A 70,132-nucleotide genomic window follows, 5' to 3' on the forward strand; every position below is an offset into this window, starting at 1 on the left:
TAATTTTGGTATAAACATGAGGCATACATATTTGCGGATTTCGGGGATTGCATTATTTGTCACCCCTCTAACGATTATCAACTATCTTGAGCTGTCCTTTTCTTTTAGGGAATATAGTTTGGGATATAGTATTGGTATTTTGAAACGGCCTAAAAGTGGTATAATTTTGTTATAAACATGAGGCATACATTTTTGCTGATTTCGGCGATTGCATTATTTGTCACCCTCTAACAATTATCAACTATCTTTAACTCGTCCTTTTGTTTTAGGGAATATAGTTTGGGATATGGTATTGGTATTTTGGAAAGGCCTAAAAGTGGTATAATTTTGGTATAAACATGAGGCATACATATTTGCGGATTTCGGGGATTGCATTATTTGTCACCCCTCTAACAATTATCAACTATCTTTAGCTTTCCTTTTCTTTTAGGGAATATAGTTGGTAATTTCGGTGAATGCACACACTAACTTTGAAAACAACTACAAGTACATGTAACTGAATAATGGATTTGTAACAAGGTATCCCTTGTAACAACTTCTAGCGCCCGGTGAGCAATGATAAGAATCCGATCGTAATTATACAACAAAAAAAACAACCGACCATCAGATTAGCTTGCTTCTTCAACTCGATCAGCTGCCTTAACTCGCTTGTTCATTTTCTTCGGTTCTCCCTTCACTTCCACCGATTCGCATTGGGAGCATTAGGCATAATCGGAAGGTCCCTAATCGGAACGGCTCCTCTCTCCGCCGCATTCTCTACGACAAGTCCCCCCTCCCAAATTGCGCCCCCAATAGCGCCAATTGATTCCTGCAACTGAAGCCTCCGAACGTACACATCGATCCACTCGAAATGCTCGCATTTCTTCAAGATCCGAAAACAACAACGTGAACCCTAAATCCCAAATTCGAGGGAATAACAAGAAAATCGAGAGAAAACGAGAGAAATTGGAGCGAGATCTAACCTTATCCCCCTCTCTATATGGCAAGCTCTCGCATGCAACGAACTCACGTCCACGGTTGCCGTTCTCGTCCGTCTTACGTGATCGACCGCTTCGAAGGCTCTCGGCGTGGGCGGTCGGGGCATCTTGTCAAAGGCACGGGTCCATACTGCGGCCATGAAGAACGGGAGGTCGAAGAGAAACTAGACATCACGCGCGTGCCGGAGAAGGGCTGCCGCCGGCGGAGAAGAAGAACAATGGGGCGCGGAGAAAGAAAGGGGAAGCAATGGCACGGGCACGGGCGCGGGGCTAGCTCGGGCTCCCATTTTGCAACGGTCACACGGGTAAGCTGTGGGTCCGGCGCGCTAACGTGGACAAGTTGTGGGTCCCACGATGATCCGGATAAGTGGAGACGTGTCCACTGCGGGGCACCAACGGCGGCCCCACTTGCCGGCACCAACCAACGTCAACTAAACGGGATTCCTTCCGTCCGAGCTCTTTCGCGGGTAATAGACAAGGGGTTGGGGAAAACTGAGGAAAAACTAAGGATCTGGGGAAAACTGAGTACAACTAAGGAGCCGAGGGCACGAAAATAGAAATCCCTTTATGTTTTGCCGATCAAATACGGGCAAGCGAGATACCACTTTATCATACTCTCTTATGAACATTGCAATCCTGCTTATATACATGATTCATGATGCTTATTATTAATTGTTGGTACCTCTCCATGATTGACATAGCTGTTGGATGATCTTATTTGCATGTATCTCATTATGAACTGCTTAAGTATTAGCCATAGCATGAGAATATATACATCATATGAGCAAATGTGTTCGTGAAAGTTCTTTTATCGCTCGGTTGTTAACTGAATTGCTTGAGGACAAGCAATAAGCTAAGCTTGGGGGGAGTTGATACGTCCAAAACGTATCTACTTTCCCGAACACTTTTGCTATTGTTTTGCCTCTAATTGGTGTATTTTGGACACAACTAACACGGACTAACGCTGTTTTCAGCAGAATTGCTCCAGTGTCTCATTTTTGTGCGAGAAATCCAACTTTCGGGAAAAACCTCGGAATTTATACGAAGGCCCTATTTTCCCCGAATATTGGCGGAGCCAGAAGGGCAAGCCAGGTGGGGGCACGAGGGCCCCACACACTAGGCCGGCGCGGCCCAGGAGGGGCCCGCGCGGCCCTAGTGTGTGGCGGCCTCGGCTGGCCCCCGACGCCCTCCTTCGGACTACTTATCGCCCTCGACCTAAAAACGCACGGGGAGAAGTCGAAGTCGCCAGAAACCCTCCAGAGAGCCGCCACATCGCGAAACTCCGTCTCGGGAGCCAGAAGTCTCCGTTCTGGCACTCCGCCGGGACGGGGAATTGGAGGAGATCATCACCGCCATCACCACCAACGCCTCTCCATCGACCAGCCATGTTTCCCCCATCCATGTGTGAGTAATTCCCCCGCTGTAGGCTGAAGGGGATGGTAGGGATTGGATGAGATTGGTCATGTAATAGTCATAAGATTGTTAGGGCATAGTGCCTAGTATCCGTAGATGTCACTTTTATGATATTGTTGCAACTTGTTATACTTAATGCTTGTCACTAGGGCCCGAGTGCCATGATCTCAGATCCGAACATGTTATTGATTCATGAAGATATTCGTTGTTTATGATCTTACCCGCAAGTTGTATACACACGTCGCTGTCCGGAACCAATGGCCCCGAAGTGACGAAATCGGGACAACCGGAGGGAATGGTAGTGATGTGAGGATCACATGTGTTCACGGAGTGTTAATGCTTTGCTCCGGTACTCTATTAAAAGGAGTACCTTAATTTCCAGTAGTTTCCCTAGAGGCCCGGCTGCCACCAGCTGGTAGGACAAAAGATGTTGTGCAAGTTTCTCATTGCGAGCACGTACGACTAAATATGGAACACATGCCTATTGATTGATTAATACTTGGATACCGTTTTATTATTATCTGCAAATGCCCCTGCTTTGATTGTTATATGAGTTTCTCTCATCCATGCAACGCCCGTTAATCCGTCCCCTGTGCCTACGGTATTTTAATCCTGCTGTTTACTATAATCACTACTGCTGTCTTTATTTCACCGCTGCTCGTTATTTCACTATTCCTACTGCTATAAAACTGTTACTACTCGATAAACTCTTGCGAGCAAGTACTGTTTCCAGTGCAGCTGAATTGACAACTCCGCTGTTAAGGCTTACAAGTATTCTTTGTCTCCCCTTGTGTCGAATCAATAAATTGGGTAATACTTCTCTCGAAGACTGTTGCGATCCCCTATTCTTGTGGGTCATCAGAGATCCAACGCCAAATACAAGATCTCCTCGCTAAAGGGTATGTTCGAGAAAGCCTTAGCCCTTGTGCCGTTCCGGTGATTCTTGTTCCTAAACCGGATGAGACGCAACGAATGTGTATGGATTGTCGTCCCATCAATGCCATTACCGTTCGTTACCGCCATCCCATCCCGTGTTTAAACGACATGCTTGATGAATTGAGTGGTGCCACCATTTTCTCTAAGATTGATTTGCGTAGTGGCTACCACCAAATTTGCATGGCAATTGGTGATGAATGGAAGACGTCATTCAAGACCAAGCTTGGTCTATATGAATGGCTTGTCATGCCATTTGGTCTTTCAAATGCTCCTTCGACTTTTATGCGTCTTATGAATCACATTTTGAGACCACTCATTGGCAAGAGCGTGGTTGTTTACTTTGATGATATTCTCATCTATAGCAAAACTCTTGAGGACCATGTTCAACATGTGAGAGAAGTCTTATGCATCTTGCGCCACGAGAAGCTCTTTGCCAACCTCCCAAAATGCACCTTTGCTCAAAACAAATTGTTTTTTCTTGGTTTTGTGGTTTCTGCCAATGGAATTGAGGTGGACTCTTCGAAGGTTGATGCCATACATAATTGGCCCACGCCTACCACCGTTGGGCAAGTTCAAAGTTTCCATGGACTCGCCGGATTCTACCGCCGCTTTGTGAAAGATTTTAGCACCATTGCTTGCCCTTTAAATGAGCTTACCAAAAAGAATGTCCCATTTGTGTGGGGCAAGGCCCAACAAAATGCTTTTGATGAGTTGAAGAAACGCCTTACCGAAGCTCCTCTTTTAGTCCTTCCAAACTTTGCAAAAACTTTTGAGATTGAATGTGATGCGAGTGGGCTTGGTATTGGTGGAGTCCTTATGCAAGATGGAAAACCCGTGGCGTATTATAGTGAGAAGTTGGATGGCGCACGCCTCAACTATCCTATTTATGACAAGGAACTTTATGCTTTGGTTCGTGTTCTTGATGTTTGGCAACATTACCTTTGGCTAAAAGAGTTTGTTATCCATTCGGATCATGAGTCCTTGAAGTATTTGAAAAGTCAACACAATTTGAACAAGAGACATGCTAAGTGGGTTGAGTTCATAGAGTCCTTCCCTTATGTTATCAAATACAAAAAGGGCAAGGAAAATGTGGTTGCGGATGCCCTTTCCCGCAAGAATACTCTTCTACTCACCCGCTTGGAGTTTCACATTTTGGGCCTTGAGGAGATCAAAGAACTTTACCCTTCCGACTCTTTCTTTGGACCAATCTTTGCAAAGTGTTCCGTTGACCGAGGATTTGATGGTTTCTATTTGCATGATGGCTACTTGTTTAAAGCTAACAAAATTTGCATTCCCGAGTCTTCTCTTCGTAAGTTGCTTTTGCAAGAGTCACATGGAGGTGGTCTTATGGGTCACTTTGGACGAGAGAAGACATATGTCATGCTCTCAACCCACTACTATTGGCCAAGAATGTACCGCGACGTGGAACGCCTTTGCCGACGGTGTACAACGTGCTTACAAGCTAAGTCTACAACCAATCCCTATGGTCTTTACATGCCTTTACCCATTCCATATGCACCTTGGTCGGACATAAGCATGGACTTTGTACTTGGCTTACCACGCACAAAACATGGTCATGACTCAATATTTGTGGTAGTGGATAGGTTCTCTAAAATGGCTCATTTCATACCATGTCATAAGAGCGATGATGCTTCACACATTGCTTCATTGTTTTTCAGGGAAGTGGTTCGCCTACACGGAATACCGGCAAGCATTGTGTCGGATCGAGACGTCAAGTTTATGAGTTATCTATGGAAGTCGCTCATGGAAAAGTTTGGAGTGAATCTCTTGTTCTCATCATCCTCGCACCCTCAAACCGATGGACAAACCGAAGTGGTCAATCGAAGCCTCTCAACACTCCTCCGCACACTTGTGAAGACAAATTTGAAGTCATGGGAAGATTGCCTACCCCATGCGGAGTTCGCCTACAATCGAGCCAAGCACTCCACAACTTCACGGAGTCCCTTCATGATCGTCTATGGATTCGAACCTCCAACGGCACTCGACATCCTCCCACTAACTCTTCATGAAAGGACGAACATGGACTTCGACAAGCGCACCACCACCATGAAGAAACTACATGAAGAGACAAGAGCAACCATACAAGAGCATGTACTTCGCCAAGCTAGCCGCCTCAACGCCAAGAAGAAGGAACGCGTGTTTGAAGAAGGAGACCTCGTTTGGATCCACCTAAGGAAAGAAAAGTTCCCTCAAGAACGCAACTCCAAGCTCAAGCCAAGAGGAGATGGGCCTTTCAAGGTTCTCAGGCGCATCAACAACAACGCCTACGTCATCGACATACCAACCTCAAAGTACTTGGTGAGCAACACTTTCAACATCTCGGATCTCTCACCCTATCATGGAGATGAGGAGGAACAAGAGTCGAGGACGACTCTCTCCCAAGGGGGGGAGATGATGCGGGGTGGCCTTTGGACACCTCCTCACCAAGACCAACAAGTCCCCCAAGTGGACCAATGACACGGGCTCGAGCTAAAGCGCTACATGATAAGGTGAACTCGCTCCTCACTACCCTCGATCTCGGTACCCCATTGGATGGAATGCTACCTCATGCCGACACGCTTTGTGTTATTAGGTACGTGGAGCATCAAGACCCTGGAGAGGATGACACACCATGGTCAAGGGAAGGAGAGGAGCAGCTGGTCGAGAAGATGCCCAAGAAGCTGGACCCGAAGACAATCGAAGCGCTCGAAGGGAGAAGGGAAGCTGGCCGGCGCAGGACCCGGTCGACCGGCCTCACGACCGGACCATCCGGCCCTAGGCCCGGTCAACCGGTCGCCAACCGGATTCCCTCGGTCCTGACCGGGCGTCGTACCGGAAGTCAACCGGACGGAGATCTGCGAAGTTTCCGGTTGGCGACCGGTCGACCGGCCCCACGACCGGACCCGCCGGCGCCAGGCCCGGTCTGACCGGCCCCAGGACCGGATCCGTCGGGATTTCCCCACCAAACTGCCTAAGTTATCCACTTATGTACCTGTTCGCCTTGCTGGCCATGTATGCCTATATAAGGACCCAGGACCCCTCCTTTACCCCTTAGACTTGAATTAAGCTTAAACACAACTTTGAGCTTTGTCTCCCTAGGGTTAGCATCCCTTTGTAATCAAGGCATCCTTGTTGTTGATTTGGATATGGTTGAGTGAGATTCTAGTACAAGTTACTCTCTCTCCCTCACCAATCTCTTCTTCTCCAACACCAATCTCTCACCGGGAATTCTGCCGCGTGCCTCTTCCTTGGTGATTCTATTGGCGTGGTCCATCGAGCCACGGGGGTAAGTATCGGGTGTATCGGGTTGGTGTGCGTGCGTGAGTACCGGTGTTCTTTGTGTTCTTCGTGTTCCTCGCGCTCTCCCACCTTTTCCCCTTGGATCTTGGGTCAAATCGCGAGATCGGGCCAAACCCTAGATCTCAGATCTCATCACTACCGGTAGAGCCCTCAGCCTCGGGGGAGAACTACTCCCTCCTCATCATGGGAGACAGCAACGGCGATGAAGATGGCGGTGGTGTCGATGGAGATGGATTCTGGGGGCAATTCCCCGTCCCGGCGGCGTGCCGGAACAGAGACTTCTGTCCCCCGAACTTGGCTTCGCGATGGCGGCGGCTGCGTAACTTTTCTCGTATCGTGGCTGGATGTCTTAGTGTTTTCGCGAAGGAGAGAATATATAGGCGGAAGGGCGTCCTCGGAGGGGTCCCGAGGGGCCCACACCATAGGGGGGCGCCCCCCCCCCCTTGGCCGCGCCGCCATGTGGGGTCGCCACCTCGTGGCCCCTCTCCGTCTCTCCTTCGTGTTCTAGAACAATCCGTGGAAAATAAGGTCTTGGGCTTTTGTTTCGTCCAATTCCGAGAATATTTCATGTGTAGGATTTCTGAAACCAAAAACAGCAGAAAACAGGAACTGGCACTTCGGCATCTTGTTAATAGGTTGGTTCCATAAAATGCATAAAAATGATATAAAGTGTGAACAAAACATGTAGGTATTGTCATAATATAAGCATGGAACATCAGAAATTATAGATACGTTGGAGACGTATCACTCCTCCTTGTGGTTGGCTTTTAGATTGGTATCTCCTCTCTGGTGTCCTGATTTTGTCGTTATCCCTCCAAGAGTACTCCACCGGGAAGACATGGATCGGGCGAGAAGGTAGATCTGGAAGACAGGGACAGAAAACAGTACTCACCTTGAAAAGACTCGGTGTAAGATTAGATCAGCAGAGAGAGGTATATATTGACAGTTTTTAGGGTAAGGTGAAGAGTTGGAGTCAAAATAGAGGTGAAACGGAGTTTGGAAGGGCGAAACAGGACACGTGACGCAGCCTGGGGTGGAGCTCGCACCACCAGTGCTCTTTCAGGTGGCATTTGTATTTCAATACTTCCAATCATAAGAGTCCTTATTTCAATAGTATTTACACTTTTCTTTGTCACATACCTAGAATTCTTCTTTGGAAAATGAATAGTATGCTCATTTCCCTTGACATTGAATGTCACCTTTCTCTCAGTACAATTAATCAAAACCCCTTCAGTATTTAGAAAAGGTCTTCCAAGAATAATAGATAAATTATCATTTATGAGGCATTTCTAATATAACAAAGTTTGTAGGTATTTTCACATCAGTTATCATGATAGGAACATCTTCACATATACCAGTAGGAATAGAGTAGACTTATCGGCTATTTGGAGAGAAACATCAGTGTGCACAAGTTTATTCAAATTGAGTTTCTTATATAAAGATACATGCATAAAAATTACACCAGCACATAAATCACACAAAGCTTATTTAACATAGGTATATTTAATCTTGCATGAGATAGTAGGTATACAAGGATCTCCACGATTTTCATGTAGTTTTCCTTTAAAGGATTAATTAGCAAGCATGGCAGTTACGACTTCATTGGGTATTTGGATTTTATTAGTGACAATGGCTTTCATATATTTACAATGAGGAATTTTAATAGCATCAACAAGAGAAATTTGTAAACATAGATTCTTTATTAATTCAAGAAACGTTTCAAATCTAGCATCATATGAAGTTTTCATTACCTCTTGTGGATATGGTATAGGTCTTTGTACCCATGGGCCCCTTTCATTACCTTGATGTGGTGGATGTTTCTTATTTTTTACCTTTATTCCTTAAATATTGAGGATCCTCTCGAGCAATGGATTCATTTTCTTCATCATTTACACTCTCTTGTTGTTATTCATTGGCTTGAGATAATTCCACATCATCTTCTTCATTGTTATTATCTTCAGTTTCAGCATTAGAAATAGATATGTCGTTTTCTTGTTCTTCGGAATTCCCATTAACTTCACTTTCATTGGGAGATTGTCCTGCAAAATATTTCTTTTTAAGAGCATCTTGTTCTTTTCTCTTTGGATGCGCCTCAGGATAATCAGGGTCCCGAGTACTTTCACATCTTCTAGTTTCAACTCTGCATACTTGCCTCTCCTTTCAGCAAGAATCTTCTCATATAATTTATTTAAAGTTAGATAATTTGTTAAACTTGATTATTCATCATATTACAAATGCTTATTAATCATTTTAATAGAATCCACACTATAGTTTAAACTTATGCGGAGGAATTTAATATTATGAGAATTCTTCATCAGATTCATTCTAATATCGTGCTTAATAGCGTCTTGGTGATAAGAAAAGTTATTTGAATGATCCACATATGATATTTCAGTAGTGGGTGATACCTTTTCATTACCTTCAACAGAAAATATAACATGCACTTGAATAGGAAAACATGGTTCATCAATAGGGAATTTGATACCCATTTCAGACAACCTCTTCAAGTGATAGGTTTTAATTCCCTTCTCTTTAATAGACCTTGAAGCCTCTTCCATATCTTCATTGGTTAACTCGAGAATACCCCTTCTTATTAGAAATCATATCAGTTTTATCTTCTTCTTTCGTATGCCAACCTTAATGATTTTGGGAGATAGTTTCCAATAATCCCCCTTGGCTTCATCAATGGTATGGTGCCTGAAAATATTTTCCGCAATACTATCTAGATAAAATCTTGATTCTTCAGTTAGTCCATTATAAAATATATCAAGTAGTTTATAATCTTTAAAACCATGGGCATGGCATCTCTCAAGAGTACAATATCTCCTCCAAGTTTGAGGTAGTCTTTATTTCTTACTTTGTGCAAAGTTACTAATTTCAGCTCTCATGACATGAATCTTATCGGCAGGGAAATACTTATTAAAGAAAAAATAAATGCATGCCTCTTTACTAGTAATTTATTTTGGAGCTAATTAGTTATACCAAACTTTTGCTTCTCCTCCTAAAGAGAAAGGAAACAATTTCAAGAAGTAATAGCGTTGTTGGATTTCCTTTTTACCAAATAGACCAGCTAGTTCATTAAGGTTTGTTAAATGTTCATAAGGGTATTCCTCATCTTTACCATAGAACTTAGATGCTTTAATTATTTCATAATCAAAATTGAACTCATAGTCTTTATCTTTAATGTAGATTGCAGGTGCATATGATTTACTAGCAACATGGAATAATTATCCAAGTGAAGGACTCATACAAGCATCAAAGTTGTCTAAATCATCTAAATCAATATTCATAAAAGCTTTAGTGAAAGCAATATCTTCTTTGGAACGTTTTTATTTAGAACTAGTTGCAATGTCATTTTTATCATAAAGTTTATCTTCATCATATTCAGATGCTATATCATCATTGGATAAAGACTTAGATAAATTAGGTGTCACCTCTTTATCTGTGCCATCATCCAACAATTCATCTTCAATATTAGTATGAATCCTAGATAGTGGTGAACTTAATAGGGCAGTAGCATTGTTTCAAGTAACATGAGTAGTAGCAGCAATATGTGAAAAATGTGGCCTATTAAGTAAGTCTGCACTTCTTCGAGTAGTAGAAGGCATCAGAACCTTCTTAGAAACATCCTTATCATTTCCTGTGACGAGAAATAAATAAGTATAGCAAGTAAATGATAAAAAGTGATCTTACCAATAAATCTAGGTTCCCTGGCAACTCGCCAGAAAATGACTTGATGCTCACAAGTATAGGGGATCGCTAAAATCTTCGATGGTAAGTATTACCCATACTTATAGTTTGACTCAACGGGAACACAAGAATACCAATAAAACTTTAGCAATTGGGCTCTCTCATCCACACATGTATATCAATATACTCAAGAAGCAAGTGGTGATTATAGCAGTTGAATCAAAACAGTAGATAATAGTAGCAATGTAGCATATATAGTTCCGGTTTTAGTGAGCTTGTAACTTCACTGGCTAAAAGCATAGGCATGAGGTGATAGCGGGGTGTTGCATGAATAAGATTGTTCATATAGTGTAATACAAATAACATAGTGTTAATCTCTAACTCTGTTGTGTGTAGGTATGTGCTCCAAATATGGTTATGCTTACTACCCAAGAGAATATGCACAACATCTATTGTCCTACCCGTCCATTTCACCGAGGCCAACTTGGAACTACATTTAATCAAGGTATACCCTTTCGAATATCTTGGAACAATGTATTAGCACTTCATGAACACACAATATCCTCAAACTGCCACATATTCCCCTTGTTTTACCTAACTGTCACTTTAGGGATGGAGTCTAGGCACCGGCAATTCCTGGAAAGAAATAGATCAGAACCTACCACTACCATGACATGTCCTAGATCAGCAAGAACATGAGAACACAAAACTCGTAGAAATTGAGGTAGGAGGAGGAGGAAGTGTAGGCGCTTACCGGTGCGAAGCAGCCACATGTGGAGAGGACACCGTAGGTGACATCCCACGGGCGCCGCCCAGCTTGCATGGAAGTGTGGTATCCGGGTCTACCTCACGGGCGCCGACGAGCTCAACCACCGTTTGGAAAGGGGATGGAGGAAGAATCAGGTTTCGATCTGCTAGATTTATTGAGCCGCTGCCTTCCCTCCTTCTCCATCGTCGATGTTGCGACTCGCGCGGGAGAGAAAGGTCGGTGCGAGAGAGGGGCGACTCAGGGATTTGTTCCATGGGATAAGGGTCGAGTTTTTTTCCCCGCAAAAATGAAGGGGAGGCGGGGAATAGGGTAGGGGTGGAATCCTGAAAGGGCTTAACCGAACACATCGTAAGAGAGGGTCAGGATTAAAACCCCGTGGGTCTGATCTCAGCTAACCCATGGGATTTTAACCCGAATGAGGTAGGATGAAAGGAACAAAGCCTTAAAGGGAGTCACATCCTAGTTGAAAGTTTATGACCACAAAGAAAAAAAGAACTGAAGGTTGGTTCTCTCTCCGTTCCATATTAGTATGCAGATTAGATTTGATCAAAGGTAAGCTTTGGAACATTTGACTAATAAGTATAAGATAAAATACCAACATCACATTACCTATTGTATATGTGGAGATTTTTTTCTCCCGGGCCTTTTATTTTTAGAAGTTCAAAAATTAAATTTACGAGTTTCAAAAAAGTTTTAAAAGTGGGATGTAGCAAATGAATTATCCCACAAACATGCAAAAATTCAATTTGAAATACTTTCTATTCTAATCTACACAAAGAAAATGTGTGGATCTCAGTATGCATATTTTTAAATCTCCAAATTTTGATAGATTTTGTCATTTTTGTTTAGTGTATGATAAAAGAAATCGCATTGAGATTTTGCATGCTTGTACATCATTTACTATAAACAAGATTTGTTTTCAGATTTTTCTAAAAACTTATATATATGATTTTTAAAAAATAAATAAATAAAGGGATCAATGGAGTTCGGGAGGCAAAGACATTGTAGATGGAAATATAGTTTTATTGGAGTATATAATTAGTCAAACTTTGTAAAGATTGGCTTAGATCCAACCTTATCTATGCTATATATTAAGCGTGGAGGAAATCAAAGTCTCACAAAGCTCCACGGTAAGTGCACTATAGAGTGTCATTTTCTTCCCATCAGCGGAATCGAAAGTATTCTTTACGTATTCTTTTTTACATTTTCTTTGTGTAGATTAGAATAGAAAGTATTCTTTTTTACATTTTCTTTGTGTAGATTAGAATAGAAAGTATTTCAAATTGAATTTTTGCATGTTTGTGGGATAATTCATTTGCTAAAATTTCTTTACGTATTCTTTTTTACATTTCTTTTACTTTATTATTCAACAATAATTTTTTAAGATAACTTCTTCATCATAATTTCCACTGCCAGTTATCTCATGTTACGGTCTTTCTTTTTAACTATTCAACGGTAATTTTTCGATACATCGTTCCGGTCATAATTTTTTGGTGCAGTTATCGTACGTGTACGACAATTTTTTTACCTCCTTTTTTAAATTACTCGACGGTATCATTCCGGCCGTAATCTTCGCGTGTCTTTTCGCCAGTAATTTTGTGGTAGTGGCACCTACGGTTTTTTGTCCCTGTTTTTAACTACACGGTAATTCTTCAACACACCTTTCCGGCTGTGATTTTTTTTTTTTTTTTGCTACCGCAAGTCTTCGAGGGTGCATGATTATGTTGCCGCACTTCATTGCCCAGTTGCGAACGGATAATTTCCCCTTAGTTTGACTCGAAGGCTGAGGGGTTTTGGCAAAAAAGAAGTCTCGATCCGCCGGCCCGTTAATATATGCACCTCCCGCTTTTCACCTCCCTCACTCCCTCCCTCCCTGCCACACCACCGGCGCGATGACATCTCCAAGGAAAAGTCGCGGCGAGGGGAAGCCAGCCGGTGGGTTCGGGTTCTCCGTCGCCGGCGACCGCAAGCGCAAGCGTTTGGCCGAGTACCCCTGCGTGTCTCGCCTCAGACAGCGGCGGCTCATCCTCTTCCTCTTTAGCCACGATTTCGTCCAAACCCACGACGCGTACGTACTGAACCCCCGCTTAATTCCTCCATTGATTTGATATCTTCCAATGCATGCATACAGCTGTGGATGACTTGCCTGACCCCGCGACATCCGTGCATCCAGATTCATGGGCGAGACGGCCGTGCTCATCGACGTGATGCACCTGCACCGTCTGGTGCTTCACGGCCAGTGGAGCGACGCCATCAGCTACCTCTCCCGCTTCCTACCGCCCGGCCGTCCGCTCGGCGTCCACGGCCGCGCCCTCTTCCACTTCCTCCGCGTGCACAAGGCTATCGACGACATCGTCGCCGGCGGAAAGGAGGCCCTCTCCGTCACCGCCGCCGTTGCTCTCTGCTCGCACCGCTTCGTCACGCGCAGCCCTGCCCTCACCAAGCTCCACGCCATCTTCTCGTCCCTCGTCGAGTCCAAGACACTCAGGCAATCAATTCATATATCTACTTTTCATGTCCTTGAGCCTCAGCAATACTTATATTGTGTTCCTAAATGCAGGGACTCCATGGACATTGCGCGCATGAGGTGGGAGGCGTCCTCCATTGTGGATGACCTGCTTGATCAAACGCCAGAGTTCAGAGACCATATGCGTCCGTGCCGCCGAGGATCAATGAATCCCCAGAACGTGCTTCCCCTCGGCTTCGGCCACGCTAGGCACGCTACCACCTAACCCCCCACAGCTTCTTGGCTCGATTCCTTACGAGTGACTGACTGTCAGTCTGATATCTGCTGCTTTTTTTTCTGCTAGTTTCCGTCCGAGACGCCACGTCAAGAAACAGGGTGGGCAGGTCCCGGCATCTGTGGTGGCCAGGATTTATCTTCAGAAGAAGAAGATGTACGTACATCATACACTCTATTGGCACGAGCTGAAGTGCTCTTCAGTTCTGCTTGTTTTAGTCTCTTCCTGGCATGCTTGATGCGAACAACTCAGACTAATCAGTTAGAGATATCCCCCCTTGCTTTGTCTCCGCAGGCTGCCTTATTCGACTTCAACTGATCACTCTCAGGGATTAACTCACGGTACGATATCACACAAAGATCTTATGGCTTCCCTGTAGGGCAACCCTCAATTTTTTTTTATTATGTATGGTACTCTGCTTATTACTCCACTAACATGATTTTTTTTCTCTCTCCCTCTTGTCTCTCGACGCCAGAAGCCTTAGTTAAGGCCAAGGAATGGTTGGTGGACCTCGTTGGTATACAACTACTCTCCTGCTCTAGCTCTATTAATTTGCTATTATTTATTACTTTCAGTACTTCATATATATGTATGTCAGCGACTGTACTTGTGCTCAACAACTTGTAGAATAGGATCTTCACAATAGCAACTGATGAACTTATATGATCTTCAGATAGAAGTGTGGAAGCTGGTAAGCCGCGTCAAGGGGATCCAGTTCGATCAGCATGTAGCAAGGGTAACTTCCACTCTCCTTTCATCCAGTAAACCTTTACCTTTGGTCCCATTTAAAGAAGCATTTAATTTACTGTCGTTTCCAACTAAAAACATTTGATCTATGCAATAAGGGATCTCTACAGGCAGTAAATTGTTCTTGAACTATTTGCGCGCTACGGGTGCATAATAATTTTTCAAGCTATGATTTTAGCCCTGTAGCTTATTTCCCTGCAAAACTTGAATGAAGTAACTCAAGTAATAATGATGCTTCTATCATGCTTCATATTATTTTTGTTGCAACTGGTTCTTTGCTTTTGCCATCATGTTTGTGTTAATGCTTCTTTTAGTACATTATCAGTTCGGCAGTTGCGGCTTTATTTATAAAGAGGGGCGAAAGCCTATTTCGAGGAGTAAATTATTATGCTACATTCTCCCGTTCCCATTATCGTTTAGTTACTGTTGTTTTCCCTTCTTTTCAGAAAGTTATCTATATCTGAACATTCTTGGTGTGCGGAATAATTTATAACTGCAAACCCGTCCAGTACATCAGCCTCATCATGTTTGATGTTGTTCTTTGCACATTGCTACCTACTTGCTACTGTTTCTCACCTTTGAACTCATTGCAGGCGCTCCTGGCTCACAGACTAATTTTTCTACTGTCCCAACGTTGGCTGGAAAATCTCGCATCAGACTATTGACCGATCTTGGTAAATTAGTTGTACACCTTCAATTGTTTTATGAACCAGTGCTAGCCTTTATCCACACACTTAATCCCTTATGTCATTCTCTGTTAGAGATAACCACATGTCCAAGTCAAGTGGTTATATATCTCATTGATATTTACTCTCCCTGCCCTGTAATTTGTTGTCAATAATATATGTTCTCTTTCTTCGTGTCGAAATAATCTTGCTTTTTTGCAATGGCAGTTATATTAAGAGAGGCAAAGGAATGGATATTGTATCTTACTGGTAAGCTAGACTCGACCATGCAGTCTTTCATTGTGCCGCACTTGTTGATTAATATTTGGTGGCATTTCACTATGGCAACTGAATGGCTTATGTATTTACAGAGGAGCGTCTGGAAGCATGGCCAGACGCGAGTCAAGGGTATCCACTTCAGTATCTGAGTAAACAAGGTAAATTCACACTCTTTCATCCACCGGTTGTCTTGTCTAAAAAAACTTTTGTTTAGTCACCGGCTATCTGGGATCTTTAATGGTTGCTGAAATTATTCAAATCCGTGCCATACTTATGTGGACAGTTTTGTCACGTGACTCTGAGACACCAGATCAGCATTGTTTGCTGGTTGCTTCATGTTTCTAGCTGTTTTGTGTGCATGAAAAACTCAACACTGAAGTCGGCCTTGATGTTTCTCTTTGCAACTCATCGTCACAGGTGCTTTGGCTGATCGACTCTCAAAGACTGCAACTGGTGCCTTCACATGGCCTACTATCGGAAGTTCTAGAATCTCGTCAAATGCAGAAGCAGGTAATCTAGTTGAAGCTTGCGCCATGAAGTTATGTGCAGACTATGTAAAGTTCAGAAGAAGAAAAAAAATACTGCGCGAAATAGCTTCCTGCTTGCCTTTGGTCCTTTCAAATTTTGAGTTAAGGAAGCTATGTTCCGTTGATACCTCAAACCAGTGACCGTAACCGGTGTTCTTTGTGTGCAGGCATTGGCAATCTTTCGACCCAATGAGACTGTCACCGGACTCCATAGATGCTCCTCGGATCAACTAAGGATGGACTTCATACCAGATCTACTCCGGTCTTTCTAGCCTGTAGGGATCTGGTATCTCTTAGTAGAGTTTATATATTCATCATGTAGCCATGTAACTGCTGCTGAATTGGTGAGAAGAGAAAACATGTGCTATGTATACTGAATTCGTTGTGCTTGCCTTACTTTAGTTTAGGTCTATGCATGTTCTTTTGGATTTGTGAGTTGGAAACAAACTTTTTGGTTTGGATATTTTGGTGCTAGTTTCTGTGCTGCAATCTATTTTTAAATCTCTCGAGAGAAAAACATAAACAGATCAAAAATTGCTTTTGCATGTTCTTGCAAAACATGTTCTTGACCAAACAGACCAAGAACATGGACTGCTGTTTCACGAGTCATTCCACCACTCATATGAAGAGACAAACAGAATTTCCACCGTTGAGATCACAAACACCACATAAACAGTTCACGTAATGAACCAAAAGTCGCTGAAACTTAATGACAGCTCATTACCAGAATGTAAAACGCCGGCATCACCCAAAGTATGTCAAAAGCCGTTCTGGCTACACATCTGACTGCAAAAGACGTCAGGCAACCAACACGGCAACATAGCAGCTATAGTTAGACACAGACCTGACGCACACGCACAATGACACAACCACAAAAACGTTTTAAGCTTACAGTTTAGACCATACGAAGCAGTTTGTATATATATTACCAGACCAAGCTAAGTGACACACAGGTGGCAAAGCCGGTGTCAGATGAAGAACATGTTGTCCTGAAGATCCACATGCAGTGTCGGGAAGTTCCCGAACTCAGAACCACCCACAGAGGAGGCCGAGGATGAAGAACTGCGTGCCTGGGGCTGGGACGCCATCATTGCCTCATAGTATTGCCTGCCGCGGTACGCCGCCAGGTCGGCATAGTAGACAGGCGTCGCCAACGACACCGGCTTGGTGCAGCGAGCGAAAAGGAAGCAGAGGTTGTACACCATCTTCTGCAGGTCATCCGAGCTGAAGTTGTGCTCATCCATCAGGCTGTAGTAGTGTGTGGGCCGGCTTGTCCCGATAAGCCCATTGTGGCTGCACAGGTAGAAGTCGTAGGCCATAGGGTCGATCACGCTGGTGTCCACCACCGTGCCAGGAAGCACGTTGCCATTTTTCAACTGTGCCTCTTTCTTGTCCTTTGGGAACAGCCGTGTGTGGTGCCGCTTCTTGGCCACGATCACTGTGATCGTTGGCGAGTACCCATTGACCTTGATCCCCTTCTCCATATCTGCAAGCTCCTCGTTAAGTACCATCTCAAACTGCCCATCACTCACGCCATCACGGAAGTAAATGATCTTCTGAGGCTTGAAGCCGTTCTTCTTCTCAAAGACACCGATGAGCTCTCGGCAAATATCACCGAGGTGCTTGATCACCTCGCAGCGGTGCGGCTGGGCACGGATTCGAGGCACATACTTGCTAGCCCCACGATCAACGGATGCAACCACAGCTGCTATCGATGGACTTTCCACATTACCAGGCCCCGGGTGGTTCACATCCGCGCCAATGAACATGAAAGGCGCACCGTTGTCCACTGGAAGCCGGTCAACGAGCTGGACGTTGCTGCCGCCGAGCTTGCTGTTGATCTTCAGGGCAAGGTTGGACATGTACTGGTCCTGGCCCTGGGGTTTGTTCGCTACGTTGCTGAGAAAACACTGGGTTTGGATCCCCAGTTGTGTCTCGCAGATCAGCTTCAGTGTCTTGTACCCAGGATGCTGCTCAGACATCGGGCAGAAGAGGAGCTGCAGCTTCTGGTTCTTCTTCACTGCAGCCTGCTTTGCATTGTTGAGCTCCTCGTACAGTTTGCGTGGATCCGATAGCACTGACATTGCTGATAGATGCACAAAACATGGATCCTTGTACATCCGAATGCCAACGTCACAGCACTTCCTGACGATATAATCAACAAACATGGGTCCATTAAGCGATTGCTGCATGGAGTGAGATGGCCCTGCACTGAAGTCGACAATACCCCAACACTTGAGTTCTTTGCCCTCTACCAGCTTCTTCCTCACAAGGTTCCACTGGCAGTTCTGATCAACACTGCATTTGTTGGGCTGACCACCAGTAGTGGTGCCACCGAGTTTCAGGGTTGGAGGAGGAAGGACCCTACCGGTGACTTCCATCATCTCTAGATCCAAAGAAATCCCAAACTGTTGAGCTATTTCTCCCCTGCAAATAAAATGGCGATTAGTACCTCATAACAAACATCAGTTCTTTTGTACATATGAACTTTCTTTATTTTCAATTTTCCACAAAAAAAGTTGAAGATCTGTTCTCAAGCATGTATTGTGCCATTTCAAGACAAATAGTATGACAGAAAAGGGCTAAATATCAAGAACACAAAACAGACAAGAAGAACAAGAGTTGACAAACAAAATGATGACAGGATTACAGTCCACTGTCTCTTTCAAGAATATATTAACATGCATACCATGGTAGAGGTAATAAAAGAAGGACAGCACTAAATCTACTTTCATAGTACCAGTTAAACATTGCAGCAGGTTTAGTAACTTAACGGGTGGTTAAAATTTGTAGACAGCAGAAAGGGGTTCAGACTCAAACAGTTACCTGCAAGGCCCATCTCTAGCTCTCACCGCGTCCATAATCCTCTGCTTCCGGTCATCTGCTTTAATTAAAGCCATGCATTTCAGCTGTTTATCAGTCTCCTTACTCAAATTTGCCTTTGGATACCTCTGCCCTTCAAGAAGAATACAAAGCTCAATGGGCACATAATTTGGTTTGTCTTTGCTCTTGCTCAAATCCAAGCATGGAAGCATCTGATACTCAATAACCTTGCCATACTGCTGAGAAAAGTAGTCAACAAGCCTCTTCGCCTGCCCTGATTCCGAATCTGAAAAGGTGATCTGGCTGGCAGGCAAATCAGTCAAGCCTTGAATAGTGTACTTCTGATTGGTCCTCCGGTGGCTCACAGTAACACGTTGGCCTTTGAGCTCATACTCCAAATTTTTCAGTTGGGTCTTGTTTAGTGCTGTCCTGTAGTCAAGGGGCCTTATGAACTGCTTGACATGATCCAGGACACATCCAGCTTTGCGAAATGGCATAACTGAATAGTCGACACATAAGACCAGCCCTTTCTGAGTGTGTTTAATGGTCTGCTGGGTTCCTGACATAGCCACAACACCCCGCCCGAGATCGTAACTGCTTTCGGGTGAGTAAAATCCCTTGCCAAGTATTATCTTGCGCCAGCAAGAAGCCTCGCGCACAACGACATCAAGACCCTGCAAGACCTCCCTAGGCACAGGAAGCTCTGAGAGTTGGCTTAAAGGAAGCTGCTTCTTGAACTCAACTGATACAATGTAAGTCTTGGAACGAACTCTGACACGGAATAAACCTTCTGGCAGTTCAGCAGAAGTAAATAGATTTCTCTTTCCATCATAAGCAACAGCCGATGAAAGCTGCCGAAAGCTTTCATCCTTGAAAAGCTCAGCCTTTGCAGAAAGAAAATCTGCATTGGAGAGCTCCTTGCCTGGAGCCTTTTGAGATGCTGGATCGAACTTGATATCTATGTCATAGTGAAAAATGGTGGACACCTTTTGGTAGTTGACTATGAAGTGGTTTACCAAAAGTTTGACCTTGGATTGAAATACCGCTCCTCCAGCATCAGGCCTTCGCATCGGCACCCGTCCGCCACTTGGAGACACAGCAACTGGGGGAGCTAATGGTTGTACTTTTGCGACTTCCTTGGAGGTAATGCGTTCTAGCGGTAAAGAAGAGCAGTTAGAAACACAAAAGGTAAATTTACAGGAAAAGTATAGTCAGCTAAGCCATATTTTCCCTCCCAATATATGTTCTGGTACAAGTTTATCCCAATTCGAGTAAATTTAGCATCTGATTCACTCTCAAGTTTGCATGTAAAAAATGCCAATCATTCGGAACACTGAATAGTGATTATTTCCCGCGCTGCAATTCATTTCCTTTTGTTCCCAAAAGGCAAAAGGTCTTCCAAGAACTGCCTTTCTTTTACCTTCTCTCTCGAAAGCACGAGATTACGAAATTCTATCCAAATCAACAAAGGCTACTGACTAAACGACACACTACTTAGAGAGATGCAGAAAATAGGGCGAAGTGGCTCACTAAAACTTTCTCGATATGATTCATGTCTAAGGACACAAGAATAAATGATTCAAACTGCAAGCTGGCAAACAAAATAAGAGTCGCTCTGATCCTAGCTACCTATTTATTTCGCATGTACTCTGCATCCTCTGAACCAACCAACTGGCAGCTCGAAACAGGGGAATTAAGTTTGCAAATGGTTTAGGCTGGTCATAGTGCATAGTATCATATTGTAGTATCATGCATATGATACTTGTCTATGATACTATCACTATAGTGGGTGGTATCATAGAGTAGTATCATAATCTTCTAAATTTATTGTTTTGTAGAATCCCAATACAAAATGTGTATACAAGATCTATTTAGCATTAGCTTTTCTCTTAACGTGAGCTATGATACAGTATCCACCTATGTTACTGTAATCTTATCTCTGCTCATTAATTAGATGACACATCAGCATTTTTGTGGGTCTAAGATGCATGATACTACCTAAGATACTAGCACTATGGCCAGCCTTAGGAAGTACTAATTCGCAGTTACTTACTCCAGTGCATACAAAACATAATTTTATATAAGCCCTAAGCGAAGTGCATATCGTAAAAAGCCACATAAATCTGCAAGGGCCTAATAAAATACAGTTTGGATCGCAGTTTCATCAGTCTAGCCAACAGACGAGCACTTCTCTGCTATACCATGGGCACAGAGAGAACACGCACAAACTGATCGATCACCTAAACAGATAAGTGGAACCAGATCGTGTAGACTTAACCAAGTATCACTAAATCCCCAGATGACAGCTACCTGTTTTTCGCATGTACTCCATAATACTCTGAAGTCTGAACCAACCAACCAGCTGTTAGCTCGAAACAGGGGAATTGAGTTTGCAAATGGTTTAGGAAGTACTAATTCAAAATTAAGTACTTCAGTGCATACCAAACATAATTACATGAACCTAATCGAAGTGCGTATCATAAAAAAAAGCGCATAAATCTGCTAAGGGCCGAACAAAATACAGTTTTTTTATTTAGAAAAACAGGGCACTGCCCCAGTTCCATTGCTGAAACTAAGTCAACAAAATACAGTTTGGGTGGCACACCCATCAGTCCAGTCAACGAGGAGCACTGTATAGTGTATACAGTCGGCACAGAGCAAGCAAGCACGAATTGATCGATCACGTGAACAAACAAGCGGAGCCAGATCGTGCAGGCTTAATCAGCTACCGCTAAATCCCTAGATGACTTGACGATGAACCGTCAATGCCTCGACGGAAACAGAGTGAGCTAAAAGTTAAGCAGGCAAGTAAAAAAAACAGGGGAGGCGCTTACCGACGGATCCAGAAGGGCGCCCTGCCCCCTCCGCCTCGACCCTCCTCGGCGCAGCGGGTTGCGCCGTCGCGGGGGCGTAATCCCCGCGCCCTCTCCCGGGCTGGCCCCACGCGTTCCCGCCACGCCCGGGGGCGGGCCCGTACCCACGCCCGCCGCCAGCAGGACCACGCCCACCGGGCGCGGGCGCACCTCCACCGTAGCCTCCTCCTCCACCTCCGCGGCCGTTGCCGCCTCCCTGAGGGCCAGGGCCTCGTCCCCGTGCCTCACCGCCCCCGCGAGGAGCGTAACCTCCGCCGCGAGCCGCGTATCCGCCGCCGCGTCCGTCTCCGGCCCCAGGAGGGCCGTAGCCGCCTCCCTGAGCCCCTCGGGCCTGACCACCACCGCGCGCCCCGCCACGTCCGCGGGCTCGCCCGCGGCCGCCCTGATCGTACTCCATCGCGGCGCCGCCGGTCTCAGACGAGGAAACGATCTGCGGATCAAATGTGGAAGAGATTGCTGATGTTGCTTTCCTTGTTTTGTTTCGTACTTGCGCTCAAAAGCAGGAGATAGAGGGGAGCGGTTTATAGATACTGATCGATCGTGGGCGCGAGAGCCGGGGGCTGAAATACCCGTTCTGCCCCTAGGGGTTTCGAGGGATCCCTTGTGTACGTCTAGGGGTATATCTGGAAGGAAACCGAGGGTCAATGCGAGTCGTGAGGGAACAGGTCACGGAGTTGCCGCGACCGCCACGCGTGGGGTCCTGCCATTTCTCTTTGCCCTTTCTCTGTTGTTTTAGATTTAGATTTTCTGTTTTAGATCTTGTTTTCCCGTTTTGCACCCACGCTCTGCCGAAATAGCGGGGAGGTATAGGATTCCCTTTTCTAGAACACTCCAGAACATGCACCATTTGCTACACTAGAAGATAGCGTTTTATTATATTTGGCAACAATTGTACGGGTAGATATAACTAAAATCTGCAAAATAACCTGCGGGCATTTAATACGTCCCTCATTTATGCATTAATGATAGTATCACATAGATTTGATTTTCCGATTTATCAATCATGTTGTGTAGAAGAAGCGACCGAGGATATCGTGTGCGGCAGCACCATAAGTATATAGAGCTACGGGCATGGATCCTCTAACGTGTCCATCCTTCACTTCTCCTGACTTTGAGTCCCAACAATGTGGGACCCGCTCCCTATGGGATCCATATGTCAGCCACCCAATGTCATGAAAATGCTAGTACGTCAAGAAAGTGTGAAGAACACGCCTTTTGTTCTAATGATAAATTTGTACTAAATACAGCTTAATATGTGAATTGGATGGGCGATAATTCCCCTTCTATACGCGTTGGTTAAAAATAAACACGGTACTACAAACGTAGACGTCTATACACTCACGACCCTATGAAGTACAAACGCACATCGTGACCCTTTGAAAGAATATTTTGTTTTTAATAAATAATAATAAAGTGTTAAATATTGGATTTGATTCGTGGTGGATCGAGACACCACTGTCCTCATAACCATCTGACCACGAGATGATAATGGTGATTCGGTTCGCTAGCCATGCTAGCATTTACTCCTCTGTTCTAATTTAGTCTATATTCTACTACTGAAAATATGATAAATTAGTTTTGTATTTATTAATACTAATTCGATATGTGAACAACCAATTCAAGCTACATTGAAAATTTTCAATAAAGAGAGCAAAACTACTTTCATTTCAGTGGTGTTGTTGACCGAAAGCTAGAATGTAGAGTATTTTATAACAAATTTTAAAACTATAATATGGATTTTTGTCATAACGAGGTTGTAGTTTATAACTTTATATCACCGGGATTTAACTCTAGTTGTCCACCGCGTGCAAGGGCGGCGCAGATATATGCAGCCGGAGTAATCGATTTAATAAAAATCAATAAAATGAAAAAAACAATCCAATCCTTTCGCAGGGTGAACAGTGCAGAATCGTTTCGCAGGATTCTCACTCCAAGGCCAAGGCCAAGACCAGGAGTCTGAAACACCAGAGGTCCAGAGCAGATGATGATGATGGCAGGCACGTCAATTCATCTTTGGGATACGTTGAGTGCAGAGGAAGGTGAAGCGAGAACAAATCTCTTGGCTGGAATCTCTTGTCCTTTTTCATTGACTGACCCAGCCAAAATGTCCTCATCGTACTGTCCTGTCAGGGGGCAAATCGCAAAAGCCACCAGGTCTGTCGCTCTTTGCATCCAGTGTACCCCGCGTTCAATGGGCCCACCTACTGCCTCGTACCTGCCAAACTCTAGAAGCTTCTTCCTTCGCTACCAAGGTTGCCGTGGATAGAGGGATAGGATAAGTTTCACACGTACGATTTGAACTGTTACTATATTTAGCGGACGTCTCAGGCTAGAGAAGCAGCACATGCTCTCGCTTGCAAATTTGTTCTTACCAACAATTAGTTAAAACTTAAGAGCATCTCGAGACGCCGTCCACCAAAGCGTCCCCCAAAGGGATTTGGGGCGCGCCGGATAAAAAAAGCGTTCCAGCCGCGTCCCCCAAAGCCTTTTTTTGTTCGGCGCGCCCCGATACGGTGTCCGGCGCCCCGAGCCCGTCCCCGTCCCACAGGGGACGCACCGGGGACGCCGGACACAACGAAATGAGAGGCGAGGAGGCGCGGGGCCGACACGTCAGCGGCACAGTTAATTTTAACCTAACCGTCGCCTACCTCGCGACGGAAGTTATTCGCGCGCAGCGGCATCTTTGCCCTAATGGCGACGGAGGGGCAGGCGAGACGTCTCGTCGGTGCTGCGCAGCCTCCACGCGTCGCCGGCGTTCGCACGCCACCGCCCATTCCCGCGCGATCTTCCCGCCTCTTCTCGTCCGTTCCCGTGCTTTCTTCCCGACGTCGGCGTCTATAAAAGGTCTCCCGGCTCATCAACGGTAGCCACCACACCCCGCCGGCAACAAACACAGCCCTCGTCGCTCCACAGTCGTCTCCTCCATCACCAGTGGCAATGGCGAACCGCCCCGGCGATGGCCACTTCCCTCCACCACCGTCTCCTCCACTTCCAGCCCGGCAGCGGCGTGCGGCACTAGAGGAGGCACTCGAGGAGGAGGCCCGCCAGCAGGCGGCGGATCAAGCGGCGTTCTCCGCCCCTGCCTCCGCAGCTGAGGAGGCCGCGGCGGCAGCAGCGTGGCAGGAGCAGCAGTGCGACACCGTTGCGGCGTTCGACGCCTCGACGGCGTCGGTACCGGGAGGAGATGGAGCAGCGATGGGCTGACGAGCGCCAGCGCCAGCGTGATGAGCGGCAGGCGCTGTTCCGTGAACAGCGTGACTCGATCGAGCGCCGGCGGCGTGAGTCGATCGAGCTCCAGCGGCAGGTGACGGCGGAGGAGCGTCGGCAGCGGGAGGCGGTCTGACGGCGCTATGGGGGAGGCGGGCGGAGCAGTTGGCGGCGGAGGCCGACGCGTTTGCGGCGGCGATGATGGAGGCGCCAACAGATGTGGAGGAGGAGGCGCCAATGGAGGAGGAGGAGGCCGAGGCGGAGGAGACCGAGGTGGAGGACGACGACGACGACGAGTTCGACTGGTCCGACGACGATGGGCCGCACCCGGACGAGACGGCCGATCAGCAACGCGCCCTCGTCGAGTCCTTCGAGTCGGAGAAGAAGCTCCAGGACGACGCTCGTGCCCGCGAAGAGGCGCATATTCGCCGCGCCATCGAGCTCTCCCTCCAGGCGGCGCAGCAGGGGACGGCGGAGGACGCGCGGCGGGAGCGGCACCGTCTGGCCACCGCCGCTCGCAAGGAGAGGAGGCGCGCGCAGGAGGAGCTGCGGCGTAGGGGAGGCGACGACGGGGCGGGGCCGTCGAACGTGCCGCCGGACGGTCAGTAGTCTAGGTTTAGATGAAATCTAGCCGTTTTCATTCAAACTTTGTAATATATAATCAAAATTGAATGAAAATCTTTATTTTCGTGCACAAATATTCATTTGGGGGCGGAGTTTGGGGGACGCGGCTGGGGAGCGACGTCCCCCAAACGCGGCACGAACAAAACACGTCCCCTAAACGCTCGATCCGGCGCGGTTTGGGGGACGGTTTGGGGGACGCGGCTGGAGATGCTCTAAAACTAGTTCAAAAATGACTCCACAGGTTTGTGCACATGAAAAGCCGTTGCACACGGTGGTGAGCTAGACTTGAAACGACCAAGTTGCACATTCGATCATACCTGTTCCACAATTTTCTGCTGCTCTATACACTCGCCGTTTAGTGAATGAGTCTTCACCTAGAGCACTCCATCCGTTTCAAACAAAAATATTGCATCCGTTTTGAAATATAAGTTTTTTTACTAAGCTAAATTATTTTCCGAAAGGGCTTATATTTTGAAACAGATGTAATACTACTTTGGTACTACTAAGGCTAGTTATAGTGCATATTACCTCCGTTTTAATAAATAAATAAAGCATACATGTATTTTAAGATAAACTTTAGACAAAATAATTGAGCACCAAAATTTTGATTATATCATTAGTATCATTGGATTCATATTGACAAACATTTTCTAATGATACTAACTTTATACCAACAGTTTTTATATATCGCTAGCATGCGTGTGGGAGTAGCGCATGCACACACGCGTCTCCCTCGCGGTGCCCTGTTGGCCGGCCCAGGAACGGGTCCTTGGGTGGTTCTTTTCTTCTTTCTCCTATTATTTTTATTTTCTTTGACAAAATCCAAGATTTAAAACCTTTTAGATTTTGAAAAATTTATATTAAGAAAATGTGCATACTTAAAAAATGTTTGAATTTTAAAAAAATTAACAGTAAATAATTGTTTGAAGTTGAAAATTGTTCGAATTTACAAATTTGAAAATTGATCAACGTTAGAAAATGTTTGAACTTGAAAATTGTCCAAATATGAAAATTGTTCAAACTTGAAAATTATTCGAACTTGAAGATTTATTAAATTTGAAAATTCTTCAAATGCAGATTTTTAAAAATTTTAAAAAAATATTTGAACAATTTTTAGTTTGAATTTTTTTGAAATATGAACAATTTTCAAAATTGCACAAAAAACATGTAAAACAGAAAAATTAGAACAAAAACATAAAAAACAGCGAAACTAGAATAACCGCAAAACCTAGAAAAACCAAACCTAACTCGCTATTGGACCAACCCAATTACACCACCCGCACGACGCGGCCTATTCTTGCACGCACGTGAGCGATGTAGGCGATTCCAATGGACTGACCAGGTCGGCCATTACAACGTGCCACACGCCACCCACGGAGGGTTATGGGCGACCTCATCACCCCAGTTTACATTTCTTTCTTGTTTTCTACTTTTTATTTCCTTTTTCGTTTCTTCCTTTTTTTCCTTCCTTTTCCTTTTTCTTTTTTGTTTCTTTTTTGTTTCGAAAAACATTAAGATTTTAAAAATGTTGATATTCTGAAAAATATTCAAATTTTCGAAATGTTTAGATTTTTAAAAATGTTCAGGTTTTAAAAAATGTTCAAATCTCAAAAAATTTCAATCTAAAAAATATTCATTCTCAAAAATTTCAATTTTCAAAAAATGTTCAATCTAAAAAATGTTTAAATTTTAAAAAGGTTCAATTTTAAAAAGTTCAATCTGTAAAATGTTTACATTTTTTAAACTTTTCAAATTTTTTTAAAATCACTTTAAAAAATCATATTATGGAAAAAATGATCATTTCTTTATGAAAATAATCAGATTTTTAAAAAGTAAAAGTAAAGATAAAAGAGAAAACGGCAAATGAAATAAATTGCCTATCTTGTTGGGACGCGGTCAGGGCACTGATACGTCTCAAACGTATCTATAATTTTTGATGCTCCATGCTTGTTTTATACCAATTTATATATGTTTTAGATGAGGACATCCCATCTCTTCATACAACCGCTGTACCTACAGCCCCACAAATACAAGGACTTCACTCGAGCTCGTGCCAAACAACTTAACTATCAGGTACTTTCGTTTCTTGGAACTATTCCTCACATACATGAGAATATGATGCTGCCTAAATCAGATATGTTTGTTACTCTTAGGAATGATGGACCAAGCATGGATGAGGAGGACAAGCATTGAAGCATGATCACGCATGGAGGAGATGGCAGCAAGCATTTGAGGATTGAAGATGACGCCGCAAGTGCAGATTTCAGAACTTTGAACCCACCATAAGAGGAGATGAAGACACAGACGAAATATAGAGTTTTCCACTTCATAATTTCGTCCATAGCATAATATGGTGTTGCGTCACCTTTAGTTTTGGGCCAGGCCCATATCATTTTCGCAGGAATTAAGTCAGGCACTTTTTAGAGTCCGTATTAAAGGGGGAAATGCCTTTTAGGGTTTGGTTCGGCCACCATATGTATGGCTGACCGAAACTCCACCTTTTCCTCCTTTAAATACCCCCATAGCCGTCACGTTTAGACTCGGATTTTGATTAGATTAAAAGTTAGCCATTGCTGTAACTCTCGTGTACTTCTTTTGAGGCCAACGCCCAGAACAAGACCGACTATTCGGAATCCCACCTTTTCAATAAAGCTTTCATCTATATCTGCAATATTCTGATTGCAATATTAGTTCTTATTTGTTCTCGATTTCAGGTAGGAATTAAGACCCTCGCTGGTCAGGCTGATCGTGCATCCGCAAGATCAGTAACTCCCGGAGATTGTCCTAGCGATTGCATTGACGCACGAGCTTTGCACGTGTAGTCGGATCGTCAAGCACGAACTCCACCAACAAATCGACGCTATCATACTCTCATCAAAAGATCGGCCATCTTTGCCCTATCAAGTGGTATCAGATTTCAGGTTGCTCGGTGAGAATTTACAGTTTTCCTAGTGTAGATTGCATCTGCCATCATACCCATAAACCACGAAAAAGCCAAAAATACTGTTAGGGTTTTAGATCATCATCCCATAAACCACCTACCACGCCTTGCATTGTCTTTTCAGTTTCGCGTCTGTTAAACTGAGACGGAGGGAGTAGCGCGCACGTGGTTTAAGATAAAGTTTGACCATTAATTTGGTCAAAAATATGGAGAATGGAGATCAATAGGCGGTAGGTTGTTGATGAGTCAAACATCAAAATATATTGTATATGAGGACATTATGTGTTTTAGTTGGTAAAAATCCATAATCTCTATGTGTTTTGCAGGAATCTATAGTTTCCTAAACCTAATTCATATTTAAATCGGTTCGATTGGGAGATGCACTTTCGTGAGTGTGTGTGCATACTTACCAGATAGACTTGTTATTGGTTGGAAAATACAAGAATAAACGTTTGTTGTGGTGTACAACCACTTTTTTAGGCTTAGAAAAAACATGTCTCTGAGTTTGGAAAAAATCTGAAAAAAACTCAAACATATTATCGAGTTGAAACATATCTATGGATTCTTTTTCTAAACTAATATGATCAAAATGCATTGTATATGAGGGCATGTCATCTATTAGTTGGTAAAAATCCATAATCTTATGTGGCTGCGTGTGTTTTGCAGGAATCTAGAGTATCCTGCACAAAATTAATATTTCAATCCATCTCATTAGGAGGCATACTTGTGCGTGCGTGTGTGGGCTTGTGCATACATACGAGCTAGACGGGAAATGGGTTTATTTCGTGCACGGGCCCATATTTTCTCTCTTCTCTACTTTATACTTTACTAGCAAAAGTGCCTGTGCGTTGCACTGGGAGAAACAAAAATTCAAACAATCCAATAAATCACCACTCGTGTCGATACTTCTCCTCTATGTCACCATCGTAAATGGGGGATTTTCTCATATTCATGAGAAAGATAATTAATTCTAAGTATATACATTGCTAGCCCCTTCTGCGCCGTAGTACCACAAATTTGTAATGATGGTGGACGCCAGCCAAAGATACATTTTTTGGTTGATGGATCTTGATATTGTAATGCTAGAGAAAATTAAATGCATGCATAGTAAGTTCATGCCTCATTTGAATCAGCATAAATATTGAAGATGCCCATCTAAATAAATTATTTGAGAATACAACCTATGCTTAGGGAGTACTAATTTGCATAACTATCCCCAGTCTAATTTGCATAACCCGTATGCAGATGAACCCACACATGAAAATCGGATGAAATAGGAACCAGCCTCGCCGTAGTATGTACTCGGTGCACACGCAAATAATTGGAGATTCAGGTTAAACAATACTTTTACCTAGGGTAAATCGGTCTAAAAAAATTGTTGACGAAAATTTTGGCAGAAATCGGACGGACCGAACCAAGGAAACGTTAGCTCCTTTATTATTAGGTATAGATGTGTGAGTTAGATTCCCCATTATGCCACCTATTATTGTAGATATAAAATTTAAAATCTATGTTACTTTTGAGAAACAATTCCAACTTATGAATCGTTTGAATATTTAAGTTCATAATGAAAGGAACTACAAAATAAGACTGATATTGAATATACTTTGCTTTTTTAAAAATTAACATTTGAACCACAATAAAACTTAGTGAAATTGGATGATATTTTTTACAAACAATTTGGGTCACACTATATCGAACTTGGTTCAATAGACCTAGGAAATATTTTGAAATTTTCATAGAATTCAATTTGGACAAAAAATTGTAACAAGTTTTATCAGACTCATTGTGTATCCTTATGTTTGATTGTGTTTCAAAGTTAAAAATTTGAATTTTGTCAAAAAAAAATTCTTTGAAGCTTGTTTAAAAGATATCATCAAAAGAAATGCACAAACGAGACCCATTCTCGCACGCGGGCGATGTGTAGTGTTTGCGCTCGCCAGGCAACCCACTGGCCCGCCACATGTCTCATCGTTAGGGCTGGAGGCAGGCCAGGGCAACGCTCGGTCGGCTGGACCGTACCCTCTTGGTGGCGTCATCGTGGAGCTCCGATCCTCCTCGGTTTCGCTTCGGTGGCAAGTCTTGGCTTTTGTTGTACTTTTTTGTTTATCCTTGATCTGCTTTGTAAGATTTTTCTTCGCATCACCTTGTATCGGTTTAGTGGTGTATGGCTTTATTATTTATAAAACTGGAGGAAAGTGTGTGTCGAGGAGGAAAACAAAGAAAAAACCCGCCTATTCCCGACAGGTCCTTCTTGTAGGCCCACCATACCCAAATTCATGCACCATGATGAGTCCATGACCCAAAACAGGCCAAGGTACCCGGCGGCCGGCCCAACTAAAGTTTCTGGCTTCAGCCTCTCCTCTCCTCCCCCACGCCGCTTCCGCCGCCGAAGCGACGGCCCCTACCGTTCTCAGTGCCGCCGCCGACTACGGGGCACCTCGCTCTATAGCTCGGCTGACCTCTCGCTCTCCAGCTCCAGGCGCTGTTCCCCTACCGTCTCTCGCAAGGAGCGCGCCGCCACGCCAACGCCCACGCGCCCACGCCGGCAGGCCGCCTTGACGGCCCCGTCGGACCCCACCCCTGCCTTCCTACCTGGCCGCCGCCTGCTGCCCTCCTCAGCGCGGCCCCGAGGTGCTCCCGCCCCCCGGCAGAGGCAACGATGAAGATGTGAGTGCCAATTTGTTGTTTATGGTTTGTGTGCCGTGGTAATCTTGTAGCTCTGCGCCACAGTACAGTGTCATATTATCCTGACCTATGTTCATGATGATATTACTTAAATATTTTCCTAGCCTAATACTGTTTGTTATGCACTTGTCTCGAATCTCAGTTCTCAAACATGATAGCTAGACCCTGAGAATGATTAATATTGTTCTGAGGAACTTCGAAGCTGAATCTGCATCATCATATAGAGCTGTCCTTCTAGTTTTATAGTCCTGAATATCCAGTGCTCTTTATCCCTCGGCAGAGAGAAGGCAAATGCAGGACATCTCACCAACTTCGAAGTTCTGGACTTCCTGCGAACTAGAGGTGCAAAAACCGATCCAATGGGGTGTTTGGGGGCCGTTGCCGCATCGGAGTGTAAGGTGGCCATTTATTTCTCTGATTGCTTGACACCCATTGTCTATGCTAACAAGTTCGGCTATTCCTCTATGTCCTTTCACGCCTGGAACGTATCTCATGTCCGTTGTTGTTGTCGTGACGCGCGCAGGTATACGAGTTCCTCCTGAAAACTCCTGCCTGCAACCAGACAAAGGAATCGGTTTCTGAATTCGCAAAGAGATGCGAGGGCTTCAAGCTTACTCAAGCGGAGAAGCTAAACATAATCAACTGGAGACCGTCCTCGGTTCCTGACGTCTATTCGGTATTTTCATACTTGTTTTACTCATCTAAGATGTTCGTTGGCTATGTTCTTTTTTTGTTAGCTGATGTAAGCCAAGACATTTAGGAATATAGTGATACTTTGGACCATCTGTGACATCATGAAATGGAAGTGTCGTTCTCTGGGGTGTGCTATGTTATTAGTTTTCGTATCTCTCGTCATGACGATATTGTCCACCTATGTTTGGCCAATTTGGCAGATTTCTGAAGTAGAGATTCAGATATATCTGAATAACAATGATACATGTTTCGATATTTTGTGCTTACAACTGCTTGATTTATCACTAATTTAAGTGATGCGGAAATTGAATGTTTGCTATTATGTGTGGGTACTTGCATCTGTAGCTCTATTATTTTTCGTGCATTAGTTAGTTGATAAATTTAACTAGTATAGAATTTAGATGAGCTGTGTGTTCTTTGGGGCATGGGTATCTTCCTGTACTTTTCCGTGTATACTTTTGGCAACAACTGGATTCACAGAACCACTCACCTTATACCCACTTGTTAATTCCTCTAGTCTAGTAAAACATTACGCCATTACAGTTGAAATTGATTTGTTCATCCAGAAAATTTGAGAGAATTGGTGGGTGCTGGAGTAATCTGTTTGCAAACAAGTACCACAGTCTATTTTGTTGCGCCGCCTCCATTATGTTGTTAGTAATGTTTTAGATTAAGACCGTGTTATTTCGCCAAAAAAAAGTAGTTCAGACCACATTCATCTAATTTGTTCCGTTCTCCGTTGCAGATGGTAGAGGAGTGTGCGAAAAGATTTTGCAGAGATGAGCAAGGAGCGCCATGTGACGGGGAAGAACGTGCCACAGAACTTTTGAATCTTGTAAATGAGGTTTTGCCACCAGCACCCACTGAGCCTGAGGATGAAGTGATGGAGGACGCCTGAAAGGGTCAGATTCTCGACGTCAGATACATATTGTCAGATCAGCCCGTAGCTTATGTCTACATACATGTTCTAGAGTAACAGCAGTTCTTAGTGGCAGAAGACCATGTTGTCTGATGCATCCATGCTAGAAACGAAGATTTTACTTGGGAGTTTCAGTGGCAGTTGAGGCTCTGTTCGTCCTTGTTGGAAACGAAAATGAACTAAAAGAGACTAAGCATTTTCTTTACGATGTGATAGTGTAGTACCCAATTTTCATGAATGATCCATCCCTTCATGCGCCCACATTCCCACACACATATAATTGCCAGCACTTTCAAGACATTCTGGTGCCGTAAAGTGGCACCAGTTTGTTGCTCATGCATACCTCTATACAGTATATATCGGTTTGTAAACTCGATTTCTGTTAGAGTCAAGCTTGGACTGCACTTGGATTAGTTCGGCAGCTCTGGGGCCTCCTATATAAAGAACACCACAGCAGGAGGACGGCTCGCTCCCACATCGCTAGACTAGTAGTGCACTTTCAAAAGGCTTCTCACAATGTTCGATAGTAATATGAAATAAGGCACGAGCAGTTCGTGAGAGCATGATGTATTGGATTCGTGGAGGAAATCGGCTCTTTAAGCTCAAAAACTTTACAAACCAATATGTTAGGTGAGTTGTCTACGTTCGTTTACTAGAGCTGGATCCTGTTATCTCAATACCGAAAGCTACATATATACCTTATGTATTCCTTTAAGCCAACCTTTTATTCTAATCTTGCAAAATGCGTAGACAGTACGATCATGCCCTCGTTTGCTAGAACACAGATTCGGTGATCGTAGGGGGGATGCCATATTGTCACTGCCAATCTAACATGGGTACGGATGAACCTGTCTTTTCGCGCTCTTTTAACTAGCAAAGACCATTCTCGAAGGTATGCATGAACAAGTTCTTTGCCTCTTTAACTTAGCAAAGACCATCCTCGAAAGACCGTCTTGGGCTATGCTATGCCGGCTTAGCAAGACACAACCTAAGCCGGATAAGTCGAGGTCTCCTGTAAACCCTAGATCTAGCTCCCTATATAAAGCCGAAGTGCGTACGCCCTTACGATATAAGCAATGCCGCATATGTACTATGTACACTTGTGTTTCCTATAGTGACTTATAGCAAGACGTAGGGCACCTCCACCGCGGGGACCTGAACCTTGGTAAACCAAGTGTCCAATCTCATTGCCCGACCATCGGCCTTGCGCTCCATATTCTCCCCCCGTTGTGATCACCCCCTAGGCAGATCCCAATAGCAACACTAATACACTATGACATTTGGCACCGACCATGGGGCGGAAGGCGTCGTGAATCACAACTCGGGCAAGGGGTTGGTGTTTTCTAAGTTCGATCAATTGTATATATAGAAATATAATACGAGGATCCGCACTATCATAGGTATCAATATATCCACCATATGATATATCTTTAATAGTGTATATATATTTGTTCAAACTTACTTTAGAATGGAAGTAGCATTTGTTCAAACTTACTTTGGAATGGAAGTAGCAAAGTCAAGTCGTATACTATGCACATGCACTAGACAAGTTTTCCTTGTGTAAAATAAGCAGTTGATCAAGCTTTGTACTAGTATGATTCTAGTAGGTGGTCCGTGCGGCCCCTGGGGCGTTCCCCTCTCCCCATCACTTTATTCCCTCGCTGAAGGAACAAATCTTTTTTACGAGAAGAAACAACGGGCCAAGCAAGCTTAGCACCGAGCTAAGTAAGAATGTAGGATCCTGAACGGGAGGTCAAGTTCCATGTGGAATCAGATCGAGACCAGCGGCCGGCGACGACGGAAACGAGCCGAGCGGCCGAAATCCACGCGCGAAGCAGCATCCCCACCTACCTACCTCCGGCCCCAAGAAGAACAAGAAAAAGAAAAGGATCGGCGACCAACGCGACCATATATTCTTCTTCGTCTTCTTGGAGACTTCGAGTAGCCGTCGGCCGTCGCCATCGTCTTGTACTCGTGCGAATCGGAGACGGGACGCCACCAACGGAGAAAACAGGGACGCGGAATCGTGGAACAGCGAGCAGGTTCCCGGTCCCGGCGGCCGGCCGGCCGGGTCGGCGTCGCACGCGCGCACCGTACGTACGGTCCCTCCTAGTAGTATCTCGTCCAGTGATCAGTGAGGAAAGGAGAATGTTGGAAGAAGACATATGAGTTTCATCGAGCTGAACGATCCTTTTCCGACATTTCGAAATGTTGGCACAAATGCATTGCAGATGATGTGAACTGCTCCAAGTAGGGGGTCAAAAGAACAATGAATTAATTCTTGACGATCAATTGATCGATCGATACATGAACAGGAAAATTGGCGGGAAGGGCCGCGCGCGAGCAACGGCTTGCGCCTTGTCCATGGGATGCATGCTGGATCGATCGATCTAGCTTCACATCACGCGGCAGCCCACGGTGTTGTCCTCGTTGAAGTAGTCCACGTCGAACCGGGACGGCTGCGGCCGGGTCAGCATCTGCTGCTGCTGCTGCTGGGGCATCGGCATCGGTGGAACCGGCGGTGGCATCGCGTAGTAGCCGCCACCACCGCCGCCGTAGTAGGAGGGCGCCGCCACGTTCGCTGGAGCATAGTAGGGCGGCGCCGGAGCGTTCGCCGGCGCGTAGTAGGAGGGCGCCGTCATGTTCGCGGGCGCGTAGTACGGCATGTGCATGGGAACGGCCATGGTGGGCGGCTCGGCGCGGTAGTAGTGCTGTTGGGTTGCCGCCACGTGGTCGGGAGACGAGGGCTTGGCGCCGCTGAAACGGTCGCCTTCTTGCTCGAAGGCGCTCTCGTCGTTGCGGGCGGCGTCCTTGGACGACGGCGCCTTCCCGTGATCGGCGGCGGCGTCGCCGCGCGCGGACTTCTGGTGCGCGGCGCACTTGTGGCAGTCTTTGTTCTTGTCTGACGCCGCCGCAGCCTTCTCACCCTTGTTGTCCTTGGCCTCTTCCTTGCGCTTGCTCTTCTCGCCTGCCGGCGCCATCCTGCTGTCACCGCCGTCCCCTGCGCGGTCCTTCCTGCCATCGCTCTCGCGCCTTTTCTGCTTCTCCTCCGTCCCCGACGCCGCCACCACCTCCGCGATCTTGCCGACCTTGGCGAGCTTCTTCACCAGCACCTTGATGTCGACGTTGCCGACAACAGTCACCCTGTCGAGCGACGGGTGGATCTCCGTCCTCAGCACGCCTTTCAGGCTCATGGCCTTCATCACCTTCCTCCGGCACCCGTCGCAGCAGCTCACGTTCACCTTCAGATCAACTCTCTGCAAATCACCAACAAATCCACAGGTGTTCATTCACAGCCAGCAAATATCACCATGGATCACCAGACTTCACTGAACAACCAAGCTTTTGAATGATATCTGGTGGCTTGTACGTACCTTGAGCTCTTCTTCCTTAGCCATGGCGATGATGACTATGGCGCAGGAGCTCAAGAAAGAGGCCGACTGATCAGTAGCTGAGTGAGTGGGCGATGAGGCAGGTTGGTCAATTGTTGCTGCCTCGTATTTATACACGACCACTGAATACATGTGCGCGGCTCTTGCAGCTGGACCGTTAGATACATGGTCCATCCATTGATTCCAAGAGCTGTATTTACTAGTGTTAATTTATTCAGCCTAACACAAGGGGAGGAGAGGTATATACCGGGACAACTCAATCATGTGTACTTGCAGTTGCATTGCAGCCGCTCACCCTGTTCTCTCTGCGTTTGCGCCAGCATCAGAGGCTCAGGGCAGAGATTTTTGTGCTGTGACATACTTTTTGCCTAGTGCAATAATATATGAGATGACTAATGGCACCTTTGGTCAGTAGAATAACATTGCAGTATGAATATTCTTTCCTTTCTACTTATATGCTAACATTGAGGGGGGAGGGGGGGGGGGGAATGCACCGAGTTTGAAGTACTTAAGTTCAAGCAACCTTTGTTGTTAGATTGTTGGGAAATTCTAACCGGAAGCGCCGCACGTTACGCGGCTTGTGCGGCGGCTACGTTGCGATTCGTGCGCAAAATCCTATAGAGGAGAGCGCGTGTCCGGTGCTGCACGTCGCGCACATCGCTCACGTTTGGAGTTACTGACGGTGGTGGGGCACTCATCCTTATCCCTAACCTCTTATCCCCTCACGAGATTTCCTCCTGTCCACTCAACTCTCTCTCTCTCTCAAGTCACACACACGGAGATCCATCGATGAGCGGCGCAGCGCGACCCCACGGAGGGTTCCGGAAGGCCGCCGCGAGGAGGCTCCCGCCCGCAGGGACGCCCCTAGAGCAGAGTCTCTCCCCGGCGAGCACGGCGCGACGCAAGTAGAGCTCTGCCAGGCTGAAGCAGAAGTGCGCGGCGCGACACACAGATGACGGCGGCATGGGCGTCACCGACGGGCGCGAGAAGACGTCTGCTCCTAGGGCGAGGACACCATCGACGATGAGCACACGGTGGAGAGGTCGCCGGAGAGCACAAATCGGGCGAGGCCGCCGCCACAGAGCGGAGATTGGGGGAGGCCGCCAGCGACAAACACGGGACTGCCCCGGCAAGCGCAAGGAGGCCGCCATCGGCATTCGACGAGGCTGATCTGGACGAGTTTTCTCGCAGTCTCTGCATCCCATTTTGGTGATTTTTCTGATTCTAGTACCAGACTTTGCTACTGATGTGTTCCTTTCCCGTCGAGTTGATTTGCTCGTTTGATGAGATACATGCTCTGCAATGTGGTCTTGATCTACCGGTGTGGAGTCCAACATGGAGCTGCAGTTTTCTTTTGTTTAATTTGGCAGTTATGAAGTGATAACCTGATAATTAGGAAGTGCTAATCTGGTAGTTATTTGCAAGATAAATAACCTGCACGACTCCATGCATAGGTTGGCAGTTGTTATTGGTTAATTTGGTCATGGCTAAGTAATAATCTGGCAGTAATACTAAAAAAAAACCTAGCAGTTGTTAAGGGTTAACTTGGTCATAGCTAAGTAATAACCTGGCTGTTGTTAAGGGTTAAATTGGTCATGGCTATAATAACCTGGCAGTTAGTAGGTGATAATCTGATAATCATTAGCAAGTAATATAGAAATTAGATTAAGTGAAATCTTGAGTAATCAGGTTACTGCTACCGAAAAACTGGTAATCATCACGATCCACAGAGTGAACTTTTTGTATGAAGAAATGATGTCAATGTTATCACAAATTGTGAGATAAAGTATTATACCTTTACATGTAGCATCTAATAGTATGCTATTACATGTATGTATCATCTAGTAATAAGTATTTACACGGAAGTAATCTAATCAGGAGGAGTATGATGTTGCATGCATTTTTTTTTTGTAATTTAATGAGCCATCACAGTCGGGTTGCATGCAGAAAACAAGGACTTTAGGTGGTGGCCATGGGGGACCACATTTGCTCAAGGCGAGCAGCTATGCGGGCCAAACCTGCGGACAAGACTGCATGTCGTCTCGATAGGAGCCAGCGTGTTTTTGGCGGATGGCCATGTGCTCCAGTGACCGACATGAGGCGGGGGACCACATGTGCATGGTCAAAGCTGCACGGGTCCACAGTCTGGCAGCCGCCGCACGGTTTTGCCTTTGTGCGGCGCCGCTGTGTAGCACGGTCCTAGATTGTTTTATGCACCCGTTTCAAAAAAAAAAAAGATTGATCTATACAAGTTATACATGCTTCCTGATATAGGCAGTTCAATTCTGTGAAGAGCATGAAAAAAAAAACATTGTTCAGGCCGGCTGAACAGGCCGATGTAGATCCTTCAAAAACCATTTAGTGTTCTCTTCCTGGCTCTCTATAACCATCCATTTGTTATGAGTTGTGCAACCATGTTACAGAGTATACAGGAGGGACAAAAAAAGTACAGAAAAGAATACAGTATTACTGATGATCTGATGGTATACATGGAGCCGCACCGGGAGTGGTGATCTGTGGGCTCATCTTTTAGTCCATGATTAATCACAGCCAGGCGCACAAATGCCCGAACAAATCTCCGTGATTAGTTTAATCCCAAGAATCAGCCTCACAATTAAGCATACTACCGGCAGAGAAAGGCGGAAGCCATCTGTATCGAGCCATTGTAAGTGCCTCACAGTCTAGCATAGGGAAGAACAAAGCGTCTGCCCCTTCCATTAAACAACATTATACACACCATAGCAGAAGACATCCTTTTTCACTTCCTTTCTTGAAGTCGTGCATCTGCAACAAAGCAGTGATCAAATGGTCATAAGATACATGGTGTCACCGAGAAGACAGGCAGGCGAAGGCAGGATATACGGGGATCACCTTTTGATGTATACCTTTACCAGATTTATGAATCAATTTGATTATGGTTCATCACGGTTCAGCCATACCTACTATATAATACAGCCTATGTATATGCCGCTAGCCGAGAAGTATGACAGGGCCCAACCATGAGTGCATGCGTGCAAGGTGCAAACAAGCTACTTTGTCTGGAATTTGTACTCTGGGCAACTGCAGAAGTGCAGGGTAGAACATTGTTTTCATGCAGCCCTCCGAACTTCCTTGGAGTCTGGGATGACGATATCGGTCCTCATCATTGGTATATACTCATCAGGTATTTCAGCACCTGCCTGCACACATAGCTCGACAACAGCCGGAGCTTTGCCATAGAAACTCCTTAGAGAGGAAATGAGAGGAGGGCCAGCAGGGTCAGGGACATGCCACACATAGTTCGGTGGTATGACCTCGTCGACAACCGCATCCTGCCACCCGTGCTTGCCGTCTCTCCACTGGTGCTTGAAAGCTCCGCACAGCTTCACATTGTGTCCCCATGGACCGACGTGGACCTCAGAGCAGTACCCACATGCTTTTACACTGTACTTTCTCATCAGCTTCCGCACACCCTCCCGGACATTGCAGTATGCTTTCAGTGTCATCTCTGCGTGCTCTTTCACGTTGGATGGCGCGGGTGACTGCCCCTGTTGGTTGCTAAGTGTGTCAAGCTCAGCAAGAAGAGATACACAGTCCTCTGATCGATGTGGCTTAGGCTCCTCGACAACTCCACCACGGTCAATCACCTTCTTGCCAATCATCCGCACAGGAGCAGTTCGTCTCCTTGAGGGATACTGTGGTAAGTCGACACCAGCCTGAATGCATAGCTCAACAATTGCCGGAATCCTGTCAAAGTCAAACCTGGTGTCATGCTTGACCCTCCGACCAAATGGGTCAAAAAGATGGTAAGATTCGATCGGGATGAGCACATCATTGATGGTGCCCCTGACCCAAGAGTGGTGACTGTTTCGATGCTGGCTTCCTGAGCCATAACAATCTTGTATCTCGTGGCCAACTGGGCCAACATGGACTTGAGGGCATTTTCTACAGAATCAGAAGACGGCTGATTAATCTACAAAATACTTGGTGAATCATGTCATAGGGTAGTGATTTCACAATGTGTCTACATAAGAGACTTTAAATATTAATGCATGTATGAAAAGCTTATGATCAGATTTCTCGAGTTACCTGCAACCATAAACTGAAACAACATTCAGAAGCTCAGAGAGGCCTCTGATGAGCACTTTCCAGTTATCAAGGACTTCGTAGGCAACAGGGACAAGCTCTGGTAAAAGCAACCCATTCTTTGGGGGCTCAAGAGGCTTCTCTATCCTCATCTGTGCAAGTCTCCTATTTTGGCGGGAAGCTTGGAGCATCTTCTTAATTGGAACTGCAAAGGGCTTCTTTTTGTTCTTCGGGTGTAATTCTGGGAGATCAACATTTTGTGGTTGTTGCTGATACCTTTCATGCCTCTTACTGGCAGGATCAGGAGAGTACTCACAGCATGTTATTGTCATTGCCCGGTAAAATCGTTGAGATTGGGATCCTACCTGTGATAAGTTATAAGTAAAATGGTAAAGTACAGACTGGTGAAAGTGTATGCAAAGAAAGAGGAAAACCATATATTTTTTTTCCATCGCACCAGGACTTGGCCACAAACATGCTTGAAGGCTGAAACATGCCACAATGTTGTAATAAAATCGACAGCGCAGACTGGAACAGAACATCACAAAGCAAAACTCACAGTAGAATGTAGGTGATATGAATATGAATAATTTTACGTTCCACAGATTGCTGATATAGCGGAAAGAGATGATATACTTGTATTGGTCTGTAACGTCACGGCATTTTATCAATATGCAAGGGATGAGAATTTATCATGCAGCACAGGTGCTGAAAACGTGTTGCTCTGAAATAACACCACACTTCCGGTGTTTACAGTCTATATACAATCAGCAATGTTGCACCATCCATTTTGATTACCTAGAATGGTTGGGGTAATTTTGAAAGCCAGAGCAGGGAACCCATACCTTTATTAACTTTTTGGTTCTGGTTGCACCGATACCTACCAAGCTAAAACGAACACCTGAACGAAAGATTGAGAGGTGAATCTGAGGCACGGTAATACTACAAAATTCTGACTGGATGAAATAAGATGTTGAAATTAAAGGCGATGGAACCGCGGAAGCAGTGAGGATTGCTTGACAGTGTTGGACGTACCCTTGCAGTTCAGCATCTCCATGACAGAAATCCAAGCGCGAGTTGCAGCTTACTCGGCTCCTGAGAGGCTCGAAACGCACGAGCTGCTAATTCAGAAGATACGCAGAAGTCAGTCGTCAGCTAAGAGCAAGACACTGAAGGCAGCTTTTTAGTGTTGGTTCAATTGAATCCCAATATTCTTTTTAGGGAAGGCGACGGAATGAGAGCTGCGGGGCCGGCGGCACGACGAACGCAGAGGGGAGAAGGGGTACCTGGTGGTGGCGGCGCACGGGAGGGAACCGGGATGTCGGGGGCGCCTCGAGGCAGCGGCGCCGGCAAGGAAGAAGAGAAGGGCCGGAGAGTAAGCACGCGTCCTCGTACACACGGAGAATGTATCGGAGCCGAGGAGAGGACGCCGGCGGAGGGTGGAGCTTCGCTTGCTTACCCAGCAACCGGCCGGAGCTCACGGGCGGCGACGAGACGAGTGGCGGGGAGAGATAAGAACAGCGACATAGAAATATCTCCGTTTTCTATTTTACACATGGGCCATAGGCCCTTGCGGATTGGGTAACTGGGCTATGGTGTGTGAGGATGTTCATGTATTGGGCCTAGACGCTCAGTTTACGAGGATCGAAACGAATGAAGTGATTTATTGGGCCTGTACAAAATGGATATTTTGGCCCAAACTTTTAAAAAGTTTCTGCTTTTCTTTTTGCAATATTATTTTTTTGTACAATTATTTTCGTTGTTTTTAACACAAACAAATATACACTAAAGATTGCGAAATTTATGTTGGGCAAACGTGCCCGCAATAAACTCGGTGCGACGTCAAAAAGAAGTAGCGGGTAATTTTGTGGTTGGTCCTGACAACTTTTTTTCCGAAAAAATCGTGGCTGCATCTCCTTGGATTCCTCGCTAGGATCCCTTCGCGCCCACGTCTAGGAAGGTTTGCTCGCTATTTTTGTCTGAAAATTAAGCAAGGCGAAGGGATCATAAAGTTGGAGGGGAGGAAGGCCAACATAAATATGCAAATAAATACGTTAAGACCTCATTTGGCAACCATCATTTCATTTCATTTCTTCTAATGATATCATTTGATTTGGCAAATCCACATAAATGACGGGTAACGGAATGAATTAAAGTTAGGCATAAGATGAAAACTATGGAATCTCAATTGAATTTTGAATGGATTTCGTGGCCGGCCAAACTAGTTTTTCTGGGAAGAACATAATGAATTCTTTGGTTCCAACCCAAATGATGTCAGCCAAACGTGCTAGGAGAGGAAGAAAAAAATAGAGAAACACTTCATCTGAAAACGCGTGCTGAAAATATGACGCTGAGTTGGTGGTAGCAATTTTCTCGGCTTGTATTTCTGATATTTTGGCGGAAGCCGGTTTTCCCGGTTAACATCCAGAAAAAAAATAGCGAATGAAATTTTTTGATATTCAAATAATTTGCTTAAATTTATTTTTAAATTTTTTTGAGCGAAATAGCAAACTGGTTTGAAATTTTTTGGCGCCGGTATTTCCAGAAATACCGTTACCTACCGGTATTTTTTTGCCTATCGAGAAAAAAAAAACCTTGTGTAAAATGAAATTTCAGTAAAACAAAAAAGGAGTCTTCATGTCCTGTTATCGAGGGCCTCGTTTAAAAGAAAATATGTCGTTTGGGAACTTTAGCAGGACTCACTAGAAAAACACCTCAATCCGGAAGTAATCTCTTCTGAATGCCAACGATCATCGAATTTGAACGGCCGGGAAACTAGCAAGAATTATTGGTGTCGTTCAAAAAGCACTACTCTGAAAACTAGGAATACCAACCTTTCACCAACTCTGAAACCTATGGAACCCGATTCGTTTGGAACCTCTCGGCGCCGTGCAGTGGAGCAGTTCGAAAGGGCGGCGAACCCGAAGCGGAACGAGTCCGGCAGAGCAGAGACGTCCAAATGGGAAGGCAGCAGATTATCAGATTCAGAGGTTCGATGCGTGCAGTCGCGCACCATGCCCGCAAATGTTGGACCCTTCTCCTTGTGGCTGACGCCTTCAACAATCAACAAACGCGTCTTTGGAAGACGATAGAGAGACTAAAATAGGCCGCCGTCGCCGCCGTATGTAGACCCTTTGAAAACTTGGATAGTGTGCCTGCTCTCTCCCTCTCTTCTCTCATACGATTACGCGCCTAAGTAATCCTAAAATAGCCTAGGAGTACTGCAAGAGTATGCATCTGGTGTTATATAAAGGGCAATGGCCCAATAGAACATCACAGAGTCTGAGAGAAGAGCACTCACTGCATAGCATTGCCAACTCTACCTTTGCCCAGCACGCTAGTTCTGTAGTGCGTTTCTCTCTGTGAACTCGATCGAGAGAAGCACCACCATGAGCTACCCGCCACCGGGCACCGCGTACCCTCCGCCGGGCACCGCATACCCTCCGCCGGGCCAGGAGGCCTACCCGCCGCCGGCGTACGGCGCGCCGCCGCCTGTCGGAGCCAACTACCAGCAGGCCCCGCCACCGCAGGACACAAAGGACCGTGGCGGCGACGGTTTCTGGAAAGGATGGTACGTAGTACTATTATAAGTTCATAACCGAGTATATAGGCCACTCGATCATCAAGATCATTTCCGTTGCTTTCTGTTCTTCTCCTTCTAATCTGTGCGGTTGATTAACTTTGTGATTAACTCCACTTAATTTGTGATCTGCAGCTGTGCTGCCATCTGCTGTTGCTGTCTGCTCGACATGTGCTTCTGATAGACACCAAGGCGCAACTCTTCGATGATGATCTACTCACTCGCAGCTGCTCATAATTAGTCATCGTTGTTTCTATCGTAGTATTTGTGGTGTCAGGGTCATCGAGATTTGTATGATGAAGACCTGGGTTTTGGCCTTGGCTTAATTCTGTATCACGATATTGTTTATCAGCCTGTAGCTTGAATTGGTTGTTTATTATTGGCAGTCTTTAGTTTGTTGCCATGAACTGAATTTGATATCTACGAGTTGTTTTTCAGCACCAAGAAGAATCTGTACACTGCAATCATCAAAGAAGAAAAATATTATGATTTAACCAGATGAATGACCAATGTAACCACCACATAGGGAACTCCTATGCATAGAAAGCTACTTACGGCAAGGCCAAGGACGACAAATGTTAGACAACCCTGTCCATCAAATTAAGACGGCAAGAAAGATCATTACTTTTCAACATATCTGGAACTTACAGTTTAAGAAATGAAGTGAACTGTGGTAAAATAATACACTAATACCCGGCAACCGACAGGACCAATAAGTTAATTAAAGCTGATGAAGCAACACAGGACAGTGCTCAGATATTCTCATCGCTTGGACCCAACAGGCCGAGCAGTAAAATATGAACATTTCAACCAATAGATGGACAGTTGCAAGGTGAACAAGCTGGTACCCAACCTTATTATTATTTTCTCCTTCGTGATCATAGCCAGTGCACATTGTGCTTCCAAGTTCGGATATTTACAAGCAGTATACAGTATTTACAGAGATTTTTCCAGACCTTGCCACATCTTATGTGCATCGACGCTTTACAGTATGTGCTGCTGGCCTAGCTACATGGCAGGTCAACCATGGCTGACTCCGACAGCCCTGACTTCCACATGCTGTCGCCCTCCGCTCTCCGGGTGGACGACCACTGTGGCTTGCGCCTCGTCCAGTGAACCCTCTTTACCCTCACGAGACGCAGATAGCGTGCTAACCATTGCAGGGAGCTCAGCTGATCTCTTGGTCTCATGGCCGTTGTCGGTGTGGGAGATGATCTCCCAGTCCTCCCTGACCGAAGTAACGTCCCCACGTTTCTCGTGGTGCTTCTCGACCTCGAAGATGGTGGGGAGGATGACGTAGTCGTTGAGGGGGTCGTAGAACGGGTCAGGTTCGCCGGCATGTAGCCAGTGCTGGACTATCCGGAACACGTGGTGGTCGCACACGATTCCTCGGTGGTCAGCTGCGACCCCAATTCTTGCCACCGCATCAAGGCCATCTGCCTGACAAAAGAGATGACGATTTTTCTCATTTTCCTCAGCCCATATTTCCTTCGAATGCTCAGTAAGAAACAAAAAAGTAAAAAAAAAAAAATAGCACACCTTTGCTGATTCTGCAGGGACTGATCCATCACCATCAACATAGACGAATTCACCCTGAACAAGCACATCATAGTTCAGACACAAATTAAGTGAGGCTATTTGGTGCTCCAGAAAGCCAAAAGTTTGGTACAGAAAAACATAATTTACCAAAAGAACTAACCTGAGTATATAAGAGTTGACTAAGCTTTGAAACAGGATGCTTTTTGCTCCCGTAGCTGCAAAGAGAAGAGTATTCAAACTTAGCATACACAACTTCAGGTTATCCTTGCTTTGTATAAAAGGCATCTTTACAAACAGGTATTATTTGACCAAAAAGAGTGAGAAACAATAGCATGCAGTACTTCTGAACTTGCTTTACTAAGCTGCACTAGCTTAATAACATGCTACTGTAGGCTGGCAACATCTGGTCCATTCCTATTTCTTGACTAATCCATCAGTGCACCAAACTTTAGCGGAACCGATGGAAATTCTAATCGGCATATGTACAAAACTAAAACAAAAAAAATAATACTAAGTATCACCATAGTAAATTACCAAACAGTATGAGCAGTGTCGTAATCAATCCCGTAAATATTGTAGAACTTCACTGATTTTGGAAGCTTTGCCTGACATAGGATATCTTGAGTTTCCTTTGCCCATCTTAATATATCCTTATTAAGGGGCAAAGGAATGTGATTTCCATCAGAGATGATCTGTGATGACAACTTAATTGTCAGAAATATTAACAGCAATATCTATTAAATTATACAAGGAAAAGAACTGCAGAAGACTCACCTCATGCTCGGAAAGAGCCTTTGCAATCATCTTTATTGATTCAGCTGGCCCATACGACTCTAGTAAGGCACTTTTCTTGCCATTATCATCCAACCTCTCTCTCCAAATCTGTAGCAATGGGGTCTCTTCCCAGTGGTAGGTTGAGCTAGCCAACAACTCATATATTGATGGGCATTCAATCAGCTGAAACAGAAAACCTACTTTCAGTTCTTCCTCGAAAGAGAATATCATTGTGACCACATGAACACATGCAGTAGGTCAGATAGATGGACAGGCTACCAAGCATACCAATTGCTGCATAGTCCATTTGGAAATAAAGAAATTTGATTGCCATCCTTCCACAAAGGACATTCCATTCAGCAAACCACTATTTATGTACCCAGGTGCACCTGTCATGAAGTAGCAAGTTTCTTTGCCATGTTAAGTTACTCGAGATCATGATTTATGGTAGGTCAGGTACTGAAAATCGTAACAGAATGATCAATGCAACTGATGAATATGTTGGAATCTACACAGCTCTAGAGCCAGCTTGGCAAAACCACTGAAATAGTTGCCGGTGATAAATCAATCATTGCACGATTGGCAGGTATTCCATGAAAAATGATATAGTTGTCAAGCTTCAGCAAAGGAGAACATCCAATAGATACTTCGAGTTTATTTTATGTTGAAATAAGAGAACACAAAAATTTATAAGCTCAAGTGACTCGTACCTTGAAATGGTGCAGCAATTGCAATCCAACTTTTTACATATTTTTCGAAGACCTATTGAAAGGAAACCGCGTTATTTGGGAATAAGGCAGAGCATGACAAACTTCAGCAGAGGTCCAAAATATAATGAGAAGCACTCACATCACCATGAAGAGACATGAAGCATTTAACAAGCAATCCCCCCATTGAATGTGTAATTAGATTGATCTTTTTCCCTCCAGAAGCTGTGTATACTGACTCCAACTTTCTGGAGAACTGGTCAAGTGTTTCTGAAAGCCTGCAGAAAAGAAGGACGTCAAACCGATGGAGAACTGAAATCACTATATTATCTGAAAGAACACACAATACAACAAACAGCATGTTTTGTAAACTGAACATCATGCTCGTTATTATTTTTTTGAAAAAACTGAATATCATGAATTTTGGCAGAAAGCATATACAACTGTACGCAGGGCAACATATATGAAAAAGAGATAGAAATGCAAAATTTACCTGTTACTTTGTCGGAAATCATATCCAAATCCAAACAGGGTTTTCCCCTCTTGATATCCCCATTTAATCATCTGCACTATCATGTCATGATAGTAGTAAACACTGTCATCACCAATAATCTGCAAATTTAAGCAAAACGGCCATTTAATATAAGAAAAAAACAGTGATTAATTTACTAGTAGTAGTGATAGAGTGTAACAGGACTAAGAGATACATGGTAAAGCCACCAGACGGTATATACAGTTGTACAAAAAAGATATGTTTGGCTGCAACCGAAAGGCGTAGTAAATAAAAAACAAAGGTGGTCTTTACTAGGAAGTTGAAAAATAAATAAATTTCTTACCATATCTGGGTCCAATGTGTCGATGGCGTACAGTCCATACCTGTCCTCAGGGACAGCGATGGTTATTTTTTCATCCACGGAAACGGTTTTGCCTGCTCCAAATAATAGTTTGACATGAGGAAAGGATATGATCTACCGAATCAGCGCTAACATAACAATGGGAAGGAACAAAATTCATTGAATCAGCAGTTTGTAAGTGCTGCGAGTTGTTCCAAGAACTACTGATCCAAATACAACAAAAACATGAATACAGATGGAGTGTCCTGATGGTGTTCACCGATTCAAACAGATATATCGATTAAGTATTTGTTTCAAATCAACAACGAAGTAAATCGCTCTATTCTAGCCTTGTTCGTTTTCTTAACCTTAGCTACCATGCAATATAACCAAGCTCACACAGCTATAGACATTCAGAAGCCATATCTTAGCTCATTGAATTGAATAGTTTTGCCTGCTCCATCATAATCGTTTTGACATGAGGAAAGGATATGATGTACTGAATCAGCACTAACATAACAATGAGAAGGAACAAATTCATTGAATCAGCAGTTTGATAGTGGTACGACTTGTTCCAAGAACTAATCAATATATACATCAAAAACATGAATTCAGATGGAGTATCCTGATTGTGTTCATCAATCCAAACAGATAAGGAGTATATCAATTTATATGAAGCATTTGTTTCTAATCAACCTTAGCTACCATGCAATATAACCAAGCTCACACAGCTATAGACATTCTGAAGCCATAACTTAGCTCATTGAACTGAATAGCCGACAGGCAGTAACAGTAACAGCGGGTGGTTTGGTGACCATACCAGTGGCGGCATCGAACTTGGCCCAGAGCTTCTCGCGGCACTCATGGTCAGCGGCGAGGATGCGCACCCAGACCCTCTCCTTGTTCCCTGCCTCGTCGACGGCCTCGAGGATGGAGCCGCCGATGCCGGGCACGAGCAGCACCGGGTCGAGGTTGGGGTCAATCAGCGGCACCTGCTCCTTGGCGATGCGCAGCCACAGCTCGATCGCCCGGATCAAGTCCTCCAGCACCGCCATGCCCCCGGGCACCAAATCTTGCACCCCCGTGAAACGCCTCTCAAGCCCGCAGTTCCCCCGGTCGTCAGATGAACATCAAGCGCTCGAAGCCGGCGAGAGCGCGAGGTTTTCCCGCCAGATCGAACTCCTCTTAGCTCGAATCGGAGGGTGGCGTGGCGTGGCGTCGGGGGATGGCCGGAATCTGGGCGGCGCGGCGCTATATGCTTTGTCCGGACGGGATTTGGGAGGCGTGAGGGCTTCGCAATCCCGTTTCCGTACGCTAATCGCCGACAGAACGGACACGGAGCAAGCAACGGTTAGACGCGGCCCTACCCCTCCTGCTTACCTGGGGTCTGTATGTATCGCTGACAGGTGGGCCCCATATTACGTGCTCCCAGTTGTCAGTGGGACAAAGTGCAATAGACGGCTCGGGCTCTGGGAGGTTGTCGTTTTTGTACGGCTAAGTATGCGGCGACTGTCGAGAGCACACGTTCCGTTGACCCTACGTGTCATTGGCCATGTTTTTTTTATTTTCTTCTTGTGGATATGTTAGTGGCCACGCTTGTTGAACGAGAACAGTCGAGGAGAATTTTTCCAAAAAGAAAATCGATGAAGGCAACAAGAGCACAATGGATTAACTTAAGCATTTGAAATTCTGATACTCCATCTGGCCTCTGCGGCAAGTATTTATGGTCGGAGGAAGTATCGAAAATGTGGAGATCGAAAGAACCGTCGTCGAGAAATACAACATGACATACTAACTTAGTTTGGCTTTGTATCATTGTATAAGTTGCGGTCAGAGTTGTGTCATTTTGTCAATTCTCCGGGTTTTGCTCACTTAATAGTACTTGAAAGTAGAGATAATAATCGAGAATCTTTCCATGTGCTCTAATGAAAAAGAGAAATATATCGAGTATAAGGTCTACTGTGAAAGAGTGCAATAAGAAACATCAAGAAAGGTATGATAAAAAAGAAGTAGGGAATGGATCCTCAATTCGAGTGTGGGAAGATCCATGGATGCCAAGTAATATTAGTATGAAACCATTAGTCCGTGATCCGGAATCTGAGGTACTTATGGTGAATGAACTAATTGATGAGGAGTTGAACTGTTGGGACATGGATAAGCTAGGAATTTTTTTGGTTAACCCTGATGTGGTGGCGATAAGTAGCATACCACTGGCCAGGTAGATGTACAGATGACTTTTGGGCTTGGAAGCATGAAAAGAATGGGACGTTTTCAGTTCGATCTTGTTACAAAATTATCGCTTTAGATGCACAGAGAAACGACCAAGCATCCAGTTTTGGAATTGTTGCAAATTATTGTTGGAACTTGCTTTGGAAGATAGATGTACCACCCAAGGTTAAATCATTTTGGTGGAGGATTATTAATGGCTTTGTCCCTTGTTGTCTGATTCTTAGATGGAGGCATATGGAAGAGATAGCACATTGCAAAACATGTGGTGCAACAGAGGGGTCGATCTTGTACATGGGCTCGTTCGTTCTGGCACGAACTGAAGAAAGCTACATCAGTTAAAGTACCTGCACTTCACCCACAATCATGGGCTTTTGATTTGGACCGAGAGGAATGCGATCTGACATGGTAATGGAAGCCAATTTGTTACTCTATCTGTGCGTTGGGTAATGGAGACAACATTTAACCAGATGAAGAAAAAGAAGCAGTTGAAGATACCTAGGCAGAAGCCATGTTGGACGTCCAGATCAAGGAATAATAAAGATCAACGCCGATGCGTGTTTTAATGTTGACACACTTATCCAAAGAAACTGTTTAGCGGTAGAAATTAAGACGGATGCCCGAGAGGTTTTGAGGCTGATCGAAGATCCTAGTGGCAGCAAGTCTGAAGTTGCGTGCATATGCCATGGGATCCAGGAGTTGAGTGGGATTTTTTCTAGTCTTAAGTTTTGTTTTATTGGGAGGCTAGCTAATGAGGCTGCCTATAATTATGCTAAACATGCTACTTCTAGTAGAAGAAGGTGTTTGTAGATTAACTTCACATCATTGTTCTTAGTTGATTTCCTTGTAAAGGATTGTAATCCCATAAGTTAAGAAATGAAGCTCCTTAATTTTTTAAAAAAACTAAACCCGTGGACATAAGCAAGTGAAATCCGGAATGAGGATTAGAGCTTGGGGGAAGGCTGTAGTTTCAGAATCATCATTGCCGCAAGGCATAGAGGGAGAGTCATAGCGCATATAACGTAAATTTAACGGGAATCACAAGAAATTGTGGTAGTACAGTGACCACAGAATACGATCTTGATCTAACTACATATGTTTTGTCTCATAAAATAGGGGATGGTGAGAGCAAGTCTTATTTTTCTAATTACAGATTGTTGGGTATTATGGATAGAACTTAGCCTTTTGCAAAGTAGTGTAGTAGCTTTATTGTTTTTGCACAAAAATCTGCATCCAAAAAGTCATTTTAGCTCATCATTTGTTGTCTTTCCTACGCAGACTACAGATTACCAAGTTTTGCACAATAACCTAAAGATACTTAGTTTATCCTATCATCCATATGGAACTTTTTTGTATTTCATTTTGTTCATCTTCAAGCTATTTTTTATTACTTTTTTATGAACTTGCATATGTATATGGACTAGCTTATTAAAAGAGACCTACTAAACTAAATCACAATGGCTAATGCATGAAAAACTGTGTTCTATGACCCCACATATTAGTGGTATGCTTGTTGAATGAGAACCATATATAGGAGATTTTTCGCAACAGATAGGAAACGGTGAAAGCAACTAGAGCAAAAAACGAACTACTTAAATTGTTTTAAATTCCAAATCTAAAATGCGTAGTTGAATAAACTCTATTGTCCAAACTTTGTTGTGACTAGAAGGTAGCAAGCCATTCCTCGCGTAATGGCTTGGAAGCAAGATATGCTGACACCATCTTCCACTTGTAAGAAGAACTCTCACTCAATAAATGTAACCAAACTGTCATTCAAGAGTAGGACACATATGGGCCATTTGCGCTTTGGTCTTAATTTAGAGAAGAAAGTGTGGACTAGATGTGCTAAAGAAAATACCAGAAGTGATACATGAACATTATATGCATGAAATTTTTTGCAAAAACTTTTAGGTGTACATCTGCACACTCATGACCCATGCTAGACCCGTCCATGTCTGTGGGTCTTCTTATCAACACACAACCTGTTGATAGAGAAATTATACGAAGGAAATGGCTAGCTTAATTAGTGATGATTGAAATCCTACTAGTTGATTAATGAAATCCACCTTTTCAAGATAAAAAAAGGAGAGTGGATAATCGAGATTTCTTCTATTGAGTTTTCTCTCCCCTCCTTTGTGTATCTTAAACCTGTTGATATAGGCAAATGAAGTTTGATCCATGGAATAATCTGATAAATATTGTGATTCTAGAGGAATCATAAGCACATATGGTGATAAAAGAGATTTCCGGAGAATAAAGAGGCATGCCAGTAGAATTGTAAACATTGAATACATGCCAAATATAAATGCATAATTTATCCATACTTATTTTCTTACAACAATTAGTCTTTAAAAGAACTTATATAGATTATTGGGTACTTGTGGAAACCTCCAATGAGAGTTATGGGGGTGCAACAACCATGTGTTCGGATGCGGCTTCTGCGGACTTTTAAGTTCTAGTCCTAGTTGTAATCTTCCTTTTGTTTAGAATCGTTTATATGTGTGTGGGTTTCGTTACCCTATTATCTAGTTATCGCTTATGTTCTAAGATCTAAGTTAAGCGAGTTTCATACAAAATAGAGTGAGTTCCATTTTTTACCCTAGCTATGAATTTGTGACATAATTACCCATATATTAAAATATCATCTAAATTATCTTGGACCATCTTTGTCTAATGCATGTCTATTGGGCAAGATGTTAGACGAGCATGACGGCAACATGGAAAGAAAAAGATGGTGAAGAGAAGGTTGGACATGATCGGCCATGACGTTCTCGGATCTTTACATATTCTGACATCATGTCTTCTCTAAGAAAACATACATAATGCTAAAATAGGGTAAAATCATGTTTAAAGTTTCTTAGGTTAGGTATTTGGGTAAACTTTTATTAATTGAGTAATGTGTATCGCAAATGCACAACCGTGGGGTAAAAAGACAAAATGTTACTGGGTATAATGGATAGAACTTGATCTTCTGCAAAGTCGTGCAATTTTATCATTTGTGCACAAAATATATGCATCTAAAATGCTTTTTAGCTCATTATTATTTTCTTATGCAGCCTACAAATTAACATAGCTTTTTTGCTATAACTTATGTGTAGTTCAGCCTATCATCTACAACAACAACACATCATCATCAAAGCCTTTATTCCAAGCAAGTTGGGGTAGCCTATCATCTACATGCAGCATTTATTGCATTTCACTCTTTTCATTTTGTAACTCACTTTTATTATTATTTTTCGAAATTAAAGATAGTGCTTGCTCCTGGTTGCACATAATCTCCATATGTATGTGGACTGGCTTATTAGATGCAACATAAGGAACGAACTCATGTACATACAGTAATAAACTTTGGATCTGACATTCCTAAAAAAAAAGAGAATAGCAGAAGATTTCAAACGTACATTCATGATTTAATAACCAGCATAACTGGAAGATAAATCATCCCAGATTCTCATCAGTCTCCACCACATTGATTTCCAAGACAAAAATATTCAGATTGAGCATTGTTTATTATCATCAATCTTATGAGCACAGCAAAAATGCAGGGCTACCACCCAACATCCTACAAGAGCTGAATCAAGTGCCATAGTAGTACATGATATGCTTCCCCCATGAAGCCAATAGTTAACTTAAGCTAATATTGCAGGTTCAGTTTGCTGAACTGCGGGAGATCTTACATCTACTCGCTTCGATTCTCCACAAGCTCTTTCCAGAAACGTCGAGAATGGACCCTTCACTTCTCCAGATCTATGCTCGGTTTTGGGTCGGAACGAGGCCGTTCCTCCAGGTCTATGCTCTGTTCTGGGTCAGAGCGAGGCCGCTTCTGCAGGTCCATGCTCGGTTCTGGGTCACTGCGAGGCCGCTTTTCCAGGTCTATGCTCGGTTCTGTATCAGGGCGAGGCCGCTTCTCCAGGTTTAGGCTCGATTCAGGGTCTGAGCGAGGCCCCTTCTCCTGGTCTTGGTCCGATTCCCGGTCGCCTAGGTGCAGCGACATGGCGAGCTCCTCCTCTGATGGATTATTCAAATTTGCGATGATGCTCCTTGGAGCATCTTGGTCACGGCGTACAGGGGACATGCCGACAAAGTTCGAAATGAACTGATGCTCTTCCATATCAGACGGCGTGTTGGCTGCACCCTCCCCTTCAGTTGCAGAGCTTGTCATGTCATGACGGGGCAGCTGCTGAATTTTGATTCCCAGAGGCTCAAAGATCTCTTCAACCTTCTCTTGTGTGGTGGCTTCTGATGCAGTGACATCCACCATGGAAGACTCCCCAACAGCAGACATAACCGCTGCCACATAAGCATTCCTTTGCTCCTGCACAGCATCTTTGTTGTCGATAGATTATGTCAGTCGTGTACCATGGAGCAAAAGTAACTCATTGCAAGTATGAAAATGCGAACAATATTATACCACCACCAATAACACTTTCTTTATATATATTTTTTGAAACTAACACTTTCTTTATAATGAATAACTGCATTTTTTTAAGAGTACTTGTTCGTCATTTTGCCTGGTAAATCTATTTTCAGAATGTCTGAATAACACTGAAATATGATGTGCTGACCTTTGAGTGATTCGTTGGTTATGATAAGATTAAGTTCTAGACGATCAAGAAGACGGCCAAGATCAACCCCGGTAGTCCAATTTTCAGGACCATGATCACTTGTAAGCTTTATCCTCCCACGGTTTGCTGTGCCACCCCATATTATCCCAATAGGACGTGGCTTCTCCTCATCCTGGCTGGTCAGAATAATAAGGCTTCCACTATCACCTTCCAAATCAAATGTTTGGCGGTTCTCGCCAACAACAAGGAGGTCAGTGAAGAAGCATATTCCTTTCTCATCATTGTATTCAAGGGCATATGCCATCACAGTCCCAGTCGTGTGACCAGAGCTTCTGCCAACTTTGCAAACTTGCCTCCCTATGAGGCTATTGATCGGACACTGCAGATCTATAACCTTAACATCTCCAATCTCACCGACCTCCCTAACTATAGTAGTGACTGTGGATATGTCAAAGTCATCAGCAAATGGAATGAATGCACCGTCAGCTCGTACAAATGTCTCTGCAGATCCACAGCGAGGTAGCATACATGTTTGGGGATTAGAACAGCACGTGCATCATACAGAACACTAAATAAAAGGTAAAATGTATTAGTTTAAATACATAAAAACTAACTGAGTATTATTTTTCACTTAAACAGATATTTTTTGTTCCAAAGTAGTATAAAGTGCAGGTTGGTATTGATCTTACTGACAAAATTGGTACGATCAGAAAGAAAATTCCTCCTTCTTAAATTTCTTCTGTATCTGTGCAGTGTATTAGTGTGTATTTTCTGATGCATTTAAGACACTTTTCAAATAAACAAAACATGAACTAGGCATTTCTTTATAACCCTATATTCTGCAGTTAAATGCTGCAAACAGTACATGAATTTGATTTTCCTATATCAACTAGATAATTTGTAGCTGCTCTACCTGGGTTTGTTCCAGCATAAATTCCATACCAAACATCATCTGTGATGAAAGATGTTGCCCTTTCGACAGCTCCAAGATAAATACCAGGCCCAAGATTGGGTGGCAATGGGTGAAACATCTTCTGGTTAGGGTAGTCCAAGTCAACTGCAACATGTCGGTTGGTGAGGAAACCAACCTGCTTGTTGCTGGTGCGCCGTTTCACAATTGCACCCAACGTTCCAAATGTATCCTGGCTTGCAACCTGGATCAGCATATGGAGAACTGTGAGGAGGAACTTTCAGAACCGTGCCCTCTTGAAACATTCATTGCACCATCTGCTGCTCTAACATCTAAAGTAAATAGTTCATTTATATTTAAAAAAGAACTGCTATGCGAAAGAATACGTGTGTTTCAGCCTTTCAGGTGATGACTATGTTTCTGTGGGGTCCCAAATTGTTAATCAACATATACCAATTTACACGATGCGGGTACCTTAATTGTTAAATGATATGACACTATAGAGAATCAGAAATAAAAATTACTTTTGGTTGTTGATCATAAAAGGGGATTAACTTGAAGTAAAATCCAGTCAAATGCAGAAAACTGGCAGGATTTCCAGTGGCATCATACATAACAGTGCGAGCAGACGAAGTATCTATGGGCACTTGTCATAATATTATGAGTGTCGCGCAATTTTATTCTCTTTCTAATAGTAAATCCTAAGGATCTTGACAAAATTTGAACGGTCCACTTACAAGATAGTCCACGTTTTTGCCCAATTCAGTTTATAGACATGGAAGCATTCTCTGCTTAAGGAACGTGATATTTAGGGAAATCAAACCAATGAAAATGACAGCATAGAATTATGTACCTGGGAGCCGGAACCAATATATTCATCACTGCCACACAGCTTATTCACAAGCTCACTGAACATCTGCTCTTTAGGTGTTGGAGCCGGTGCACCATAATATGAAAATTCTACAACATCAACATCGCACCAAACACCTCCTGGTCCCTGTAATGATCCAACTAAGTGAAATATATCAATTCCATGACAAAATCATTCCCAACTAAGAAAACAAGATTGTCCAATGAACTAATACAAAAAAAAAATAAGGTTTTCCTACCGCAAGAATCGCGGGAAGGCATTGGTTCGGATTGAGCCACTTTTTATGAACCTTTCGAGCAACAAAGACAATAATGGCGGGGATATCTGTCAGAGCCCCCTTTATTATGCGGAAGCCCACTGCCGTCCCAAGGCTGAAACGCCGCAATATCTTGCTGTGGAAAGCTCTTATAGTCATCAAGTCAAGCAAGCTATTTGCTTGCTGGCCCTTGGGCAACCGTCCAGGGAGCACCGGCAGTAGTCCTTTCTGGAGGTTCCCAAAGTAGTTTGCCCGCCCCTCGGCGGCACAATGCTGTAGGTTTGATGTCGGCCATAAGAAGTATGCAGCGCTGTTTTCTGTGTGTACACATCCAGAGGCAACTGGTTGCATTGACGGAGAACAAGGGAAGATCGCGTGATGATGGCAATACCCCTCCACATCAAGCGAAGACTCTTCCGATTGCGTCAAATCTGAGAGCTGCACCCTGTCATCTGAAGGCTTCATTGCTCCGAACAGTTGGCAGACGTAATGGATAGGAGAAGCTATGGACCTAAAAAAGAGAGCAAACAAGTCTGAAAACATTGTCTTTCAAGGCTAATACCCCAAGGTAAAGATGTCAGGAGACACTGGAAAAAAGTCAGCAATCTTGCAAATGTGTTTGCATTCTATAGACTTACTCCGGACAGGGAAATCTATGATCAAAACAAGCAATGAGCAACTGTATCTAGCATCCAAGATATACGCAGCAGAATAATAAACAACTAGTGATGGAGTAGCCTGATATTCTCAGGGAATCGGTTCTGCGAGATTTCAAGAGAACCACTCAAACAAAAGAAGGTAATACCATAACAGGAATCCTCTGAAGGAAGAATATGACTCATTGTATATTCGTGTTGGGCACCCGCCACAGAAACAGGCAGATAATATATCACACGAGGAATCTGCAAAAGCCATTGCTGTTCGCTAAAGGCATGGCACGGATTCTCCCTTTTTATAGGCGGGGAATTTGCATACATCCACATGATAGCTGCTCGCAATGATAACAAAAAATATCGGGGCGAAGGGTAGGACGTACAGAAATTCGTCGACGCACTGAAAGCGAAGTTGCGCAAAGGCATCATGTACTTTCTTGAAAGAGAAAAGGCAAAATCAAAAAAACAGCAAGCACTCTCCTTGTTCTAACCAAGAAAAAAAAACTCAAATTTAGTGATACTGAAGCAATGCTACTACTCTCATCGTGCCACTTGTGTCTTGCAGAACCTGAAGACACGTTTGCTGGATTAGAGCTAGTTACAGGACAAAACTGGGTGGTAATCGAACTGCTAATTCTTGAAGACCAAGAGCTAAGTCTCCGGGCATTTGGCACCTGAAGCACATTAGCAGCAACCAGCAGCATGCTTGCCACGATCGAATTCAGACGGGGGAGGGGAGAAGTAGCTGTTACTGACTTACTGTGCATCATCAACAACAACAAGAACCCCAGTACATGGTCCCTAGAGCGGACTAACCAACGAACCCGGACGAGCTATGAACCAGGCCTATGTGCAAATGCAAACCACGAAAAGGAGAAAGATACGGTGAACAGAAAAGAAACTGAAGAAACTGAGGAAGGCGGCGGTGCCAAGATCCCGCCCCCACAGGGCGACCGAAAGATCCGGCCTCGGGGCAAGGGAGGAACTGGAGCTGCTCACCTACGGACCGGAGAGCAATGGCGAGCCGCCACAGTATTCTTGTCCTCCTCGTTGAGCTATCTTCTCCCCGCCGCGCGGCTGCCACCCATAATTGTGGTGCGGGAGCGGGAAGAATCTGCACTGTTGGGGGCGAGGCCGGGCCGGGGGCAGAAGATGCAAGCTTTGCAGTCGCAGGGCCTCCCTCTCCCGCTGCTGCCGTATGGCCACTCTCTACTGTCTGCGCAGCATGCGTGCGCCGCGCAAACACCACAAGAAGGGGCTAGAGAGAGAAGAAAGGGGAGGAGGCGCTGGGAGCGTGGGAATCTAGGGGGAAGCTAGGCGGTGGCGATCATGGCGTGGTGGTCACAGATTGAGATGAACAACAACTGCACTGTGGCGCCCGTGTGATGTGTCGATGCGTGTGTCGGGTTGGAGCTGTGGCTGCACCAACAATGCTACATCTACGGGATTTTTTCTACGAAAAACTCTTACGCACTGACGTGGAGATCTCAAACAAACCCATGATCCTAAAATTAAGGAAGGCAAACAGATTTGAACCACCCAGGTTCATACACGTTATCCCGTACGTTTTATCCCGTAAATTGTTCCCGTAAGTGTAGCATTATTGGTGGCTGCATAGTCGTCCATGTCGCACCGTCCAACGGACGGCCGCGATCGCCGCCGGCGGGGTTGCGGAGACGTGGCCCTCTCCTGCCCCCTCTATCGTGGGGTACGGTTCAGCCTTTGAAGGCAGATGAGTTGCGGATATACAAAGTGCGGTTATGATTCCCAGGCCTGATGATTTCGAGCGTTGATTTTTCACATCTAGTGAGAATTAAGTAGTCATATGTTTTACGGGCAGTAAGATCCAAGTTTCAGTTTTCCTCCCGTCTCTCCTCTCAGCCGCCGGCATCAACCCTAGCCGCCTACAGTTCATCCTCCTCTATAGATTGGTTCCCCCTTCTCCGGTCGGCTTCGCCGGCGTCGGGAGGAGTGGTGACCCGATCTATGCGTGGAGTTTTGAATAAAAGTATAGTTTTCATTAGATTATGTTAGGATTTTGGTAGTCGTCTTCTTGTTGGTTTCCCCTCAATGGAGATGGCATCGTCTGCAATAAGTGATCTTCGGCCTTTCGTTCGGCGACGAGATCTTCTTCCCGGCGTCAATAGTGGTGTTGAACAATCATAATTTTCTAGGTATGGGCCTTCGGATTTTGCTTCGCCAGATCGATTTTGGATCTTTTGTCGTTGTTGCCGCGAGGAGGATTATCCTCGCAGTTTTTGTCCCGGCTGCTACGTCCTCGACAATGGTGATTCGTACTCTCGACTCTCCATCGATGACGACAAAGCTAGTCGGTTATTATTCCCTGACATACTGGTGTTGGTACTCTTGTCGATGTTGTATGACTGCTTTAATGGTTGCGTGCGTGCACGCAGTCTTGGCATTGCGGCTTAAAAAATTATGGGAGAACTTTCGTCGGTATCTACAGGTCTACGGTTCGTTATCTATCTTTAGCTGCCTTCAGAAGAGTACATGATTGCGTTCTGGAAGAAGAAAGAAATTGAAGACCTCGAAGATTTTTTACTATCTTTTAGACTTTATTTTGTAATCGTTGGAGTCAGTTCATGTATCTCTACCATGTACTATTTGTTGCTATGAATATATGTGGTATTGATTGTTAAAAAAAGTAGTCATATGTTTTTTTTGTATTTTTTTACAAAGAACATATATTAATATCACGAAGATACTAATTACACCTAGCATCTACAACAATCTATTGCTCTAGCGGCATTACGGATGACACAACAAAAACAACAAAAGTCCCGCTACAGTGAGCAATTCCTTTTAGTGACTCTACTAACACCACAAGATAGCACCAAAAGTCTAGTTTCTCCAAAAGCGACGTCTCCGACAAGGGAACAATGCACATGGGTCTTCGCCTCGTGATAATAGATCTTAGGTTTGCACCTAGAGAAAGTCATTCTCACAAAATAATGCATTCAACAAGTTCATTGCCGAACACAACCAATTTAGGTCAGATCTTAGATTTTCACACTGAAAGGTAAAACTTTGAACTTCTCATGTGTTGTCGCCCCTCACTACGGGAAACCCGGTCTATTGCAACAATAATTACTGCAACAGCCAGTTTTCGTTGCAATAGAATGCAATATTGCCACGAAACCCCCATTCGTGGTAATAGCCTCCACATATTGCCACAATTTAGTTTTGTCGCGGTAGTCACCTTTTTTGTTGCAAAAGAGGGCGTGTATTGCAACAAAACATAGCGGCGTTGTAATATGGTGGTCCTATTGCGACAATTACGCTTCGTTGCATAAAATTGCCACCTTGTCGCAATAGAGCCTAGCTAATGCAACAAAAGCATGAAATTGTGGTAATATCTGAAAAGATATTGCAACATTTCCTCATGTTGCGCTAAGTATTCACATTGTTGCAAAAAATAACTTGTATTGCAACAAAATACTAATTTGTCGTAATACTAGTGTTTTGCCTCAAACCCATTTTGTTGCAATAATTATTTGCATATTGCAACAAGTTACGTATCCATGGTAATATATATAAGATATTGCAACAATCATGGATTTTTCAATCTTTATTAAAAAGTTGCAATAGGTATCATTATTGCTGATTAATTCATTTTCTTTTTTATTATAAGGAAAAAATAATAATTGCAAAAGGTAGGTTTCAAAGCTCGCACCTCGCATGTGCAGGCAAGCGCCTCTAACCAACGGGCCAAGGCTTGCTTGTTGTGAAGAGTACAGACAAAACTCTTTTGTAGTAAGTTTACACGCTTTTTGCAACTACCATGATTTTTCCATTGTGACAAAACTTAATTGCTAAGGCTTTCATGATTTTTCCATTGTGATAAAACTTTCAGAGGCAACAACCCCTGTTGGATTTTTCCAGTTAGTTCATCAGGTGACGTAATTTTCAGTTATAGCATACATTACTTCCCATGTCTGTGCTTCCATTGAGAGTGTTGGGATTGAGACATACCTGAAGCAATTGGTCCCTAATTTTGCCTGGTAACACCACTACGGTGCAGACACTGCTCCTCGATGCACGCCAAATAATATTCGATGAGTAGAACGCAGGGAATAACGAAATCCGTCCCAGACTGATGAAATTGCACGCGGGGCCTCACTTTGCCTTTCGGGATGAGGAGGATGTACCGCTGTTGAAGAACCCTAGCGGCAGCGCTGCAAGACGAGGGAAGGGCGGCCACGGCATCAAAGACGAAGGACGGGAGGAGCTGTCGTTGGCACTTTTGTTTTTTCTTTAATGTCTAATTTGACCCACCGTTTCAGCCCAAAGTGTAATACAATTTTTTTTAACAGAATGGTGATACCACTTACCCTCTGTTCCATAACGATCCTTTACCTTTCCCGATCAGAAACGTCACTGAATATGTCAATAAATCCCACAAATTTCTCCGTCAGTTATTACAAGGATTGTGTGTCTGACTATATGTTAAATGGATTTATATTTGTGGGAGCTCCCTTGATTTAGATAGACGGAAAGAAATTAAATGGTAGGTACATGGGCAAAGCAATCACACTAGCGTGATTTAAAGATTGCATGTGGTCCATTTAAGAAAAAAAGATTGCATGCAGCAGTGCTATTCCTCAATTCTAGCTAGGGGCAAATTTAACAACAAACCTGATTATTAGAAGTAAATTGAAATTATGCAGACCCATTAGGGAATGAGATGATTAGAAGTTTGATTGCTGCTATAACTTGTAAGACGAAAGTAACTTGATGATTCATCCAAAACAATTATGAAGTTTCAAACTTGCCATATGATATTCCCACAATCACAGATATAGTTATACAATAGGAAAAGTGATTTCAGTGTTTAACAAGCATACTTATATACAATAAAAGATAGAGTTATACAGCACCAAAAGTGATTTCGTTGGTACCAGCAACCACTTGGTTGCACTTACTTAAACCAAGTTCCAAGTGCACAGCTTTAACATCCAACTTAACAAAATAGGACACCACTTCTAAAACTTGCTTGCACTTAAAGAAGATCCAAGTGCATCCAACTTAACAAACTAAGACAGCACTGCTAGCACTTGCTTGCAGTAACATCTACCAGTCCAAGTGCAGGACTTTTACATGCATCAAACTTAACAAAATAAGACACCAGTTGACAGGTAAAACACTAGGGAAGCTATATTTCCACCATCCTAACCATCTAGAGGGTTTCCAAGTTGGAAAATGTCTACATAAGTGTAATGTATAGCAAAAAGTACAGTCCACTCCATGATACTGATGGCAATATAAAAATCTGGGCACTAAATGCCATCCAATAGCTAGATGGATGACCAAAGATTAATCCCAGGAATTGGATTGCAATCATTACAGATATACGACCACATGCATATGTGAGTTTAGGATAGATGTTTACTGAAACAGAGCCCCCTATTCAGATGACCAATGAAAATAACTACTGCAGTTCAGTTAAGTCAGGGTGCCCAACTTCATCTAACAAAAGAGCAGAACACACAATATATCAATGGAATTAATTACTGCAAAATCAATAGCATTTGTTCAGTTTGGGCAGCACATACATTCCAGAAAAAACGGTTGAAGCTCACACATTACAGAAACAAAAGATCACACTGGCAGTAGTCTTCTAACAAATAAAAGAGAGGCATGTGGAAGATCTTGGAGTAATAAATCAGAAGCTTGACTATTAACCTGCAATGACAAGTGAACAAGTAAGATAGATCATTATAATTTCTCCATAGCTAAGTATACGGGCATGCATCCATAGCTTAACATGTGGATATGAGAGATACTATTCTTAAAATGAAAAAAACTTCAGGAATATGTATTCATGGCTTAACATGTGAAAATTCTTACCAAGATATTTGAAACTACACAAAGAACCCGTGGTCATCATCCAATTCTTCTTGTCCCAAAGGAGCAACATGGCCATCATTTATGTAAGCATCATCATCATCGATATCATCATCAGATTCGGAGTGAACATCTTCAAACTCAACAGGTTTTATACTTTTGATGACAGAAGCATCAACGTTGGATCCTTCATCATCGTTTCTGCACCAACTAGTGATCTCTTCAGGTACAGTAATTTCTGGGACTATAATTTCCGCATCGACGACATCCAGTACGTCTGCGTCACCACCTTCATCGGCTTCAGCAGCTTCATCAAGGCCGACACCATTTAAAACAGAAGGAGCAAACAAATTGCATGGATTCATTTTAATAACACTTGCCCAATCAGGGTCCTTCACATCTCTCACATAGAAAACCTGTTGAGCCTGGAGACCTAGAATGTAAGGGTCTTCCTTGAATCGGTGTGCATTAGTGCGAAGGTCAATAATTTCATATTTATCCTTCTTATACCCCCTGCTCTGAGTTCTATTAGCAGGAGGCGCATCAAACCAGTCACACTAGAATAGAACAACCTCCTTATCTGGTGGATAGTCAAGAAATATGATTTTCTTGATCACCCCATGATAATCAATATTTCATGTGGCTTCATCGCCCTTGACTACGACGCCACTATTTTGGGTACTCAAGTCCTGCTCTATGTAGGAATTCCGAAAGAAGCATCCATTCAGAACTGTACGGTTGTAAACACGAGCTAGGTGGTCAGGTCCTTTGGCTAGTGCATAAATAAGATTGCTGACCTTCCCATCCTTGTGGAGTTCAGTGATCTGTTTCGTGGAATAGTATATATGTGAGTGAAATGTGCATCGCTGGTACGTCATTACTACGAACATAAGTGAAAATGTGACACTAACTTACCCTTCTCTCAAACCAGCCAACAAACTCTTGCTTGTGTTGCTTATCAGGATTACGAGAATTGTTCCTTTTCAGTTCCTCGAGATGTTCCCTACAAAGAGAAATGATTGTTAATTCAACACGACATTATTAATGCACATAAGAATGATATAATATAAATACATAGCTATATCCTTACTTAGCCCATTTCGCGGTGTCCCCGCAGTTTGTTAGTATGAAATGCCTCATGTCATTAACCTTAGCCAAAGATAGTTGTTCAAGAGAAAAACCTTTCTTGGAGTAATCAACTGTACTCATTATGGTAATCCCTGTTGGTGGTTGATCTGCACGTCCATCTTCATGGCGTTCGGACTAACTTATCTTTGTAGGCATGCCATCAACGAATCGACTGCAAAAGTCATGCACTCTTCGAGTATGTACCCCTCTGCAATAGAACCCTCTGGGTGAGCCTTGTTACGCACATACCCTTTCAGCGTACGCAAGTATCGCTCAATTGGATACATCCATCTGTACAAGACAGGCCCTCCCAATCGGGCCTCTTCAGCAAGATGAACTGGTAGATGCATCATAATATCAAAGAATGCAGGTGGAAAGATCATCTCAAGCTAACATAGAGTTTCTGGGATTGTTTCGCTCAACTTCACCAAATATTCATCCTTTAACTCCTTGGAGCATAAATCAGAAAAGAATTTACTCAGTTTAAGCAATGGGTTAAGAACATTCTCTGGCAGAAGCTTGCACAATGCAATAGGAAGAAGCTTCTGAAATATAACATGACAGTCATGAGTTTTGAGTCCAGTAATCTTGCACTGATCGAGGACCACACATCTTTTAATGTGTGAAGCATATCCATCGGGCATCTTAAAGCTCTGCAAAAACTTGAGGAGCAATATCTTCTCTTCCTTTTTTAAAGCATAGCAACCTTTCTTTATTTCATACTTGTTCTTACCGGGCTTTGGATGCTGGTCCTTCCTAATTTTCAAGTCCTCCAAATCAAGACGAGCCTTCAGACCATCCTTTGATTTCCCATCCATCTCAAGCAAAGTCCCAAGAACGTTGTCGCAGATGTTCTTCTCGATGTGCATAACATCCAAATTGTGCCTAACCAGCAAGTGCTTCCAGTATAGGGTGACATTTACCATAAGATAGTTGCAAGACATGTGCGAAGTACACAGTATGAATTACAATATTATTTGGGTCAATAGTTTATGTCTAACTTTATTGCTTCGTGGCAACGCATGAGCATTCATCTAGTAATAATAGATTGGTAGGCAGTTTGCTGCACCCTTGAATGGAAGCAAACCAGGTTCTCATAAGGTGATGCAATAACTTTCTATGTTTTCCATGTCACTGCATAAATGTTCCAAATGCTTTTCTTCACCAGATTCGTCAGTTATAGGATTCACCAGATACTGTAATATTTACTCCCCTCGGGACATGGGTACACAGGCATAGCAACTTTTGGCAGTGATAATACTCGCTATTCACTTGTTGGAAACTTGGAATTCTAGTCGTCTAGGCACAGTTCCACATGAAGCGTATATAGACTCATTGATATTTTTAGAATTAAAAAGATATTTTTCCGGTTTAAAATACAGTAATTGTTTAAAAATGGATGTACTTCTGCCCTAGATACATCTATTTTTTCGCAATTATTTTGAACCGGAGAAAGTATAGTACTTTTGTATGGAATAATTTATGTGCTAAGTGTTCCGAGTAAGTCATCATTGCACTGGGCAAGAAAAAGTATTTGGTGCTATGATAGCCATGCCCAATCTGTAGATGTTGCCTCGTAGTATATGACACTGTTTTATTTATACTAGGTTGTATGCAGTTATGCACTTTTATAACATCTAACTTGTTTCTTGTCTAATGTTTGAATAACACATTATATAGTGATGTTCAAATTTAGCTAATCCTAATTCATACAATATTAATTTCCACTGAGTGAACTTCTTAGTGGATTGCTTCTTCCCTTCTATCCTCTGAAGCATTTTTTATGATTGATAATTGAATTTGTGATGATTCTAACTGAAAATATGTGCTTAATGCATGTTCTGGATTAAATCGTGCTTCTAAACATTTTGTACATTGTGGGTTTGTGATCTTTCAGACATTCAAAATCTGCGTGTGCAATCGTACTATGGAACTCTGAATAGTTTTGTCATCTATTTGACTAAAGCAAAGTTATGATGCCTTAAACAACCTGATCACTTTATCCTTTTTGGTTCTCCTTGAAACCTGATACTGAAATTTCAGTGCTCCTTTTTGGTTCTACTTGAAACCTGATACTGAAACCGGATACTTGCATGCAGATATGGTTTAATCCATTCATTACTAAATAGATTCTGTCCTATCTGAAACCAAAAATATTGCGTACATGCTACTCGTGTTCAGTATATGACACTGTTTTATTTGTACTAGGTTGTTTGCACTTTTATAACGTCTAACTTGTTTCTTGTCTAATGTTTGAATAACACATTATATACTGCTGTTCAAATTTAGCTAATCCTAATTCATACAATAGCAATTTCAACTGAGTGATTTTGTCTTTTAAAATTCTAATTTGCAGTCTGAAACATATAGCGATGAACTTAACTGAACTTGCTTCGTTTGAAAGTCCGAAGCTGCGGAATCTAAGAACTTAAGCTGAACTGAACTTGTTGTTTAAAGGTCCGAAACATATAGAGATGAACTTAACCGAATCGAGCTGATATGTATTGTTCAAAGTTCCGTCACTCTGTATCTTCTTATTCTTTCATAAATATCATCGGCCTCGATATCCGTTTAGCAAACATTGAATCTCGATGCCGGAATCTAAGAACACCTAAGTGTATGCACCTAGAACTAATGCAACAAAAAATATGCATACTCCATTGAAGCCTTGACTTTCAACAGGTTTTTTGCTGTAACATTTATGCATGTTTGGCTTCTTCTACTTCTGTTTAAAAGATTGTTTCCAAGATATTGAAGTGCTAAAGTATGCCTGCTTTACGTTTTGTGTTTTTTTTCTGAATATGACTCAATTTCTGATCGTACCTACTCAAGGGCACAAGGATGAGTTCAACGGTGGATGCTGCTGGTACACACCATATTTACTTCTTGATCACCTATCTGAATGGTGCACATCAATATGGTTTGTTAATGCTATGTCCCTTTATTGTTTTTGTCTGTAGTAAGGAAAGGCTCTATTGTCTTAACAAGGACGGAAAGTATAGCCGAATACATAAACAAGGGTGGACAACCCAGATCTGGTAATTTTTTTTATCTCACTTAAGTTGTCCCTAGCATTTGCTATAATGCATAAAATCCTTGTATGGGTTAAATTGCTAAATCTTCAATATTGCTAAATCTTGTACAGGTAGTCAAGGACAATCTGACACTCTAGTGTCAGCTAATGACATGTGTGTCCTAGATGAATGGCCATCCCATGCTCGCTGATGCGCGTAGATGTACACGTCCGTTGGGAACCCCAAGAGGAAGGTATGATGCGCACAGCAGATAGTTTTCCCTCAGAAAGAAACCAAGGTTATCGAACCAGTAGGAGCCAAGAAGCACGTGAAGGTTGTTGGTGGAGGAGTGTAGTGCGGCGCAACACCAGTGAAACCGGCGCCAACGTGGAACCTGCACAACACAATCAAGATACTTTGCCCCAACGTAACAGTGAGGTTGTCAATCTCACCAGCTTGCTGAAAACAAAGGATTAAGCGTATCGAGTGGAAAATGGTGTTTGTTTGCAAAGAACAGTAAAAACAATGATTGCAGTAGAATGTATTCAGATGTAAAAGAATGGACCGGGGTCCACAGTTCACTAGTGGTGTCTCTCCAATAAGATAACTAACATGTTGGGTGAACAAATTACAGGTAGGCAACTGACAAATCAAGATTCAATACATATCAACGATGATTACTATGTGATTTAATCAGGGCATTACGACAAAGTACTTAGACCGCTATCCAGCATGCATCTATGCCTAAATAATCCACCTTCAGGTTATCATCCGAACCCCCTCCAGTATTAAGTTGTAAACAAAAGATAATTGCATTAAGTATGGTGCGTAATGTAATCAACACAAATATCCTTAGACAAAGCATCAATGTTTTATCCCTAGTAGCAACAGCACATCCACAACCTTAGAACTTTCTCATCATTGTCCCGGATTCATGGAGGCATGAACCCACTATCGAGCATAAATACCCCCTCTTGGAGTTACAAGTATCAACTTGGCCGGAGCCTCTACTAGCAACGGAGAGCATGCAAGAACATAAACAACACATATATGATAGATTGATAATCAACTTAACATAGTATTCTAGATTCATCGGATCCCACCAAACACAACATGTAGCATTACAAATAGGTGATCTTGATCATGTTAGGCAGCTCACAAGATCTAAACAATGATAGCACAAGCGGAGAAGACAACCATCTAGCTACTGCTATGGACCCATAGTCCAAAGATGAACTACTCACGCATCAATCCGGAGGCGGGCATGATGATGTAGAGCCCCTCCAGTGATGATTCCCCTCTCCGGCAGGGTGCCGGAGGCGATCTCCTGAATCCCCCGAGATGGGATTGGCGGTGGCGGCATCTCTGGAAGGTTTTCTGTATCGTGGCTCTCGGTACAGGGGTATTCGCGACGAAGGCTTTAAGTAGGCGGAAGGGCAACGCAGGGGGCCACACGAGGGCCCCACACAACAGGCCGGCGCAGCCAGGGCTTGGGTCGCGCCGCCCTATTGTGTCGGCGCCTCCTGGCCCCACTTCCTTTCCCCCTCGGTCTTCTGGAAGCTTCGTGTAAAAATAGGACCCTGGGCGTTGATTTCGTCCAATTCCGAGAATATTTCCTTACTAGGATTTCGAAACCAAAAACAGCGAGAAAATAGCAAGCTGGCGCTTCGGCATCTTGTTAATAGGTTAGTGCCGGAAAATGTATAATAATGCTTTAAAGTATGTATAAAACATTCAAGTATTGTCATAAAAGTAGCATGGAACATAAGAAATTATAGATACGTTTGAGACGTATCAAGCATCCCCTAGCTTAGTTCCTACTCGTCCTCGAATAGGTAAACGGTAACACAAATAATTTCTGAAGTGACATGCTACCAATATAATCTTGATCAACATTATTGTAAAGCATATGAGATGAATGGAGTGATCGGAACAAAAGATTGCTAACAAAGATAATGACTAAAAAATGAATCATATAGCAAAACTTTTCATGAATAGTACTTTCAAGACAAGTATCAACAAGACTTGCATAAGAGCTAACTCATAAGCAATAAATTCAAAGTAGAATGCATTGAAGCAACACAAAGGATGATTAAGTTTCAGCAATTGCTTTCAACTTGTAACATGTATATCTCATGGATATTTGTCAACATAGAGTAATATAACAAGTGCGATAAGTAAACATGTAAGAATCAATGCACACAGTTAACACAAGTGTTTGCTTCTAAGATATAAAGGAGTGGGTAAACTGACTCAACATAAAGTAAAAGAATGGCCCTTCGCAGAGGGAAGCATGGATTACTATTTTTGTGCTAGAGCTTTTGTTTTGAAAACATAGAAACAATTTTGTCAACGGTAGTAATAATTCATATGTGCTATGCATAATACTTCCTACAAGTTGCAAGTCTCATGCATAGAGTACTAATAGTGCTCGCACCTTGTCCTAATCAGCTCGGAAAACACGGATTATCATCGCATAACATATGTTTCAACCAAGTGTCACAAAGGGGTACCTCTATGCCGCTTGTACAAAGGTCTAAGGAGAAAGCACGCATTGGATTTCTCGCTTTTGATTATTCTCAACTTAGACATCCATACCGGGACAACATAGACAACAGATAATGGACTCCTCTTTTAATGCTTAAGCATTCAACAACAAATAATATTCTCATAAGAGATTGAGGTTGTATGTCCAAAACTGAAACTTCCACCATGATACATGGCTTTAGTTAGCGGCTCAATGTTCTTCTCTAACATATGCATACTCAAACCATTTGATCATGAAATCGCACTTACTTCAGACAAGACGAACATGCGTAGCATCTCACATGATATCCAACAAAGGTAAAAAGTTGATGGCGTCCCTAGAAACATGGTTACCGCTCAACAAGCAACTTATAAGAACTAAGACACATAACTACATATTCACCACCACAATAGTT

At 43.7% G+C, this 70,132-nt stretch overlaps 6 protein-coding genes and 2 long non-coding RNA genes across 11 annotated transcripts; 3 read left to right on the plus strand and 5 right to left on the minus strand.

Moving 5' to 3' along the window:
- The first annotated feature begins 12,977 nt into the window (after positions 1–12,977).
- LOC124669628 lies at positions 12,978–14,144 on the plus strand. Its single transcript, XM_047206209.1, has 5 exons — positions 12,978–13,153; positions 13,259–13,573; positions 13,646–13,801; positions 13,896–13,982; positions 14,045–14,144. Exons 1-5 carry the CDS (start codon positions 12,978–12,980, stop codon positions 14,142–14,144), a joined length of 834 nt encoding a protein of 277 aa, XP_047062165.1.
- A 154-nt stretch (positions 14,145–14,298) lies between these two features.
- LOC124670746 lies at positions 14,299–16,016 on the plus strand. The gene is made up of 6 exons (XR_006992639.1): positions 14,299–14,343; positions 14,500–14,562; positions 15,167–15,247; positions 15,467–15,508; positions 15,610–15,675; positions 15,935–16,016. It is a non-coding gene; the product is annotated as an uncharacterized LOC124670746 (long non-coding RNA).
- An 873-nt stretch (positions 16,017–16,889) lies between these two features.
- On the minus strand, positions 16,890–20,020 carry LOC124674237 (protein argonaute 2-like). The gene is made up of 2 exons (XM_047210276.1): positions 18,871–20,020; positions 16,890–18,471 (listed from the first exon to the last, which is right to left on the minus strand). Exons 1-2 carry the CDS (start codon positions 19,935–19,937, stop codon positions 17,013–17,015), a joined length of 2,526 nt encoding a protein of 841 aa, XP_047066232.1. The 5' UTR covers positions 19,938–20,020; the 3' UTR covers positions 16,890–17,012.
- Positions 20,021–31,139: 11,119 nt separating this feature from the next.
- Positions 31,140–33,085, plus strand: LOC124678077 (DNA-directed RNA polymerase III subunit rpc9-like). The gene is made up of 4 exons (XM_047214011.1): positions 31,140–31,182; positions 31,481–31,598; positions 31,724–31,876; positions 32,639–33,085. The coding sequence occupies exons 1-4, from the start codon at positions 31,175–31,177 to the stop codon at positions 32,789–32,791; spliced, it is 432 nt and encodes a 143-aa protein (XP_047069967.1). The 5' UTR covers positions 31,140–31,174; the 3' UTR covers positions 32,792–33,085.
- Positions 33,086–38,504: 5,419 nt separating this feature from the next.
- LOC124673678 lies at positions 38,505–39,215 on the minus strand. Its single transcript, XR_006992781.1, has 2 exons — positions 39,076–39,215; positions 38,505–38,988 (listed from the first exon to the last, which is right to left on the minus strand). It is a non-coding gene; the product is annotated as an uncharacterized LOC124673678 (long non-coding RNA).
- Positions 39,216–39,228: 13 nt separating this feature from the next.
- On the minus strand, positions 39,229–41,391 carry LOC124673679 (APO protein 1, chloroplastic-like). The gene is made up of 4 exons (XM_047209711.1): positions 41,305–41,391; positions 41,115–41,170; positions 40,273–40,634; positions 39,229–40,128 (listed from the first exon to the last, which is right to left on the minus strand). Exons 1-4 carry the CDS (start codon positions 41,324–41,326, stop codon positions 39,294–39,296), a joined length of 1,275 nt encoding a protein of 424 aa, XP_047065667.1. The 5' UTR covers positions 41,327–41,391; the 3' UTR covers positions 39,229–39,293.
- A 3,291-nt stretch (positions 41,392–44,682) lies between these two features.
- LOC124678234 (lecithin-cholesterol acyltransferase-like 4) lies at positions 44,683–48,995 on the minus strand. Its single transcript, XM_047214153.1, has 11 exons — positions 48,523–48,995; positions 47,706–47,797; positions 47,363–47,481; positions 47,012–47,147; positions 46,873–46,924; positions 46,451–46,551; positions 46,163–46,345; positions 45,923–46,080; positions 45,549–45,603; positions 45,389–45,442; positions 44,683–45,289 (listed from the first exon to the last, which is right to left on the minus strand). The coding sequence occupies exons 1-11, from the start codon at positions 48,755–48,757 to the stop codon at positions 44,870–44,872; spliced, it is 1,605 nt and encodes a 534-aa protein (XP_047070109.1). The 5' UTR covers positions 48,758–48,995; the 3' UTR covers positions 44,683–44,869.
- Positions 48,996–53,311: 4,316 nt separating this feature from the next.
- LOC124672678 (protein NARROW LEAF 1) lies at positions 53,312–58,584 on the minus strand. 4 transcript variants are annotated; one of them, XM_047208870.1, is made up of 6 exons: positions 58,183–58,584; positions 56,513–57,041; positions 56,257–56,400; positions 55,407–55,647; positions 54,494–54,994; positions 53,312–54,254 (listed from the first exon to the last, which is right to left on the minus strand). In XM_047208870.1, the coding sequence occupies exons 2-6, from the start codon at positions 56,993–56,995 to the stop codon at positions 53,662–53,664; spliced, it is 1,962 nt and encodes a 653-aa protein (XP_047064826.1). In that variant the 5' UTR covers positions 56,996–57,041; positions 58,183–58,584; the 3' UTR covers positions 53,312–53,661. The 4 variants fall into 4 exon arrangements, with proteins under 4 accessions (XP_047064826.1, XP_047064824.1, XP_047064827.1 ...); XM_047208868.1 differs by lacking the exon at positions 58,183–58,584 and adding an exon at positions 57,336–57,428; XM_047208871.1 differs by lacking the exon at positions 58,183–58,584 and adding an exon at positions 57,169–57,317.
- Positions 58,585–70,132: the final 11,548 nt, after the last annotated feature.

Source organism: Lolium rigidum, chromosome 7 (genome assembly GCF_022539505.1).
Source record: "Lolium rigidum isolate FL_2022 chromosome 7, APGP_CSIRO_Lrig_0.1, whole genome shotgun sequence".
NCBI lineage: Eukaryota > Viridiplantae > Streptophyta > Magnoliopsida > Poales > Poaceae > Lolium > Lolium rigidum.

Coding starts and splice junctions, on each gene's coding strand:
- LOC124672678 (XM_047208869.1), bottom strand. CDS start 57,073: ATGTTTTCAGACTTGTTTGCTCTCTTTTTTAGGTCCATAGCTTCTCCT. Junction 56,401..56,512: donor GCCTTCCCGCGATTCTTGCG/GTAGGAAAACCT, acceptor GGATCATTACAG/GGACCAGGAGGTGTTTGGTG. Junction 54,255..54,493: donor AACCAACGAATCACTCAAAG/GTCAGCACATCA, acceptor TCGACAACAAAG/ATGCTGTGCAGGAGCAAAGG.
- LOC124678077 (XM_047214011.1), top strand. Junction 31,599..31,723: donor TTGCCGCATCGGAGTGTAAG/GTGGCCATTTAT, acceptor TGACGCGCGCAG/GTATACGAGTTCCTCCTGAA. Junction 31,877..32,638: donor CGGTTCCTGACGTCTATTCG/GTATTTTCATAC, acceptor TCTCCGTTGCAG/ATGGTAGAGGAGTGTGCGAA.
- LOC124678234 (XM_047214153.1), bottom strand. CDS start 48,757: ATGGCGGTGCTGGAGGACTTGATCCGGGCGATCGAGCTGTGGCTGCGC. Junction 47,482..47,705: donor ACACATTGGACCCAGATATG/GTAAGAAATTTA, acceptor TTAAATTTGCAG/ATTATTGGTGATGACAGTGT. Junction 46,081..46,162: donor AGGCTCTTTCCGAGCATGAG/GTGAGTCTTCTG, acceptor TTGTCATCACAG/ATCATCTCTGATGGAAATCA.
- LOC124674237 (XM_047210276.1), bottom strand. CDS start 19,937: ATGCGAAGGCCTGATGCTGGAGGAGCGGTATTTCAATCCAAGGTCAAA. Junction 18,472..18,870: donor GCTAGAGATGGGCCTTGCAG/GTAACTGTTTGA, acceptor TTTTATTTGCAG/GGGAGAAATAGCTCAACAGT.
- LOC124669628 (XM_047206209.1), top strand. CDS start 12,978: ATGACATCTCCAAGGAAAAGTCGCGGCGAGGGGAAGCCAGCCGGTGGG. Junction 13,154..13,258: donor TTCGTCCAAACCCACGACGC/GTACGTACTGAA, acceptor CCGTGCATCCAG/ATTCATGGGCGAGACGGCCG. Junction 13,802..13,895: donor CTCGGCTTCGGCCACGCTAG/GCACGCTACCAC, acceptor TTTTTCTGCTAG/TTTCCGTCCGAGACGCCACG.
- LOC124673679 (XM_047209711.1), bottom strand. CDS start 41,326: ATGGAGATGCTGAACTGCAAGG. Junction 40,635..41,114: donor GAACCAAAAAGTTAATAAAG/GTATGGGTTCCC, acceptor AACTTATCACAG/GTAGGATCCCAATCTCAACG. Junction 40,129..40,272: donor GTTTCAGTTTATGGTTGCAG/GTAACTCGAGAA, acceptor CTGATTCTGTAG/AAAATGCCCTCAAGTCCATG.